Source organism: Eptesicus fuscus, chromosome 4 (genome assembly GCF_027574615.1).
Source record: "Eptesicus fuscus isolate TK198812 chromosome 4, DD_ASM_mEF_20220401, whole genome shotgun sequence".
In the NCBI taxonomy this organism is placed as follows: Eukaryota; Metazoa; Chordata; class Mammalia; order Chiroptera; family Vespertilionidae; genus Eptesicus; species Eptesicus fuscus.
In genome coordinates this window covers 110,269,334-110,341,422 of record NC_072476.1, presented here as the reverse complement: position 1 = coordinate 110,341,422, position 72,089 = coordinate 110,269,334, and the positions used below count along the sequence as shown (strand labels likewise).

At 44.0% G+C, this 72,089-nt stretch overlaps 1 non-coding gene across 1 annotated transcript; it reads left to right on the top strand.

Moving 5' to 3' along the window:
* Window positions 1-20,248: 20,248 nt before the first annotated feature.
* On the top strand, window positions 20,249-20,380 carry LOC114227551 (small nucleolar RNA SNORA51). Its single transcript, XR_003613606.2, has one exon. It is a non-coding gene; the product is annotated as a small nucleolar RNA SNORA51 (small nucleolar RNA).
* The last annotated feature ends 51,709 nt before the right edge of the window (window positions 20,381-72,089 follow it).

Here is a 72,089-nt window from a genome sequence, read left to right as displayed (position 1 = left end):
AGAAGACAGTTTAAAGTGGAGAAGATAGAGCCCAAATGTAAACACACACACACACACGCACACACACACACATGCACACACACACAGCAGCTTCTTGATCAGCACATACCCAAACAAAACCATATAAATTATATCATCAGATTAAAATACTTGGCTAGATTTGTCAGAAGTGTAGAGTGGACAAAGACCGAAATAGTCATAAGGCGAGTTGAGTGAGTCTGGCGAGCATTCGGTGCTCACGTCAGAAGCCCAGTGAGGAGGGTAGAAACAGGAAGAGGAGGGTGGGGAGAAGGCGACCTTTGGTTAGCGGACACCTCTCACTCCCCATTGTGGGACGCCTCCCCCTCAGGCAGCCTGGTCAGCCCTGCGCACACAGCCTGCCCGCCAGCGGTCGGACTGTCACTACGGGAGGCACGGCGTGTGCAGAGGGGGCGGCAGTCCCCCCACTAGCAAGTACATCTGCGATTCTCATGTTCTCCTCAGTTCCCCGGTGGAGACTGAGGCCCAGCTCAGGGGACACGCTGTGCCGCCACCATAGCGAGCTGGGGGACCGGGCTGCATTCGGACCAGGTCTGCTCGCCCTCCGGTCTGGGAGGTGCTGAGGATGAAGGCGGGAACTGGCCCGGCCACGTGAAGCACTTTGCAAACCTGCCGGGTTCTTCTCTCTGTGGGCCTCTGCGCGGGGCCCAGCAGGCAGGTGGGAAATGAGGGCCCCGCTGCACTCTCCCTGCTGCGCGCACCGTCTGTGGGGGGGCAGCAATGTTCCTGCAGGCCGCCAGGCACGCCTGAGTCCCTGAAGGAGGGAACACCTTGGCTAGGAGAGCAAGCTCCTCTCCCTCTCTCTCTCTCTCTCTGTCTCTCTCTCTCTCTCTCTCCTCTCTGTCATATTAAAGACCAGCGGAAACACTAGAAAATTTTAACTTAAAGCTTTTTTAAATATTAATCCAATTCCATTCTCATTCGCACTGTCTCATACCGGGGGTCAAATGAAATGGACCCCAGTCTACAAAGCAGGTCTCTCTACGTCCTGGCCTGAGAACCCCAGCATCTTTGTTTTCTTCGTTGACAGAGACAGTTAGAAAGGAATCGCTTGTGGTTCCAGAGTGATCTGCAGGAATAGAAGTACCATTCGGCTCTCCTGTCTTCAGGGAGTCCTTCTCCCCTCCAGCTTCGTTAGCATCCATTCGTAAACCGAGTGTCTGCACCCACGCCAGCGCTCAGGGGAGCCCCGGGAGCGGGCCCGGCAGCAGCGGTCCCCTCTTGGGGTGACAGGACGCTCACGGGAGGGGGACGGGGTTTTATTTTGTGAGGCCAGCCGCGTCTGTCCGATGCCAGCCGCCTGAGTTATGCTGCTTTCAGTGTCAAAGACTGATATGAATTATACGCTGTTGTGTCTGACCACAAAGAGCAAGTTGGCTCCGGCTTTCTGCGCCACACTGCGTGGACACAGACATCCTGGATTTTCCTCCCAGATCAAAAAAAATAAATAAAATACAGCGCTACAGCTGAATGTGCCTCGTGATGGCGTGGACGCTGTAAGAGGGCTCTGAGACGCTGGGCGGCCTGCAGGAGCCAGAAGTGGCCACCACAGAAAGCCGGTGGCCAGTCACCATTTCAGCCATCTCGGAGTTACGTGTGAGCGCGGGTATTGAACAGAATGGCCCTGTCTAGACTCAGCCCTTTCATAATGGTTTATCGCTGTCTTTTCTGTACTAGCTGGTCAAGCGAGTTGTTCGTGATCTCCTTAACGGGCACCCCTATGACATCACCGGAACCAGACAAATCTGGGCATTCTTAAACTATGAGATTTGAGAAATCTTTCTTTTTAACCCTTTGAAGTAATTGGAATAGTTTGATTTATATTTGCCAAGAGTAGCTTCTTGGGTGAAAGTCATGCGATAAATACGTCTTCCTCATTTCCTGTCAATGCCAGGGGAAATGAAATAGAGAGTCAACAGTGATAGCCTCCCCCCCCCCCCCCCCCACACACACACTGTATTATGAGGCGCTCTTACAGAAGAACAGTACCAGGAGGTGAAGTAGAAAAGTGGATGAACGTAGTGCCAGGTTAGACCTGGGTTTGAATCCTGGTTCAGCTATTTGCTAAACGGTGCAACCTCAGAGCCACAGTCTCACTGGAAAGTAGAGGCAACGCCTTCATCGTAATATTGGTGGGGGAGTCAGGGACACAGAGATGCGAAGATGCTAGGCCAATGACAGGCAGAGGTAAGGCATCAATAACCGGCGGATGGCACTGTTAGGAAAAGGATGAATCACACATTCACTTTTCTCCTTTTAAGTTCGACATGACAGTATTTTTGGAAAAGCACATTAGAACGTTCTTCTTGAATCTATGGTTTCTCAGGAGTTTCTGTCCTGGTCTGGTTGCTCCTGTCATGCCCCGGGCTTGGTGTCTTGGAAGGAAATGACGGTGTTTTCAGTAAACGCTGGTGCACTCTTGTTCTTTAGGTCGTAGTGTCTTGGGTCGGGTTCCCCAGAATCCCACGCTAGGAAGAGGATCCATGTACAAGGGAGTTTCCAGTGCTCCCAGAAAACATAGATAAGGAGCCGTAGGATGCAGGACACGGAAGGAGAGGGAGGCTAAGAGGGGTGCCACGTCAGGTTCAGTCCTGCAGAAGGTCATGTCAGGCCGATGCACAGGGGGGCCCTGAAATGTAAGCTGGGCCTCAGGCTGGTCCCCCCGCCCCGAGGCAGGAAACTGGGCTTTTCCACCCCTCACCCATCAGCCGTTGACTAAGGCATCCAAGGGGCTCTGGAAGCATGCCTGCCGTGTTGGGTGCAAATACATCCTGCAGAATCGAGCAGAAAATGCTTTCTGCATGTTTATATTACGTATGCATTGCAGGAATGTCTAGTGTACATTTATAAACACACACACAGATGGGGACTCCAATTCTTCAATTTCTATGACTTCTTCAACATCTACAATTTCTTCCACTTTTATTCCAACATCAGAAAGTAGAAAAATGAAGCATGAGGTCATATATTTCCTGGTGTCAGATCTGCGAAAAGAAGCCAGAGGTCCTACTCAAACAAATCTTCTAACTGCTCTTAAATGGCTCTTTTATCTTCAACAGGAACTATAATATCATCGACCACTAGAGTCATGGATAAGATGACAGACAATACCTAAAACGGCAAAGCAAACGAAGGCAATTTATTAAAAGCATGTAAGGACAACACTAAACTTCTGTCATCATAACGTCATTTCCCCCTTAATTAAGTTTAAACAGAAATGACTTGCTGAATTGTCCATTATTTCTAAGTCATATAATTTATAGGAAACATAAACTTAAGGCAACAATTAAAGTCAAGAAAAATGTTACATTTAATAAATCCTTATGACCCATTTATTTTTGGCAAAAAAATAAATTTACGAGGGCCTTTGCTCACATCCCCGGGTAGACTTGATCTTTCTGAAATGCAGCCTCTTAGTTTAGGAACACAGCTGACTCTTACTTGTCTTGTGTTTTGCTCCCAAAAGTAGAACTTAATAATTAAGATGACAGGATTGTCAACATTGATGTTTATAAATGCTGCAACATGCCAGCTCCCCCCAAAACAAGGACAATAGAACGAAGGATAATAGAAACCACACACATGGAGATACTGGAACTTTAGGCTCGATGCAAAGGACTTTGTTCTCTCTAGAACTGCGGATCCTGAATTTCCCCTCTTCTGCTTATCATTGTCTCCTTAGTTCAAAATTCCTGCATGAATTCCCCCTTAGTGCTCCCAACTCCCAGCATGCCCTTCTCCAGCTTCCTCCTGAGTGAGCACCAGGTGGAGCTTTCCCAAGCACGGCCTCAGGCATATCCTCTCTTTGCAGGAAACCCTTCAGCAGCTCCCACTGCTCCCCGAGCTCACAGGCAAGGCCTTCTTCGAACATGTCCTCTAATCTACACTGTCAGATGCCCTGCCCCTTCCTGTTGCGCAGCTATTGAAACGGTGCGTGACTATGTCCTGTGTCTCCCAGGTCTCTGGACCTCTCCCCAGTCGTCTCCACTCTGACCACCACCTGCTGAAATGGGGCCCCGCCAGCAACACGTCCAGGTGGGATGATTTCTGCGTGTGCTGATTTTTATTGTCATTTGAAAGAAAGATTTTTGGAACTTTGTAAGATGTCTACAATGAATATGTGTGTTTTTTATATTCAGAATGAAGTAATAGGCCCTGGCCAGGAGCTCAGTTGAGCGTCCTCCCCATAGTCAAGGTTGCAGGTTTGATCCCCAGTCAGGGCACATATAAGAAACAACCAATGAATGCATAGATAAGTGGAACAACAAGTCAATGTCTCTCTCTGTCTCTCTCTCTCTCTCTCTCTCTCTCTCTCTCTCTCTCCCTCTCTCCCTCTATTTCTATCTCTATCTCTTACCCCCTTCCTCTTTGTCTCTAAAATAAATAAAACACAAAAAGTAATAGAATAATAAAAGAGAAATATCAGCTTTCAAGAGCTGTGTGCTGTGTGGCTGCCTCCCTGAAGCCTTCATCCATCCTCTCAAGCAGATCCTCTCCATTATGTTCTCTGGTCACCGCCCCTCCCCTGCCCCACCCCCACCCGCCCCTGAGGCTCTCTCCTTCCCGGCCTGCAGTGGGGTGGGCAGCATTTCACAACCATCTCCATAGGGGAAGGTTAGCTGCTTCCTGCTTCTCTCCTGCCCAGGGCTTGCTTGGTGGTGTCCTAAATGAGCAGCATTTAGCTACATGCTGGGTTTAGATAAATGTGAATGAGAGAGAAGACTCAGAAGCCTCTTGATTTGTATGATTTCCAGAAAAAAAGATTTACAAATGTAACATTTCCCCTCTAGTGAGAGCATACACCAAGCAAGGGGCATCAACTCTGACAGAAAGAAAAGTGCTGGCGTGGGGTTTGGGTAGCCATCGACCACTGCTTACTAGATTCTGCTACTCACTAGCTCTGCGATCTTGGGCCGATTTCTTAAATTTCCACACCTCAGATTCGTCATCTGTAAGAAAAAGGTACTCAGAGTCATCGTGTGGATTCAATGAGTTGACCCCCTGAAAGCACTTAGACCAGTACCTGTCATGCAGCAAGTTGCCATGAGCTTCATCTGTTATTACAAGGAAGTAACCCCGCCCCCAGCCTTGTAGCAGGTGTTACAGATCATCCAATGACGGAGAAACGTGGGCCTTGACCTGGAGACTTCCACTCTGCCTGCATCCTGCTAAAAACAGCTTGCAAAATTGAGCACTCACATTATCATACAGAATAGAGAGAGAGAGGAGAGAGAGAAAACGTGTGTTCTATGGCACTTGGCTCTATGACTCTCACCACACCCAATTTAAAAAATGGATGGTGATGTGCATAGTGTTTAATCCTCAAAAATTAGAATGCCTTCATATATTTGCTGATTATGAATATAATAAAAGTTCATTTAGAATAATTTAACAATACAAAATGTATCGAGCAGTACATAAAATATTTCACGCCAAACTACATGTATCTACTAGTACATGCTACAAATCTATATCTATAGATTTAGATCAAATCTATATCTACACATACACACAAACATATTTTTGTAGCCCATTCCCTATTTTTCTTCCCTTTTAATTAATTATATATCATTGACATCTTTCTCTATCAGTGCAAATGGGTCTATTTCATTTTTTTAAAATGGCTGTCTATTCATTAAATAAATGACCAATATTGTATTGATAGACATTTAGGACATCATCCAGATGTTTGTTGTTATAAGCAATACAATAAACATCCTTTCACTTAGTTTTTTTAGTGCAATTTTTAATTAATTTGTTGGGATAGATTCTAGTATGGGATTTGGTGGTTCAAAGGGCATGCACATTTAAAATGTTAATAGACAAGCCAAATTGCCTTCCAGAAAAGTGAGCCAATTTGCACCGCTAGCAACCATCTATGGACATCTCCATTTTCCCGCTTTTGAACCCATTGGATATTAGTATTATTTTACCCATTTGGCGAATCTGATTATTAGGGAATCTTCTATTTTAATGGATCATCTGCATTTTTTTCTTTTGTGAAATGCCTACTAAAACCTCTGTTCCTTTATCAGAATATTACTTCCCGAAGAGCCCAGGCTGAATGTATTGATTGATCTGGGTATGTTGATCTTAGTAATTAATTCTAATCCCTACCTCCCACAAACACAGGTGCTTTCTAGAGAGTAGTTGGATTTAGTTCCCACCTAATATTCTTGACAATTTCCTGGAGCACGATGTTGTCTTTCGCTCCTGCATCCCCATCCCAGGTCCCTGCCCCTGTCAGGATAATGATCCTCTGGGTGGTGGCAAAGAGACATGAAGAACACGGCATTGGGGTCTCAGCTATGACATTGCTAATTCCAAAGAACTGTTATCTCCTCTGAACCATCCTGGACATGGGAGGCTGCTAAGGAAATGCTCATTGAGCGGATTATTTAGAGAAATACTCCAGTTTCTTTGGTAATGAGGTACACAATCACAAATTATGTTGGGGTACAAGCTAGAAGGGTAGCAATGTTTTGAAGACAGTTGTCAGACTCATGTGAGGCAGCTGGTGAAACGTGGATTTTTTCTGCCTAACATTAGTACTACACACAGAGTAGGAAGTATTATTTTTGTCTAAAAATTCCTGCTTGATAGAAGCAAAATAATCACAGATGATCCATGTCTTTAAGTTCAAGAATATATTTCTAGTTAATTCCTTTTGATTTGTTTCTTGAATTTGGGAGGAAGGTACTCATTAAGGATGGACTAGCGAGAACGTTGCATTGCATTAGTGGCTCTATTGGCTGTAGACTTGGGGACTTAGCATCTCCACAGTAAGAGAATCAAACTACAGATTACTAAAGGCCCAGCGGTTTCATCACGTTAGCATGTCCCGGTGCTGTATGCACATGATGGTTTTATAGGATGTACGGGTCCAGGACCATAGTTTAATGTAATCTAGATTGAAAGTAAAAAGCTTGAACCGTAACAGAGCAGCTATGTATTTATAGCCGGAGTCAGCTTTTCTAACACTTGAAATCTTTAACATCATAAACAGAAATCTTTCCTTTCCAGGGACCACAGTGGAGAGGAAAGTTTCTGTGTTCTTACTTTGTGCTTCCTCGAACAGCTTTATTTTTTCTAACTATGCCCATATATTACTTATTAAAAAACGTCAGCTGAGATTATCTAGATGGTAAAAGTATAGGTTCTTTTGTCTTGTTCTTTATATATTTCTATATCCCAAGAAGCTAATGAAACTTTTAAATCTCCTTATGGAGAGATTTACATGCATATAAAGAGTGGGTACATTCCTGGGGGGCCGGTGCCCACCCTGCAGGAATGGAACCCGGGGGCCTGGGAGTCGCGTCTCCTCCACTCACCTCTGACCTTGGGAAGGCCTCGCGGCCTCCCTCCTTGAACTCAGGACTTGAGTAAAGCACGGACGGGCCGGCGATGGAGTGAAGGCTCATGTTCTTGTGGGGAGTTGCAGGGAACAGATTAGAATAAGATGATAAACCGCTGCTTTAGGTTTTAGCAACTGCTTTTTACTAAATCCTCCACACAGATGGCATTACTGATCCTTTTATTGACCTTTTGGTGCAGTCTGACAGATGGAAAATATTTTCTTATTTTATTAGATGTTTGTTTGATTCTTAACAATGCTGAGGTTGAACATCTCTCTCCCAAGTGTCTTGTTCATTTACTGTGTGTGTGTGTGTGTGTGTGTGTGTGTGTGTGTGTGTGTGAGCTCGCGAGAGATTCCCGTGATGAGGAGGTTCCCGTGATGAGGAGGAGATGCCCATGATGAGGAGGAGGTTCCCGTGATGAGGAGGAGGTTCCCGTGATGAGGAGGAGGTTCCCGTGATGAGGAGGTTCCCGTGATGAGGAGGAGGTTCCCGTGATGAGGAGGAGGTTCCCGTGATGAGGAGGAGGTTCCCGTGATGAGGAGGTTCCCGTGATGAGGAGGAGGTTCCCGTGATGAGGAGGAGATTCCCGTGATGATGAGGAGATTCCCGTGATGATGAGGAGGAGGTGCCCGTGATGAGGAGGAGGTTCCCATGATGATGAGGAGGTTCCCGTGATGAGGAGGAGGTTCCCGTGATGAGGAGGAGATTCCCGTGATGATGAGGAGGAGGTTCCCGTGATGAGGAGGAGGTTCCCGTGATGAGGAGGAGGTTCCCGTGATGAGGAGGAGGTTCCCGTGATGAGGAGGAGATTCCCGTGATGATGAGGAGGAGGTGCCCGTGATGAGGAGGAGGTTCCCGTGATGAGGAGGAGGTTCCCATGATGATGAGGAGGTTCCTGTGATGAGGAGGAGATTCCCGTGATGAGGAGGAGGTTCCCGTGATGAGGAGGAGATTCCCGTGATGATGAGGAGGAGGTTCCCGTGATGATGAGGAGGAGGTTCCCGTGATGAGGAGGAGATTCCCGTGATGAGGAGGAGGTTCCCATGATGATGAGGAGGTTCCTGTGATGAGGAGGAGGTTCCTGTGATGAGGAGGAGATTCCCGTGATGATGAGGAGATTCCCGTGATGATGAGGAGGAGGTTCCCATGATGATGAGGAGGAGGTTCCCGTGATGATGAGGAGGTTCCCGTGATGAGGAGGAGGTTCCCATGATGATGAGGAGGTTCCTGTGATGAGGAGGAGGTTCCTGTGATGAGGAGGAGGTTCCTGTGATGAGGAGGAGGTTCCCGTGATGAGGAGGAGGTTCCCATGATGATGAGGAGGTTCCTGTGATGATGAGGAGGTTCCTGTGATGAGGAGGAGGTTCCTGTGATGAGGAAGAGGTTCCTGTGATGAGGAGGAGGTTCCCGTGATGAGGAGGAGGTTCCCGTGATGAGGAGGAGGTTCCCATGATGATGAGGAGGTTCCTGTGATGAGGAGGAGGTTCCCGTGATGAGGAGGAGGTTCCCGTGATGAGGAGGAGGTTCCTGTGATGAGGAGGAGGTTCCTGTGATGAGGAGGAGGTTCCTGTGATGAGGAGGAGATTCCCGTGATGATGAGGAGGAGGTTCCCGTGATGATGAGGAGGTTCCCGTGATGATGAGGAGGAGGTTCCCGTGATGATGAGGAGGTTCCCGTGATGAGGAGGAGATGCCCGTGATGATGAGGAGGAGGTTCCCGTGATGATGAGGAGATTCCCGTGATGAGGAGGAGACTCCCGTGATGATGATGAGGTTCCCGTGATGAGGAGACTCCCGTGATGAGTAGACTCCTGTGATGATGAGGTTCCGGTGATGAGGAGGTTCCCGTGATGACGCCCTCTGCCCCTCATCAAAACGCGCAGTGGGAGGAGGGGAGTGGCTGAGCCTCGGGGTGAGGAGCTGCCTGCCATGGAGAAGGTGAGAGAAGGTGGGAGTCACCAAGGCGTCCAGATGGGGGAGTCCAGGCTTTGTGAGAGATGGTGTCTCAGCTCAGAGCCCACTTCCTAGCCCCTCCGCTCGGTGAGGCGGGACGAGGACTCTGAGAGAAGCTTGCTTTAGGCCAGCTGCCTCCCTGAGGGGTTTGGGGGTCCCTGGGAGGCAGGAGGGGTGAGCCTTCCCCAGCACTCGCTGTCATTAGTGTCTCCCAGGAACCCGCACCCAGGCAGTGGTGGTTTGTTTGTTTGCTGACATTCTAAGAACCAGCTTCCTCCTGACTCCTTCGAGCCCTTCCTCCCCAGCCCACTCCTGGGGACCAGCTCCATGGAGTCACTTCCCTCCTCTCACACCTGAGCCCTGGGGCGTCCCCCTCCAACTGCTGGGTTCTCTGAGCCCCACTAGGCTCCAGCCTGTTCCCTTGGTTCTTCCCAAGAAGCTGCTCCCTCTAGCTGCCCTCTGTCACCTCAAAACCTATGCACCCACATCTAGTGAATTCTCTCCCTGAAGCACCCGGGTGGAGTTTCCTGACGGAATCCTGAGTAACCTCGGTTGGGGAGGAGGGGGCATGATGTGGTTCGGCTCTCACCTGCTGAGCTGGAGGAGAGGAAGGGTTGGAAGTGTCAGGCTGGAACTCAAAAGGGGGATTAAGCCTGACGGTATCAGAATGGCCTGCTCCCTCACCTCGTAGACCTAAGCAATCACTTCTAGCCTTACATTTTCTGACCTAGAAACGCATACATATTTTTGTTATGAAGATGGGTTTTGCCACGAGAGTAGCTGTTGAGGCAATAGGAAAGGATAAAAGACTCAGAGACAAATCTTAGAGCTTTATGCTGTCAATTAAACCGAAATTTTGTGCGGCAGTGCGGCCTCGAACGTTTTTAGAGTGGTGGTGGGTGCAAATGCCCGATTATTTTGAGCGGCGTGAGTCACTCGGAGTGAAGATGTAGATAGAATCCCACAAGAAGAGCTGAGTGGAGGAGCAGTTACCCATCATCCCTCTCTGAGAGTCTCATCTTCTTCCTCCCACTGTTTTCACCAAAGGAAATCTAAATACCGCTGGAGAGCTTTAGACAGGAGGCCAAATAAAGCCTTTTTAGAGTCTGAGAATGAAAGACCAAGAGAAAGGTTGGAAAAACAAAACACTACACAAACCATATCATCAAATTATTAAGTCATCAAAACTTTCCAGAGCATTTGAGACCTCCATTCCCCGCGCGTTGCCCGCCAATTGAAGTGGCCATCGTCGCTGATAAGCTGGTGTGAGATGGTACTTCTGGAAAAGATACTGCCTTTGGGAGAGACCTCTGTGCGCCTCTGCAAGGTAAGAAGTTCAAGGGGAACCTCAATGCGACACTCCACTGATTTCAAGGCAGTTTAAATGTAATAAAATAGGCGTGAAATGCTCTAATAAGTGCTCTTAAGCCAGGCTTCCTCAGCCTGATATTTAGAGGTTTAAAGTAGAAAACCCTTTTTCAGATACAACAGAACACGAGGCAGGATCAAGAGTAGTGGATATAAAAGTAGCCTGAGCACTGTTTTTAACTTTTTAATGCGCTACAACGACCAAGGAGCACACTTCTAGAGTTACAGCGGGTTTTCCATTTCTCGTTCGTTCCTTTGACCCTAACCCTCCTCCTCCTCCCCGCCTCCCCCATTGTTTCCTAGTCATTGGGTGGGCAGCATTCCTTCAAGTATTTTATTTTGTTGTGAGAAGAAGTCTCCCAGTTTTTCTTTGAGGTTCTGAATCCGTACTTTATTTCCCATCGGTTCTGTTTCTTAACGTGTGGTTAATTCTATCACCTATCAGAGTAAAAGTGGTTAGCGGTAGACTCGTCTGTAACTCAAATCTTGTAGTGATCTGAATTCAAGTTCTGAGATGTTCTACAGTGTTTTCATTTTGCATATTTTTGAATTTCTGAGTGTGAATTTTTAATTTAATATTATGAGGTTCTATTTTCCTATCTTTTTTAAAATTTGTAGACAAACTAAAAGAATCGAAGCATTCGTATAAGGAGAGTTGGTTTGTGGTGAAATGAGAGTTTATAGGTTTCTAAACTGTTTGTCAGTAGCCAATCACTGTTTTCTTTTTTTTTTTTTTTTACATAATTCTGCGCTCAGAAGGAGTGTTTTTCAAAGGACTCCCTTACTCATTTGAAAATATACAAATGCATTGACTTCCTTTGGTGTGCAGGTTTTGTTTTGGACTGCATGAAATGATGATGGGTTAAGGGCCTGCGCAATGAATATCTTGGCAGAAACAGGTTATCCCAAAGCCACACTTGGAGAAAATGCCCTTGTATTTCTAGGTCAGATCAGTGTGTCGGTGTGGGGGCCTGGACAGGAGGACACTGAGGAATGGGGAGGCTTGCTAATGAGAAAGATGGTGAGGAGGAGCAGGGTTGGGAAATGCTGATCACACTAGGACACACGTTCGTTCTATGCGTTTACTGAGGAACTTACCTAGTCAACTGGAAGGAACAGACTAGCTCTGATAGATCTTGTGGTGCACCGATGGCATAAGGAATACGCTTACCAGGAACCTAAAGTGAAGAAACTTATCCAGAGGCAAATCAAAGGGATGCTTAATGAAAGTAAGACTGGGCTGGTCCTTTGGAGAACGGATCTAAATGGTTCGTAGCTACCAGCCAGCTTCCAGCAGTAGGACCCAAGGAAAGTCATTCTCACTTTTTTTTTAAATAGGTTGCCAGTTTTAAAAAATATATATATTTTTATTTATTTCAGAGAGGAAGGGAGAGAGAGAGAGACATAGAAACAGCCTGCACGCCCCACACTGGGGATCGAGCCCGCAACCCAGGCATGTGCCCTGACCAGGGATAGAACCATGACCTCCTGGTTCATAGGTTGATACTCAACCACTGAGCCACATCAGCTGGGCTCATTCTCACTCTTTGTGACTTGATTTCCCCCCTCCATCAGATAGGAATTTAACTTTCTAAGAATTGTTTGTAGTTAAGCTTTTTGTGGAAAAGCATTTGTAAAAGTTTGGAAAAGCTAAAAGTTCTATATTGACTCAAAGCTTTTTTAATCAAGCAATCAACCTTATTATTTGGATTAGCGTGTGCACATTGGTAACTAGTAAGAGGAGTAAGTTATCACACCTGTCTTCATCATACAAACACAAGAACTTTAAAAGACAACATAGTTAGTAAAAACATGGGGTCAAATGTTCATGATAACAAAAAATAACAACCATTTCCAAGAATTAAAAAAGAGAACCCTGTACGTGTAAGGTAATTCTGATTACAAACCGGTGAAGTGGTTCAGCTTCATTTACCCTATTTTAGAGGATGACTAAGAATTGACTACTGGAATTGGCCAGGAGGAGATCACCTACCACTTCTTCCTAAAGGAAAATCACATTTTAAAAACTCCGTGGGCTACATCTTGAAGACTAAAGGGAGGAGAAAGGAATATATAAAATACTCTTCTTCCCTTTCATAGTGTATGGCTTACAAGTCTAATGTCTCCTTAAAGTCCTGTTTTGAGTATCAGATACTGAAAAGTCACTGTTCCTTTTTCTCTGCATTTCTTCAGGCATCCTAGTCTCCCCACCTCTATCATACACTGATGTCTTGGGCGATTATGTACATGGGAAGACAAGAAAGAAAAAGACATTACTTTTCAAACTATTAGCTGGATTTCTATTAGTCATCGCCTCTCTATATGTTAATTTATGGTATCTGTTCATTTATTTATCATCTTATTGATCACCAGCCAATCTAAGTGGCCATAATCCATAAAATGCCTTCTGTTTGTAAACATGCAAAAAAATGTTTGGAATATTTTCCAGCAAATATGAATATCTTTTTTTTTTCCTGTGTGGAAGATTTTGGAGATATTTTGTTGTTGTTTTTTCTTTGCATTTTTATGAATAGCTTGATTTTCTTCTGACATAGAAAAAAGTATAATATTTTTCAAAAAATATTTTTCTTAAAAATGAAGGAAAAAATAAAAATAATTTTATTAGTAACATAGGATAACAACCACAGAACTCACCTCATGATGTTGTTTTGAGGATTTCATGAGATTATAGATGTCAGGTGCTTCCCCAGGGCCTATCTGGGACATTGCTGACCCTCAGACATATGATCACTTCAGTCCTTTTTTCTTAATCACATTTGGTAATTATGGACATTGTGTTTTCTTGGTGTGTACCTAAAAAAACTCAATGTATTTTCTGAAATTCCTGGAAAATGATATCTTTCATAAAACAGAGTTTGACTCTAGTTTGAAAAGTTGTATCTAAAATAAATTACCGGTAACTTTAGCAACTCCAAAGGGGACAAAAAGGACAATTTAGTGGAGGATAAGCTAATGTTTACAGAGAATAAGAATAATTCACAGATGAAGAGACAGTTCAAAGACATGTTTAAATCTAATCATAAAAGAAAAAAATCTAACTTAAGTCCGACTATTTTCTTTCTGCTCCGTCTACGGCTGTACTAAACAGTACCTGATGGGAACTTTGAACTCAGTTTGGCACACATAGTTTCTGGTAAAATCTAAAGGCCACTTAACCATTCAATGTAAATTTGCTAATAGGCCAGACAAAGCAAAACGCCGAGTGCCCCAGACTGAAGTCCGTGGGGTGGCGGGGCTCTGCAGAAACGGCTGCACCGAAGGCTTTCTGTTGTTGCAGTCATGATTCCGGGACGAGCAGCGCCAATGTGTGGGAACTGACTCTTTAGCCATGAGATTCTTGGCTCACAGGGCTCCAGACACAATTTAAAAATTCTCATTATTTTATGTGCTTCACCTGTTTCATGTTTTCTAAGAACTCGCGTTCTAATTTATTTTCATGATGGTTGGATAACTTCTATTTTAAAATTTTTCTATAGGTATTTATTAATTCAGCTCTTTTAAAAAATCTTTAATGATGAAAACATTACAGATGTCCTTCTTTTCCCCCCTCTCCCCCTCCCCTTGGCTCCCCCCCCACCCCCAGGGCTTCTCCGCCCTATTGTCTGTGTGCATGGGTGAGGCCCAAATGCACACAAGGTCTTTGGTTAACCTGTTCTTCACGGGCAGGCGGCCTCTGCAGCCAGGATCTCCCTCTCCACTGAACACGCCACACACGTGGGGGTCCCACCAGCCCACTCCATGCCTCCGCCCCTCCTGCCAGTCCCCATGTGCTTTCCTCTGCTTCCCTCGTTGTGGGCCTTCCATGCAGCCAGACTCCAGGTGGTCCTGAATGATGGTGGTTCTGTATTTTAGTTGTAATTTTGATGTGGCTGCGGGAGGCGGCGAGTGCCTGTGTTGACCTGCGCCGCCAGCTTGGTTCTCCATTGACTCGGTTCTTAGAGACTGAGCTGCTCTAGCATGCAGTGTCTATGACCACAGGGGTTTGCAAGCTCATGTCAAGTATTCAAGAGACATTCCAGCTCAGCCGAATTCAGTGCCAAATTCTCAGACCCATTGGCAAGGGTCTGGGCTTAGAAGCGGGGCATCTGGTGGGCCCCATCCCGTGTGGACTTCCTTTTTGGTATCTGGGATCACTCATCAAGTGTGACATTTCCTGTGAGGAACACAGTAATGACCGGTCACAGTAAACTGTGTTTCTTAAACTAAAAATTTTTAACAGTGATTTTTTTTTCTCATTATTTAAAGTTGTTTTATAATTTTCTATCTTTTTATTTTTATTGATTTCAGAGAGGAAGGGAGAGGGAGAGAGGTAGAAACATCCATGATGAGAGAGAAATCATTGATCAGCTGCCTCCTGCACATCCCCTACTGGGGATCAAACCCAAAACCTTGGCATGTGCCCTTGACTGGAATCAAACCCTGGACCCTTCAGTCTGCAGGCCGACGCTCTATCCACTGAGCCAAACCAGCCAGGGCTAATTTTTTATCTTTTTACTGTTTTAAATTGTACCTGGGACACTGTAGACACTCAAAAGTTGTGAGTTTTCTTACATTTTTCTTAGCCTGAGGAAATTAATATACACTGCTCACTTTGTTAATGTAAATGCAATGAGTTTTATGGGTCATGATCTTGAAAGGAGCTAAATATATGTACTCAGTTATTCTGAGGAAAAAGGAAGCTGTGTAATTCCTGAGCCATGAATTTGCCATTAAAGTTTTAATTCTTTAATCCATAGAGGAAGCCATGGCTGGCTAATAATATAATAGAAAGTTTACCTATAAATCTTCTTAAAAATACATTGCATATATAATTAAGGTATAGTCATATTTTAAAAGTAAAATGAGAACTTGTTTTATGTATAACATCCTGTAGTGACATGAGACTTTGAAAATGAACGGTTATTTTTATTACTCTCTTATTAAGGTGGCCCTCTGGGTTAAAATAGTCAGATATGGTCCATAGATTCCTCTTATGAAAGACACAAGGATAGAGCTTATATTTTCATTTCTGCTATTTCAGTAACCACCAGACTGTCAAAGTTTTATTATTTAAATCTCCTTGATTTTGTTTCCACAAAGTAACAAAGTTATGTCTGAAAAGCAATGAAAATCACTATTTCTATGTTGCCATTGTGTTCTGAATATAAATGATTGAAAGAATATTCTTTCTCTTATTCCTTAAACATTGGCTTGTGCTTTTAGAATTAAGAAGGTACTAACATGACAATGAAGGGAATATTATTGAAAATCTCCTTAGAGATTGAAGTTTATTGAAATAACAAAATATAATAGAGAAGAAAGATTCTGGTGTAGTTGACTTTAGGTAACATAGCCATTAAAGGGAAATCTTATTCATATTTCTCAGCCCACAGCAGGTATAAAATTAACAGTAAGGAAAAGAACACAGAATGAAAAATATGTTAAAAATATATCTTAAAATGTTCTTTTTCCCTAGCAAAACTTGTCAATTAGCCGTGGGCACCTCCCACTTGTACCACTCTCATTCTGAAAGCATCCCATTAGTCTTCACTAGAGCTTCCCACAGGTCTTTATATCTCATTTAAATCCCCTTTACCCACATCTTTTCTCCATATCGTTCCTTCTTCTCTCATATGCTCACCTGACAGTGAATAGTCTCATAAAAAATAAAGTGAATGAACAAATACAACAGAGAGAGAATGCAATGTCTATTGTAATTCTAGAATCTCTACATTTGCATCGTCCCCTGGACCTTATCTTTGATCCTCTTGTGCTCAGAGTGTGGTCCTTGGACCAGCCACCTTGCACCACCTGGGAGCTGGGTAGACCTGCAACACCTCAGGCTCCACCTAGACCTACCAGGTTGAAACCTGCATGTTAACCCAATCTCCTAGTGTTTCATATGCTCATTAAAATTTGGAAAAACAAAACAAGAAAAAATACAGTCATGCTCAGCCTACCTAGAAAATGCTATTAAAACGTTTCATCTTTATGTTACTTGAGCCTAAGACGGAAACTAAAATGATGCTGGATAATGTCACCAGGTGGACTGACTCATTCCATTTTAAGTTAATTTTCTACTTTAAGATGCTATCCAGTTGCCTGTTTCCCACAAGCTATCAGCCACTGAAGCCTGAGGAGATGCCCACATAGACTGTCGTTTATGTTACTCACACCACTATAGCAGGGCTGGAAAATTCTGGTTCTTTGCATCTCCCCCGCTCTCTCCAATCGTGACATGCAATGACTTTTTTAGCTGATCTCCAATTCTCATTTTCCTTGACATTTCTCCAGCCGCCAGTCGAGTCTCGTCCCTAACAAAGCTCTTGGCCTCCATCCAGTCTCTACCCCTTTCCCAGAGCTTCCTAAAGCAACATTTCCTCAAGTATGTTTATAGGAAAACCATTTCCCTGTGTTAATGAGAAGGGCTTCCCGCAGTGTTCAGTGGGGAACGTGTTTAGGAAGGGCTTGATCAGGCACCAGCGGATTCTTGGCCGGCAGGTGGGCCACACTGTGAACAGCACGACACTCCAGGTAGTGTAGTTGTCAACGTGGAAAAGACTGGAAGTTTAAAAATCCAAAGCTAATCCTTGACCCCTGCTTCCATAGGCTCATAGTCCTTTGAGAATTATTAATTTGCTAGAACTTGATTTGGCCAGAGAATCTTTTTTAAAAAATATATATTTTTATTGATTTCAGAGAGGGAGAGAGAAAGAGAAGAGAGAGAGAGAGAGAGAGAGAGAGAGAGAGAGAGAGAACATCAATGATAAGAGAATCGTTGATTGGCTGCCTCCTGCATGCCCCCTACTGGTGATCGAATCCGCAAGCTGGGCATGTGCCCTGACCAGGAATCGAACCTTGACCTCCTGGTTCATAGATCAACCCTCAATCACTGAGCCACGCCAGAAAAATCTTTTTTTTTCCTCATAGCAGCTACCGAGACTCGGCTTCTGTGACTATGTTTTAAAAATATGCAAATAGAAAAACCTACTTTTCTCATGCTTTTCTGCTTAGGAACTCAAACCAGTGTCTATCCTCTACAACATCAAGTTTAAGTTTCTCTTTTTCCTTCACAATTTACCTGATCTGATGCTGCCCTGTTGTCCCACCTTCCCGGAATTGTGCTCCCCTGGGCTTTACACCCTCAGTTACACGTCAGGAAGTCTTTTTTCTCCTCTGACGTCTACATGAAGAATGCAAACCCCACCTTCCCATGCCTTTGCCTATGACACTCTCCTTCCCCGGAATGAACCTTTCAACACAGCTCCTCTAAACATGCTTAATACCTAGTTAAATGTCACCTCTCTGTTTTAGATTAAGTTCCCCTGAGGTAGACGCAGAGAAGATTTGTCTGAAAGTGATTTATGAGGAAGGTCCAAGAAAATGTAGGTAGGGGAGGAGCTACCGGGATCAGCATGAGAAGGGGCCAAGCAAGGGAGCCATGTGGAATGTAGTCCCATAGAGGCTCACGTGGGCTCACCCCACAGGGGAGCTCTAGAGACAGTGTCAGGGTACCTCCTGAATGGCTCATCCTGGTGCAGGACCCAGGGGTCCCGAAGGCATTGATTACGGGTTGGGGGTGGGGCGAAAATTCATAGGCAAACCCCAGCTTTCCTCAGGCAAAGACACCTTGACGCAGGCTGCTGGGAAGGGAAGCCCAGGGGAATATGTGAGTGCAAAGCAGGTCATATGATGGGGTGGGCGGAGCACTGTGCCTTCACTACAGCTTTCCAGCATCCTTCTCTAACCAGGTAGCTCTCTATTGATCCAAGTCTCACTAAACTTGTCACTAGCATTGCTTAGTTTTCCACCTACTTGCTCTCTATTTTTTAAAAATATATTTTATTGATTTTTACAGAGAGGAAGGGAGAGAGATAAGAGAGTTAGAAACATCGATGAGAAAGAAACATCAATCAGCTGCCTCCTGCACACTCCCTACTGGGGATATGCCAGCAACCAAGGTACATGCCCTTGACCGGAATTGAACCTGGAACCCTTCAGTCTGCAGGCCGATGCTCTATCCACTGAGCCAAACCAGTTAGAGCTCCATTTTCATGTACGACATTTTTTTCTAAATTCAGCAAGATTTTAAGCCCTTACCAAAAAATATTCATGCATGATAATTCTCTTGTGCATGTCCAAGCAAACTCATTTATTTATTTAGGGAACATATTACTGAACAAAAGTTAAACTTTGCCTAACACTGTCATTCATATGAGGGCTTTTGATATCATCCTATGGTTATATCATGAAAATTATCCCAGTAATTTTATATTTATAATGTAAGAGATGAACAATGTTGACGTTTCAAAAAAAATAAATTTATAATCCAGCAGAAGAGATTACACTTCATGCATGAAAAGTAACCAGACACAAAGAAGTCATTGCTGGCTCTCTAATGGGAGGTACAAACCCTGAGAACCAAAGGGCCCCAGAACGAAACAGTGACATAGCACTTTGGGGCTATGAAAGAATGCACGAGGAGGTCTGATTCGGGCTCGAAGACCGATTGCTGTTTGATGCTGAGGTTGTGAAGTTGGATCTGTGTGGCATTATAATTGTCTATAAAATTAATTCATTCACACAAACAGCTTTTCTCTTCTTGCCCCAGATTCCATTCTGAATTGACTGGACTTCCATCTGGCATCTGCTTATTAGGCCCGATCTCTTGCTCAGAATGGCCTTCAATTGTTCTTTTCTTCATCTCTCCCTAGCCTCCTAGTTTTTTGCCTTCTGTTGTGGTGGGTGGGTCTGGAATTCCTCTGTGTCCCAAATCACCTGCTTGTCCTACAATGGCTTCTCCCTCTCCTTCTATTACTGGCCACAGAGGCAATCGATGTGTAGAAAAGGCATCACACAAAGGAAAACAAAATCACAGTGATTTTCTCTGGCTCAGAAAAGAAGTCTGTTGGCAGCAATCTTCTTTCAGAGTCCGTTCTCTGAAGTTACCTTGACAAGTTTCCTTCAATGTCATTTTATTTTGGTTTAAGATAAAGTAGGAGCAAAACAAAGGGATGAACAAATTTTACTGCATTGACAATTAGGAAGCACCGCGTTAAGAGTTAGGAAGGTGAATTTGGAAGTCAATCCCAGGAAAAAAGGAAAAGACAGGACATGTTAGGGATTCCATTAGAAGGAAAAGAATCAATGAGATTGTAAGCAGAGTAGAATATGCAGAATTCTGAACAGTGGAATTGAAAAATATAGTACCTAGTATAGTAGCGTCCAGGATTTTTCTAAAAGAACTCTGAACATCTTTTAGGGTTAGATTGTTTCAGGAACTCACTTTTAACACAGATTGACTGTCATTCATTTATTCAACATACCGGGTATACTGGTTAATAATGCAGCTTTTGTAATCAAAGAAAATATGATAAATTCAAGAGAAACATCAAAAGTGCTTTATTCAAAGTAATGTCCATCGCTAGCTATACATTTCCCCATCTTTCAGGTAATTTGTGGATACCGTCCCAATAGAACTTTTTTTGTTTTGAGGCAAACCATTCAGAGACCCAATTTTCCACTTCTTCGTACGTTTTGAAGTGCTGCTCAGAAAGTGTGTGTGCCCTGACTGTACAGAAATAGGAGGCAGAGTAAACCTACCCCATATACACCTCAGCTCAGGCTCTTTGTCTGGTCTGAATTGTGAATGGGGAGACATTGAGAGAAAAAAAAAAAAGAAAAAAGAAAGTGTGTGTGCCATTGATCGGAACAAGGGGTAATCTGAAGGAGTAAGGTCTGGTGAGTACGGCGGGTGAGTTAATACTTCCCAGGCAAGATCTTTTAACGTGTCTTTAACTGATTTTGAAGTGTGTGATGGTGCATCATCATGAAGCAAAATTACTTTGCCGTGTCTTCTGGCACATTCTGGTCATTTCACGATCAAAGCGTGGTTCAAATTGATTATTTGTTGTCGGTAGCGATCAGTATTAACGGTTTCACCTGGTTTTAGAAGCTCATAATACACCACACCTTCCTGATCCCACCAAACGCAGAGCATTGTCTTCTTTCCGAAGCGATTTGGCCTTGCAGTCGATGTTGATGGTTGACCTGGATCAACCCATGATTTTGTGCATTTGGGATTCTCAAAATAAATCCACTTTTCATCACCAGTCACAATTCAATGCAAAAAAGACCTTCTTTCATGACATTGAAGCAACATTTTACTGATGACTTTTCGGTTTTCCATTTGTCTTTCGTTCAGTTGATGTGGCACCCATTTTCCTTCCTTTAAAATCTTTCCCATTGCTTGTAAATGGTCGGAAATTGTTTGCTGAGCAATGTTTAATCTTTCTGCAAGTTGTTTTGGAGTTTGACACACATCTTCATCCAATAATGCTTGTAATTGTTGGTCTTCAAACTTTCTCGGTTGATCTTGGATGTTCTTTGTCTTTCACATCGAAATCATCACTTTTAAAGCGTTTAAACCAGTGTTCACAAGTATCTTGAGATGGAGCATGTTCACCATAAGCTTCCCGAAGTATACGATAACTTTCAGTAGCACTTTTCTTCAAAATATAGTAATGAATTAAAACTTCCCGCAAATGCTCTTTTTTTTGGCATGAAATTCGACACTTTTAAGCGTAAAAAATATCTATGATGTTAACACCTTCAGCAAATTTGACATATGAAATTTTAAAGCTTGCTGTCAATACAACAAAATAACATACCTATCAAATCACATATGTATATCAACATATGTGTAACTCCATCTATTGAAAAAAATCCGCATTATTAACCGGTACACCTGGTATTCATGAAATCTGGGCAATACAGCGATAGTTGCAAAACTGAGATGAAGAGATGAATTTCTGCCTTTGAGCAGCCAGTGGTCTAGAATGGATACAGACATTGGGATCAACGATGACCATGGAATATGATCATCACCCAGCAGCTCTGAGGTGGGGAGGTGAGGGGGGCATGTGGGCCATCACATCCTCTGTCCAGGATGACTTTAGCAATCTTTGGCATCTTTTCATTCTAACATTATAAGTTAAATTTCAAAGCTAGACTCATTGACCCTCGAACCCTTCAGTTTTCGTTTCCTACCATTTCACTTCTCCTTTGGGATGCCACCATTTCACTTCTCCTTCTCTTCACTCTCCTGATTTCTCTGCTCCTTTCTTACCCCGCCTGCGCTCCCTTCTGATTTCTCTCCTCGCGCGCTCAGACCTTGCGTGCCTTCCTCTGGCTCCGTGTCCTGGGCGTGGACACAGTGTGGACCACGTGTTCTGCGTCACTGCCCTTCTCTCCCCGGCCACCTGCCCGGGGCCAGGTCCTGCCCAGACAAGGCTGGAACGAATGCCGACCTTTCTGCAGCCACCCCGGGATGGGGTGTTATTGCGACGCTTCCTTCCTATGGATTTCAGAAGGAAATCAAGAGACCTGATTAAACAGCGTCTGGATTGTCACTGCGAAATCACCTCCCTGAGAACCAGTGGGAAGTAAATTGCAGGCAGGAAGCCTGCTGGGGAAGTGGTTGCTGATTAGACATCACTCTCACTGACCACTCGAAGGGAAGCCCAGGGCTCGAGCATTTGACACAGAGCACGGGACCCCATGGACACCGTGAAGGAAAATGATGTTGGAGGAAGTGGGCTGGGATCCCGTTTCAGCAAGGACAGGGGGCCTATTGACTCGCTCACAGGTCCATATTTTGGGAGAGAAATACAAATTCATCACGCGGGAAAAGACTGCTTTCTAGACAGGCTTCCCTGTGAGTGTATTAATTTAAAGACATATGTAAGTGATCATTTACTTATAATGGGGCTCAGTACACAACTTTTATATACATGAGTATTGCTGTAAGATATAAACAATGCAGAAATGTATGAAATGCAATGTTACATTTCCCCTCATCCTTCCTTCGAAAGTAACTTCTATCAACTGATACCCATCATTTCTGTTTCTCATTTCTCCATAAATGCCATGTACAAGGGTTTTTTTTAAATATAGATAAATGAGGTCAGACACACTTGTATTGCTAGATTTGTATTACTCTGTGATTTTATTTTTTTCCAATTAAATTTTTTTTTGTTTAGATCACCAGGCTAGAACTAGAAATTTAACTATAGTAGTACAACGTTTGAGGCTTTAGACTGAATAAATTCAAATTTAAAGCAGAGTTACCAAGGCTAAACTCTCTATCCTGTTGAGCAATTGAGTCTCAAATGGGGAATTCATTTGGTGTTTGGTGTTTGAAATAACTTAAAATGTGAACAAGGAATGATCATTCACGGAGCGTGATGCAGAGTAAGAACTTAATAAATACGATTTCAGTAGTGTTCCATGTCTTTCTCTTAGTTTTCTGTCAGCATGAATAGTAGAGTCGTCTCAGTTAATTTACCTGTATAGTGTAAGAAGTCTTCCAGAGCACGGAGCCTGTCTTATTTTATCAATCCGTCTGCAAACAGGTGCTGGCTGCTTACTGCCCGTCAGCAGAGCTCACCGCTGTGGTGGGCCTTCCCTCTGCCCGGAGTTTGGGAGATGGGAAGTCATCCTCACACCCACAGCGAGATCAGCACTAATGAACGGTGACATCCGTAGGGTGCTCTGCCATTTGCAAGGCCCTTTCCCGTTCCTCCTCCACGTGATGCTCACAGCAGCTTGGGAGGTGGGCATCACCCCGCAGAGAGAAGGAAAATGAGCTTCTCGTGGTGACTGAGCAGCCCAAGGCGCTGAGCGTAGGGGAGTGAGAAGGCTGAGATCCAGGCATCCTCTGCTATGTTTTTTCTTGTACAAAAAGTCACTGCCCTATGGGACAAGCCCACTTTTGACAAATTAATTCACATCTGAAGAGCCATTTATCTAGAGTAAGAAGGAGGGTCTCTGTTGGCACAGAAAGTAATGGAGTGCATTGTGAGGACACGTGTGCATTCGATCCGTTGTATATTCTACACCACTGGTCACTGGTCCTCAATGGGTGGTCCCCTACCCGGAGCATCAGCACTCCTGGGAACCAGCTAGAAAGGCACCCCCCCTCCTCCGCCAGACTGACTGAGTCAGGCAAATCCGGGTCTGCTGGGGCCCAGGGGTCTGGTTTTAATAAACCCTCCAGGCTATTCTGATGCACAAGAGAACTTGAGAGCCATAGGTCTGCCCAGTGAAATGGCAGAGGATCAATAACCTGCTATTCAAGTCTAAGCAACTTCCTCTTGGAACCTTCTTGCTGAAACATATTCCTATCGAGGTCCAACCATGTGCCTTTTATAGAGACCCAACGCAGCTGGCTCGCTTGAAATAAAAAGCGTCTGCTCTCTGTTTGGTCCGGGGCAGGGCTTCCTGCTTCCAGGTGCAGGAGTAACATTTTAGTCACTTCCCTTCATGTATTCTATTTCTCGCTCTTGTGACAATTATTTTTAAAAGCCTCTCTCTATATATTTCTCTTATACATATATGAATGGAATTGACATTTCCCACTTAGGACTATGAAATAATTTTATGCTTTGTACTGATTCATTAAACGATGGAAGCTAAAAAAATAAACAAATAGCAAACAAAACGGAATAGAAATGAACTTTCCTCAATCTTAAAACCACAACTGGATAGGAACGATGACAAGCAAGATGGTTACTTTTTGGCAACGTGTGTGGGCTGTTTGTGTCCCCTCCACGTTCATATGTGACAATCCCTCCGCCACAGTGTGATGGTACCAGGAGGTGAGACCTTAGGCAGGTCCCCGCCATGAATGCAATCAGGGCTCTTGTAAGAGTCACCTGAGAACTGGCTTCCTCTCAGCTCTCTGCCACGTGAGGAAGTGGGTCCTCAATGATTGGTGATTTGTTACTGCAGCTTTGATCTTCTTGATGAGATGGTAGAGAACTGGTATGTTTTGGAAAATTCCTGAAATGTTTTGGGAAATTCATCAGTGAAACCATCTGTAACTGGTGCTCTAAGTTTTGGAAGTTTATTAATTATTGATTCAATTTCTTTAATGAACCCCAAACTGATTTCCTGTTTCCTCTTGCATGAGTTTTGCAGATTGTGTCTTTCAAAGATTTGGTCCATTTCATTTGGGTTATCAAATTTGTTAGCATAGAGTTGATCACAGTGTTTATTATTCTCTTAATGTCTGTGGGATTTACAATGATGTCCTCTTTTTTATTTCTGATATTTGTAATTTGTGTCTTTTCTCTCTTTTTCTTAGTCTGGTTAGAGGCTTATTGATTTTATTGAGCTTTTTTAAAAGTCAGCTTTTGGTTTTCTTGATTTTCTCTATTGATTTCCCATTTTAAATTTCATTGATTTCTATTCTAATGTTTACCATTGCTTTTCTCCTGTTTACTTTGGCTTTAATTTGCTTTTCTTTTTCTAGTCTCCTAAGATATAAACTTGATTTTAGATCTCTCTTTATTTCTTTTCTTTCTTTCTTTCTTTCTTTCTTTCTTTTTTTAAATTCTCACCTGAGGATATTTTTCCATTGATTTTTAGAGAGAATGGAATAGAGAGAGAAAGACAGAGAGAAATATCAATCAATGTGAAAGAAACACATCAATTGTTTGCCTCCTGCATGTGCCCCAACAAGGGCCCAGGACAGGGAGGAGCCTGCAACTGAGGTACATGCTCTTGACTGGAATCGAACCCGGGACCTTTGGTCCGCAGGCCAACACTCTATCCACTGAGCCAAACCGGCCAGGGCAGATCTCTCTTCATTTCTAATACATGCATTCACTGCCATTAATTTATAAATTGTAGACTGTTGTCAATAGATTTCTAGGATTTTTTCCCCCAGTATTTTTTTCTCTTTGGCTTTTCTGTTTGGGAAGTTAACTTATTGTTATATTTTCAAGCTCAGTGATTCTTCCCTCAGCCATATGTATGCTAATAAGTCCATCGAAGGTATTCTTCATTTATGTTACCTTTTCTTTTTGTTTCTAGCATTTCTTATTGTTAGAATTTCCATCTCTTTGCTTACATTATCTATCTGTTCTTCCATGTTGTCTACTTTTTCCATTAAATCCTTTATTCCATTAATCATAGTTTTACAATCTCTTGATACAATAATTCTAACATCCCTGCCGTGTCTGACTCTGACTCTGATGCTTGTTCAGTCTCTAAAAACTGTTTCCTTGCATTTTCGTGTTGAAAGGTAGACATACTGTCCTGGATAAAATGCACTGCAGGACATAATTAGTAATGGAATGGTAAGGTGTCAGGGGAGAGGACATAGTCTATAATCACATGATTAGGTCTCAGTCTTTTGAGGAGCCTATGCCCTTGAACTGTGAACTTCACCTGACCTGCTCAGTCCCTTCCTATCTCCCCCATCCCTCCAAATGGAAGAGGATGGCTAGAGGGGGTTGGAGTTGGATAAATCTTTGCCCCATGTAAGCCACTTGAAAGAGCTGGAATTGAGTTACTTCAGTTAGGTTAAGCTTTTAAAACATAACAAAGCAAAACGTAACAAAAAAACAACCCTCTGTAGTTCAATGCTTTGGTACAGTAGTAAAGATCAAAATGCTCTGATTTATTTCAAAGAGGTTTCTTCTCTCCCCCACTGGAAGCAGATTTTTCTAATATCCAGCGATTCCTCAGTTACAGTTTGGGGTAGCAGTTTGCCCTGTGACCTCACTTCTCTGATGGATCTGAGTTGGTTTTTCAGTTTGTTCAGCTCTTCACTTCTTAGAATGGATCGGTGACTTCAAACTCATCGCTTGCCTGACCAGAGACTCTGTTCTTTCTTTTCAGGTGAATAAAATACAAGCTAATATCAGATTGTTTGCTTTTCCTTCATAGTGAACAGTATTTCACTAAGAGGGGCAGGTGACATAAAGCTATATGTCTGAGTAAAATTATAATGATGGGAAATCTGTACCATATAACATAGCATAATATAACCATGTTGTTATTTGGAAAAAGATTAATCACTAAGCACAATTTTTAATTAAAAAGAAGGTGGGAACTAGATGAAAAAAAAATTAAGGATGTGCAGTAAGCTAGTGATCAAAGCCAAACATTAAATTAAAATGTTTTCTATGAAAATGTGAATCTGCTTATGCAGATTATCCCACTGAATTATTCCACCATCTGCAGAATTCATGCCTTTTTGTTTAACTCATTTGATACAAGTAGCTTATCAACAATAGCACCCACTATTAACATAAATAAGCGACTCTTAGATGATGATGGGAAGAGACAATTGTAAAGTCATACACGGTTAGAAAAATTAAAGAAACCAGCACTATGTTTCCATGCAATGTATTACAATATCAATGGGACTGTGCCCTTAAGAAACTCAGCTGTATTCCAAAAAGAAAAACAATGTCAGTTGTTTCACAGAGAAGGCTGAAATAGTTGAAGATGCTCTTCTTTGTTGTTCTAGTTATAATTTTCATGTGCAAATATACACAAAAATGGCAGCCTGCTCAATGAGTAAGCTGAACTCCTGGCTGAGGTCAGATATGCTGATATTGAGAAAACTTAAAAATCACATTTTTTATTTAAAACATATTACAAAACATGTTTTTATAGATTTACTATTCACAATGTATTGCACATCAGCAGACACACGGGTTTTCAGCGTTTATTTATGTGGTAATGAATCATTCAGGCTTCCATAACTAGGGCACCCAATGTTGAGCCTGTGATCTGTCTCTTCAGTGTGAGGAAATAACATGAGGACACAAGAGGCATCAAAAAGATCTTTATCTGTGTATTGCTTTATCCACCTATTTAGCTGTCCACCTAATTACCTAACACCTATCTTTGCATTTATATTTGAGATATCAGAAATGAAAAATCTTTGTTAAGATTCCACATTTCCCGCTACCAGGAGTGAATCCAAGAGTCGACACTTGCATGTAAATTACCTCTGGTGCAATCAGAGTGGGTCTGTCCTGGGGACATGGGACAGCCAGAATTCCATGGGAAGCCATGCAACGCTAGAGGGCGGGAGAAAGAGGACCACATCGAGAGCGAGAATGTGGAGGGTATTAGTAATGAAGTTATTCTGAAGGCGCATGCTTTGCAGGCACCTGAAAGAGACCAGTTCTTCCTCGGGAGCACTAACGTTTCCTGCTGTTAGTGTGATTGCTGTTGACAGATGCTGTGGCTCTTCTACACCAACAGGAAGGCTGGTGGACTGTAGTTTCTGAGAGGAAAAAATTGCATTTAAAAATGGCTAACAGTGCCTTCGCCAGTCTCAGTGGATAGAGCGTCAGCCTGGGGACTGAAGGGTCCCAGGTTCAATTCTGGTCAAGGGCACGTGCCCGGGTTGCGGGCTTGATCCCCAGTCGGGGGAGTGTAAGAGGCAGCCGATCAATGGTTCTCCCATCACTGATGTTTCTATCTCTCTCTCCCTCTCCCTTTCTCTCTGAAATCAATAAAAATACATTTAAAAAAAATGGCTAACAGTTGTGGATATTGCTAGAGGGAAAGCTAGAGGTTATATGGTTATTAGAGAATGGAGACTCTTGCCAGCATTCAATGAAGAGCCAAGTTAGATGTCATCCTAGAGAGATTATGTACTAGAAGGTTCTTTTGGAAGCTTACTATGACCCTCGACTATAGTTAGTGAGTTCAAGATTTTTTTGAGGAAACCCTAAATTTGCAAAGCTCTGCTACGCTCCCATAATCAGAGGCGGGGAGAGATGGAAAGTTTGTTTGTGACTTACATCTGCTGTTACTGACATATTTTATCTGTAAGTGTGTTTCATTAGTAGCAACAGATTTCACATAATGAAGACCCAGAGAACAGTAGTTAAGCATGGACATAACATTGTATTCTGTACAGCCGAGTTCGGCAGAGTTCATCACATTAGAAAAAAAATGCCAAACAACAAAACCGAAAAAGGATGGGGAACATAAAGCTGGAAAAATGAAACTAAGAATAGTGAGCATTTGTTAACCCCTCCAGAGATCAAATCAAATCAAACTATTTTTAAAAGTTGAATTTAAAATGATACAATTAATTAGCGTTAGCGTTGTTGTTTTTTAATTCCAAGTAGTTGGTTGTTAAGTCTAATTTAGTGTCGCTTTGGTTCCTGGAGTCTCCAGGAGAACGGTGGAGAGGAGCACATGCAGACTAGCCAGAGGCTGGAAGAGTGGGACAGGCAGGGTGATCCGGCCGCAGCTCCCATGTGGTCACAGTAGACACAGCACCACGCACAGGAAGGCTGGTCAGCACCCCTGTTCTCGGTGCAAAGGAAGATTGGCCCAGTGCAAAGGACACAGTCTTGCTTACATTACAGAAGGCTGGACAAAGGCTGCAGACAATATGAGCCAAGAGCTAAAGTAACTCCTCACCTCAAGGCAAGAGAGTTCTGTATGTTGAGGGATAAGGGGGATTTTGGAATTCTACACTTTGAAATCTTCCAGAAATTGAGACCCACACTCAGTTTGCACATGCACTGCTAATGTATACACCTGTGAGTGCTAACATAAACACCTTTAGGTGACCTATGCACAGGAAATAAAACGCACCTTTGATTTTAAAGTGGACCCTTCAAATGTGTAGACATCCAATTTTCATGAACAGAGCACAGAAAAGCAAACTTCTTTTCCTTCTCTGATTTAGATTGTGGAACATTGATATTTAAACAGTGACTATTTTCCACTGTGTTAATAAATGGGATTGCTATTCTTCTCTAATTTTCCAGACATGCCAAATGGCAATTTTATTGCTTAATTGTGAATATCCCAAATATCTTAAGAACAAATTTAAGATCATTACTTGAGTCTGGGTGAGAAAGTCATCAATTTTCAGAATTCATTGACCCAAACCACTAGTTAGTACCAGAACCAGAATAGAGATATCAACTTTCTATCGTCTTTCTATCGACTTTCTATCTTTTCAAAGGGAAGGTTTGTCATTATAATGACAAAGAAGCAGAACTCACATGTTCAAAATTTCCAGAGATCATGACGTCAACATTGCCTCAAATGTTGTCAATTGTTATCTTTTGGAGGGAGGGGGTAGGAGATTATAGTGGATAAGCAATTATAGCACTGAACAACAAAGGTAAATGAGAGACAATTCCCATGATTGAGAAACACAGAGTCTATTGGGGGATGTGGGCAAACAACCAGATCATGCAGTTCTTGTCCTAAGTGCTACAAACCAGACAAGCATCACCTGCTTGTGTAAGACATAGGAATTCCCTCTCATTTTCATTACTAGAGAGATGGAACAAACTCTGACGAGGAGATAGTTTCAAAACTTGATTCTTTAATGATGAAGTTGACGAGGTAAAAGGAATAGAGAGCAATAAAACAACAATAGCAGTCCAACGAGAGAGCTGTGATGCAAAGGCAGGGAGGAGGAGGGAGAGAGACTTGGTGGTTTGGAGATGGAGTTTTACATAACGAGTATAATGTGCAAAGGGAAGATGGAAGGCGAGATTGAGAAGGGTCATATGTGGCATGCTAAGGAACTCAGTTAGGCTTGTTCTCCAGAGCTGTAACAACCCGCTGAATGATTTAAAGATGTATGCCTTATTTATGCTGAAAGGAAACATTCGCTAATTAAGTCTTTCATCATTAATCATGCTGAGGGAAGTTGTTGAATTTGATAAAGGTCACTTAATGCCCCGGAAAGAGTACTGCTTTTGAAAAAATAAAAAATAAATGCCAAGACCATAGACCACTTGAATTCCTATAGAACATTGTCATTTTACGATTGGCATATGTAACTGCAATTAATTCAAACAGGTCATCAGTGTAAGGTAAAAAAAAAAATATTGTGTTCTCTCTTACTTACTATTCATTCAAAATGCAAACAAATCTCATAGTTGTTAAATTTAGAGTTTAGGTCATTTGATACTTCTCTATTTGAAACTTGCAATGTCATATAAGTTTTATTATTCCCTAGCTAAAAAACATCCTTGGAATTAACAAAATAAACTAAAAATCAGATGAAATCTTTGATTCCATTGGAAGAGAACTCAATATTTAGTTGAACTGTGACTTCAAAAATGAATAAATGCCTTAATCAATGTATGACAAAAATACTGGATTAAAATAGTGGTTGGTAATATGCATAATTAATTCCATATGTCTAAATGCTCCTAATAGTTTATTCATATCACAATTTAACTTAGTATTCCTTTTAGTGTAAGAGCATACCCTTCAGAATTCACATTAGTGTGTCTAATACTCGTTTCCCCTCCATTTTAATGTGACTAAAATGTGTAAGTGATATGTCTATAGGGTGAAAATTGGACAATTAAGAATAAGTTATATATTATGATTTTTAAATCTGATGCTAAAACCAGAAGTAAAACAAAACAAAAATAAGTGGGACATCATACTAAAAACTTCTGCACAGCAAAGGAAATCATCAACAAAATGAAAAGGTAACCCACTGAAAATTATTATACACTAGAGGCCCAGTGCATGATTGAATCATGCACGTGTAGGGTCCCCTACACGCTTTCGCTTTCAATCGCGGGGGAGCTGGGTGCCTGTCCACTGGTGCACCAGGCCTTTCAGAAGCCTCCGGCATGGCGGAGGCTTCTGAAAGGCCTGGTGCCTGAGCGAACAGGCACCCAGCTCCCCTGCTTTTGATGGGCCGTGGCGGGACGTGAGCTCGCTGCCCCAGAGGCCCCTTCTGTGCTGCAGCACAGCCATGGCGCAGACACTGAGCTCACGCCGCCAGTGGTGACGCGAGCTCAGCGTCCCGCCGGCCCAATCGGCCACCCAGGCCACCCCGAGTCACGCCCCCCCGCGCCTCCTGGCCAATCGTGGGCATAGCGAAGGTACGGTCAATTTGCATATTTGTCTATTATTAGGTAGGATTGATTTTATGGGCAAGTTCTTATACATCTTTTAAAGAAAAAGTTAATTCCAATGATACTAAACCATCTTTAGAGATGGTAATATAATTTAACATTTTCAGTTTATTTTAATAGGATGTCCTTTATCTTAATGCCAAAGTCTGATATAAACTATGCCCCATATTTATCATTCCTTACCCTGGGTAAATTATACTCCCTTACAGCCAGTTGGTTAAGCCCTAAATATGGAGTCATCCTTGACTCCTCTTCCTCACTCACTACTCACTTGAAATTGATCACTAAGGTCCAGGAGTTCTGCTTTCACAATACCACTAGGATTAGTTGGCTTCTCTCCATCCCGATTGTACCCATGTAACCTAGGCCATGGCCATCTTTCATTCTGTTTCATTCAATAATGTGCAACTTACATCATTATGTGTATTCTTGCCACTTCCCATCCATTTTCTATGCTGTAGTCTGGCAGTTCTTTTTAAAACATAGATATGACCATGTCATTTCCACTCTCAGTGCTTATCAATAGCCACCCATTGTTATTTGGACACAGTCCAGTATCAAGAGCCTCCATGATCTGGCTCCTGTCTACATGTTGTAGTGGAGATTATCCGTTTATCCTGATCCAGTGGGAGCTCTGGGAGCTGGAATTCCTGGCATCTGGACTACTTCCTGGACATAGTTAATGTTAGAAGTCAAGACTGGAAAGCTGTAGTGGGATCTCGTCCAAGAGAAGGAAGTTTAAACATATAAAAACTTCACACTGTTTAAGGATGTGTCAAAACCCCATTCCTCTTTGCTCCGATACTGTCATTCACCTCAGCAGTGAGCAAAATGCTTGCATGTTGTGGACCATGAGTAAACATGTGACGAATGAGCAAATGCATATGGTGAGTGTTCAAACTTCAGGGAAAGCCTGTATCCCCATGTAGAGCTCATTGCAGTGAGTTCAAAGATAGCTACTCTCCACAAATATCAAAGTCCAGTAGATTAATCAAAGCTACAAGTATATTAAATAATTATACCCATTTCCATGACTGTACACAATAGAATATAGCATTAGGTTAACATATCCGGGAAATTGAATAGTCATATGAATTAAAGAGCAGTTGACTGAAGAGAACACTGAGGTAGGTTTTTGTGACCGTATCTAGCAAAACACTATGCATCTGAACTTTGGGGAATCCGAGTTTTGAGTGAAAGACTTTACACAAAGAATTAGAGTAAAGAGGTATGGAGGGTATGAGTGTCCCTGTCTCAGGAAAGATTTTAGCCCACCCTGCGTGGCTCAACAGTTGAGTGTCAACCTATGAACCAGAGGTCACCGTTCAATTCCCAGTCAGGGCACATGCCTGGGTTACAGGCTTGATCCCCAGTGTGGAAAGTGTAGGAGGCAGCCAATCAAGGATTCTCTCTCATCACTGATGTTTCTATCTCTCTCTCTCCCTCTTCCTTCTTCTCTGAAATCAATCAAAAACATAGTTAATAAAAAAAGAGAAAATATTTAAAATAGTTTCAATAGATCTCCCCTATGGCCTTTTCTCAATGTAAAGTGATTGTTAATCAAAGGTGATCTAACCACTGGGGTAACTTTGTCCCCACGTGGCATGGCCTGTTGGGGTATGTGGATATTTTCTACTTGCCCCTTCAGATCTGTTCTGTGCCCAGAGGGTGAACTCTATACCCTTCATTAGTTTGGGTCCTTCTGGCCCACGCTGGAGGGTGGGAAGAGAGAAAGGTCAGGAAAGTTATCCTCCCTGCTCTCTCCTTGCATAGCCCCACTTTGCCAGTGACCTCTACAGGCCACAGCTCTTGTTAGGTGCCCCCTCCTACATTCCAGCCTCTGCCAAAGCTCTTGCCAGGGCCTGGTGACTGCTCCCACCACTTGCCCCTTCAGGCCCAGAGATGGGGGAGGAGCTCTGATATTGCTACGTCTGGGGTGCTGCTCCACTCCTTGTTGGCTTTCCTGTAAACCTCAGGTCTTTGCAAACAGACTATTTTTATTTTTTTAAAGAATTTTATTGAGTTTTGGAGAGAGAGAACGGGGGGGGGGGGGGGGGGCGGGGGGAGAGAGAGAAACATTGATCAGCTGCCTCCTGCATGCCCCCTACAGGGGATCGAGTCTGCAACCTGGGCATATGGCTTGACCAGGAATTGAACTGGCAACCTTTAGGTACATAGGACAGTGCCCAACCAGGGGAGCAACACAGGCCAGGGCCAAATAGACTTTTTAGTCCATCTCCTTGATAACCTCCCTTGAGTTTGCTATTCAATTGAGAGCAATATCTCAAGCCATCATGAAGTATTGTATCTCTCCACTTTGTCTCAGTGAGTCCATGCTGTGAGCATCCATAACCCCAAACCATTTTTGGTGCAAAGGACAAAGCTTGCCATTTTCCGCTGCGACTTTCTGGAATAAGATGTTGCTGTTTGTGTAAGTTGCTTATGAGAGGATTTAGCTCTGAGCCCTTTTGAATCTGCGTGGATTCCTTCGAGTTCTGGGGAAGGAATTTGGTGGCTTTCCATTTGTTTGTATCAAAATAGGAACCAGGGAAACAGCCCTAATCGCTCCGCTGTGGGCAGGCAGGGCCCACGGCAACACGCCTGTGAGCAGCTGCAGAACCGGGGAGGGAAGCTCTGCCGTGCTCTCTCTGCCTCCATGCCTTAGGCACTGCTTTTGCCATTAAATTAATTTTGAACCGAGTAAGCTAACATCGGATAAAACCACTTGAGACTTACTTATTTTAAATTTTAATCAAGGATACTTCTCCAAAGTCAGCGAGGAGGCAGTTGAAACTAGACTGAAACATAAAACCTCAATTTCAGATTAATTATAATATTCCAACCACACCATTGAAACTAAACAGAAAAATGAAAACAAATCAACCTTTACCTTAGGCTTCCCTGGGCCAGATCTGTACCCGGGAATGCCCACCTTCCTAAGAACCTTCCATTTTATACTTGACAGCGGGACTATGCACCCCCAGAGAAAAACAGTTCATTGGCCTTGGGCTAAGCTCATAGCTCAATCTGCAAATTTAAAAATTCCCACCGTCTGCCATTCCTCAAAGCTGCGTGGAGAGTCTGGCAATGCTGCTGAAGCAACGCGACCAGCCACCAGGGCGGCCTTGAGTGCTTCCTGTGCCCCGGCGAGCACTTCCTCTTTCCAAAGCGGACTTGGAAGGCTTCCGGCCTGCGCTTCTGCACCGGGCGCCTGAGGCTGCACCCGGGAGCTGGATGGGGTGACATGTGCCTTCATAGCAGCTGCACACGTGTCCTCCCCGCCCGCCCCCCTCTCCCCTCCATGCTGGCCAGTCAGAACACGTGTCCTCCCCGCCCGCCCCCCTCTCCCCTCCATGCTGGCCAGTCCTTCTGTAAGTTACTACTGAGTTTCTCGTGTTAAGGGTAAATATAGCCCTGGCCAGTGTGCCCAGGGGGTTGGGTGTCGGCGGGTACACGGAAAGGTTGCTGTTTTGATTCCCAGTCAGGGCACATGCAGGCTCTGTCCCCAACAGGGGGCATGCAGGAGGCAGCTGGTCGATGTTACTCTTTCATGCACATTGATGTTTCTTTCTCTCCCTCTCCCCTCCTCTCTTTCTAAAAAATCAATAAACATATTTTTAAAAAAAAGATAAATCTAGAAGTTTACACAGTTGTTGATTCTCTATTGGAAGGCTCAGTAGAGGACCAGTGGGAAGCCATACAGGTTGGGGCAAAAGTAGGTTTACAGTTGGTCATGTGGAAAATAATACAATAATTAATAAACAATAATATAGGAATAAACTCTGCTTCACATACTCACAACTATAAATCTACTTTTGCCCACCCCTGTAGGCAAAACTAGAGGCCCGATGCACGAAGATTCGTGCAAGAATAGGCCTTCTTCCCCTGGCTGCCAGCACCGCCTTCACTCCGGCCCAGAGCTGCCTTCTACCTCTTGCCTTGTCGCGTCAATTTGCATATTCCCTCCTTAATGGCTGAGGGCGCCGCCATCTTTGTTGTGGAGTCATGGTCAATTTGCATAGTCCGTCTTTATTAGATAGGATAACTAGCTTTCTTTGTCATTTTTCTGGGAAACATTTGTAGACAGTGTCCCTAGAAATGAAGTTTCTCGATGGCAATGTGTCTACTAAATGGAAGAGCTCGTTAATGGCATTGTGTGTCAGGATGACTAAGACATTTTTCAAATAATATATTACTCAATTATTTAAAGCAACCGCTTTTTTAAAAATTTACCTTTTAAAATACCTATTTCTAAGTTGTCTAATTCTAAGTTGTTTTGTACCCCCTACTTTTGCAACAGGAACAATAATTCACCCTTTACTTGCATAATCAAAAGAACATCATTATGGAAGAACCATAAAGGATTATAAATGCATTGTTAGGCCTATATGTTCATTGTGCAATGAGTGAAGAGTGACTGCATCAGTTGTTGTATGTTCTAGAAGGGTTAAATTTTTGGGTGAGGTGTGGTAGTGAAGGACATAACCAAATACTATAATTTGGGGAAAAGTTAGTATTGACGCAGTAGAAGACATGCCCTTATTACTATGTCCCCTTGGAAAAAGACAGATAATGGAACCCAGAATGGGGAGTCTGGCAGGACTTGGTGGTGTTCAAGAATTTCCAGAGTCAGTAAAGGGCAATGTTTTGGTCCTGAATAGAATGGAGGAATTCTGGGACATTAAGTAGTGAACCAATGCAGATCATGAACTGGGTCACTGAAGACCAAATACCGTTCAAAGCCATGGTTTAGAGGCCATCTGTGCTTGCTCAACCCCAGATCTGGTCAGCAGTACAGTGGATTCAGAGAACTGCATTCTGGGGTTGGAGTAACACGGCTAAAAGGCAAGCACTAACATAGTTGGTGTCGGTTTGCTGATACACTTTGTGTAGATTTGACCCTGCTTAGCCGCTGAGGCCTCTTATAAGAAGTAGTTATAAACAGCGAAGAAAAACAAAGACAGAGAAGTAAGCTTCCAGGAATAAAAGAGATGAAACAACACAAGTGAATACCCACTGTATGATTTAATAGCCACTATATTCAGGTGGGGGTCAAAATAATAAATAGAAGACACAATTTCCTTCCTTTAGAAATATTATTTGAGAATCCAACAGCTAAACAAACCAATTCATCTAAAAGAGGTAAGGCATTTCAAATGGTACTAACCAATTTTGCATATTACAGATGTGTATTTAAAGAATGAACTTTAAAAATTGTGTTTAGAATTTTATGGGATTATTGTTCTTGTCATTGCCACTTTGAACCTTGGCTTTGTAAAGATCCTATGGACTTGAGAACATTTCCTACCTGTTACCTTCTACAAGTGTCTAGTTTGGTCAGAGTTTTGACAGTTTTCTGGGGGAGGGTTGTTAGATGGATCTGAAGGTGCATGAGGTACAGTAGCTACACAGAATGGATGGCCCAGTCAAAGGAAATATTATTTGTAAAGTCCAAAATACTTTTGAGAGCCTTTGATGAGGAAGAATAAAATTGATGAGAAGGGTCTTTAATTAACCTTACCAGACTATAAATATTGTCAGTGAGTTTTAAAATAAATGATTAGCAATACTGTCAAAAATACAAATTTTACATACGATGTATAGTTTGGTTATATTCTGTAGTCCCCAAGCTTAAATGTCACACCCTGTTCTTAGAAAAATATGTTGATAGAGCATTTTACAAGAGCATCTTGATAGAATCATCAATTCATGTTTTAAATTTTGAAATGTATCCACGCACAAAAATTAACTCATTAGATTCAAGTAACAATGTCCAATTCTTAGTCTGACAGTGATTAATAAGATAATTAGAATTTTATCAAAATTTGATTTAAAAAAACTGGCCTCAACAATAATCTATCACTGAATCACAATGTTTGAATGAACTACCCATTTAATTTTACAGCTAGAGGGAGACCTAAAAGTATTCATCTACCCCTTTTATTTTAAAGGTAAGAGAAGGAAGACCTAGAGAAGTAAGCTTCCAGAATTACTGTGTATAGAAAGCAGCAGAATCAAGAGTAGAATGTGAATCTGATTTGTAGGTTAGAGCCCTTTCTTTTTCATCAACCGTATCATTTCTCTTCGTTCTAGAAAAGTTGACATGAGCCAAAGGTCTTTGCTTGCTTGTCTTCTACCTCATCTCCCACCAATGCTCACATGTGTTTTTTCTGGTTTGTTTTGTTTTTGTTAAAACCCACTGGAGGGTATTTTTTTCCATTGATTTTTAGAGAGAGTAGAGGGGAAGGGAGAGATAAAGAGAGAGAGAAAGAAAGAGAGAAAGATAGAGAAATACCAATGTGAGAGAGACACATCAATTGGTTGCCTTCCTCACATGCCCTGACGGAGGCCGGGATCAAACCTGCAACCCAGGTACATGCCGTTGGCCAGGAATGGAACCCACAACCCTTCAGTACCTGGACAGATACTCTAACCACTGAGTCACACAGGCAAGGGCAACAATCTTGATTATTATTTCTTCTTATCTTTCCAAAACATAGCCTACTAATCAAAACAAGTTCCTCTTAGTGCCACCATGTGTGGAGTAGGTGGCTTTCATAAATTTTTATAATCCCTACATTATCAGGGTGAGAAAATTAAATTGTAATGGTACTTATATGAAAGGGGAGGAAAGAAAATGTTATCAGTTATTTTTGGAACATCTTTATTGTAAAATATGTATAATATAAAATTTGCCATTTTAAGCTTTTTTAAGTGTACAATTCAGTGGCATTAATTGCATTCATAATTTGTGAAAGCATCACCACTACTTCTAAAACTCTTTCATCATCCCCAAATGAAATTCTGTACATATCCTATATAATAATCCTATGTAATAAAGAGGTAATATGCAAATTGACCCTCACACCCTCACAAGATGACTGCCTATGACCAGGCCAGCAGGGGTGTTAGTGAGGGAAGACCAAACGACTGAACAGCAGGCTGCGTGGGACGACCAGGCCAGCAGAGGGGCAGTTGGGGGTGACCAGGCCAGCAGGGGGGGCAATGAGGGGTGACTAGGCTGACAGGGGGGCAGTTGGGGGCAACCAGGCCGGCAAGGGAGTGGCAGTTAGGGGCGACTAGGCCAGCAGGGAGGGAGCTGTTGGGAGCAACCTGGCTAGCAGTGGGGGGCAGTTAGGAGTGATCAGGCTGGCATGTATAGGAAGTGAGCGGCAATCAGGCCAGCAGGGGGGCAGTTAGGGGCAACCAGGCAGGCAGGCAGGTGAGCAATTAGGAGCTACCAGTACAGGATTGTGAGAGGGATGTCTGACTGCCAGGATCAGGTCTAAACCGGCAGTCGGACATCCCCCAGAGGGTTCCGGATTGGAGAGGGTGCAGGCTGGGCTGAGGGGGACCCCCCTCAATGCACGAATTTCATGCACTGGGCCTCTAATTAAGTAATAACTCCCTATTACTCCCTCTCCCCACAGAAAGACAATAGCTACTCTCTTTAAACATGCTATTGTCACAAATACCTGTGAATCTGTCATAAAATTCACTAACACAAAGGCACACACAAAAAATTTTGCAGATGATATTGTGGTTCATAGGATCCCACCAAGCCCTTTTAAGACTTGAATTCCAAGGTGTAGTTTTAATTTTGATGGACAGATATTTGACCAAAAGTTCTGGGTGGGAGGTAGAGATGAGTTGCAAATGATTCCTCAACTCATTCTTCTTTTTTTAAAAAAAATCCATAATCCCATTCTTATAGCTCCAACAGAATTCTCATATGCCTAAAATCATGACTCATTTTGTTCTGACCTTCTATCCTATCACAGTAGGCTTTGCTTTCCTTCCTAAATTGCAATCATTTATGGGAAACAGCCCTAGCTTATATTTCTGCTAAAATTTTCATGCTTTCTAGCACACATTATGTTTTCAATAAAAATTATTATTTATATCTTATTACATTTACTAGAAAGTTTCAAATGGAGATGCAATACCTCTTTTGAGTTTTCACAAATGCCATTGCTCTTTTAACAAGGATACTCGAGCACCATATTTTTTGCATAAACAATATTCCATAATTACTTATTAGTTTGGTTTGATTTTGTCCTCCTTAAAATCATTTTTGTTGATGTGAAGGGATGGCTTCTTGATAACTGTAAAGGGAGTGAGGAGGTCACGTGCTAGTTGTTGTATCTTTCGGAAGAAGAATTACGCTTGAACCATTAAGAATAACTTAGCTGATAGTTTTCAGTGTGGGTCCAGTAAATATTCCTAATATTGTTAACCATTTCCAAGGAGAGCATGAAAGTGGTTTCCATACTTTCAGAGAAAAGTTAATTCACTAAGGAAGCTTGTGTTTTATGAGGCTTTCCTGAATTACAGAAATTAAAGATGGAAGGACCTATTAGGTCATTCAGCTCATTCCCTTAAGAGTGCAGAATGGCTCCCTACAGAGTATGCACCAGGGCTGTTCTGGAAAGGAAACATTAAAACTCAGGCGCATTCGAGACAGTAAGTTTGCAATTTATGCACAATAAAGATTTTTCTCCTCAGATATTAATACCACTGCCCACTTGAAAATCTGGCTAAAGCATTAATAAAACAAAAGTCAAGGAGGCCATTCGTTAGTGTACTTCCTGATGAAAGAAAACGCTCCCGGGCAATTTGTGTGGAAGGAAATGAAAATGAACCCCTAATTCCTCCTCCATGGGCCACCCTCTAAGGCTTCCCCTCTTTGTTTCCCCAAAGTACAATTTTAATGTCCCGTAATTGAGGGGTAACGGTTCCTGCTTGAGAAATATCAGGGGTAGAAACTTTCTTATTAACTTCATTTGTTCAAGTATGGAATCCATGCAAGCCTTCTAGGAAAGGCAGCATTCAAGATATTCATTTGAAAATCCACAAGGTCACCTTGGGAAGGATTGAAGTTGTTAAGTCTCTGCGGATCTCAAAAACAGTTCTCAGCCTCGAAACTACTTTCCCACCAAACTACTATGGCACCTTAAAATGTAACCACAGAATTAATTTCTTAGGTTACCATTTTCCAGCATATTTTTCATAGAACATGCAAGACAATGGGTCTATGGGCAAATTTAGGAACTGGTGAATACTCCATTTCCTCTCTTAGGGAAAATAATGAATATTTCACTTCACACGTGGTCATCAGTTTCTTAAAGACTGAAAATCCCACAATAGAGAAAGCTGCTTAACTTTGAGAAGCCGAATATTTTACTCAGAAAGCTTTATATTTCATGACCATCTATTAATAATCGCAAAGTATGCTTTTGAAAATGCTGCCTTAGAATTCTCAAGATTATTCCTTTAAATTATAAATACCTTGGGTAGGGAAAGACCAGTGTTTTTCCATCAGAGATTTAATCTCTTCTATGAATCAGTATCTCCGAGTTTTTATAGTTGGTTTTCTAGAAGAAAGAACTGAAGGAATAGCAAAGACTAGCAATGACAAGACTAGCTATGGAGCATGAACATGGCTTATAAATTTCTTACTCACTTGTTCGACTTCCATCTATCCTTAACCTTCTTTGTGTGGTTAGCATGGGTCTTTCCTTGGGGAACTATTGATTATCTTAGGCGATGCCACTGATAATGGACCTGTTTTTTGCAAGTCCATATTCACTCTGCCACTTCCTGATTCTCTTAGGCTAAACGGTCTCCTGGGACTTCTCTTTACACGGCAGGTTCCTCATGTTTTTTCGGTTTGAACTTTGACTAAACCAGGACCAGCGCCGTGGGCCCATTTCCAAGGCTGCCCTCTAGGGTTCAGCTTTCTGTCTCGGGCAGATGAGGAACCAGAAGGAGGGAAGAACGGGCAGTTGGATTAGTCTTCCTCTTTGCCCAGCTTCACACTCGTCTGTGCTGTCCACACACTAGGATACCCTCTCTGGTTCTCAGTTTCCTTACATGGAAATTAAGAAGTGGAAGTGGGAAAAGATGACTTTTATGATTTCCTTTAAATTTATCCATCACTAAAACAGATAAATTCTAGGACACAGGTATAGGAAGACTTAAAAATCTGATACTATAAGATAATGATAGTAATAGCAACATAACTTGTTGTATGACAAAAAAAACATACTTTATTTCTTGTGCATTAACATCTTCAACTGTAAGATTAGGACATTCCTAGTTACTACAATCAATAAACTTCTCTCTATGGTTTAGAAATTGAGTTTCACCGGTTTCTGGCTAAAAGGGAGAAATAGTAACTGGATACACCTTCCAAAATGAAACAATGGTAACGAAATACACTAGATGAATAACACCAGATGGAATCTCTTCTGTATCTACACAAAGGAATGAAGAACATTGGAAATAACTAGATAAATATAACTTATGACTGTTTCCTTTTTACTGAAATCACTTTTAACCAGTTAACTCCACAATATTTTGAATTTAATTTAAAAAGGTCCACTGCTTGTGTCTATAGATGCTTATGGCATCCAAGTGGTTAAAATATAATCAACTGTTTAACCAAAGATAATATATTTTGGAGTTTATAATATAGGTAAAGATACAATGTATGACAGCAAATGTAAATAAACTCTACATGAAGTGGGATAATATCACTTCAAAGTAAACTGTGACGCCTTAAATAGAGCATATACTATACAGCCTAACAAAATAACCAAAATAGAGTTTAATAAACCAACAAAGAAGATAAAATGCCATCATCAAAATACCCAATATAAAAGAAGCTAGAAAAGGGGGAGGGGGGAGAAAATAAAGAAGACATGGGACATGTAAAAAGTGAAAAGACCGTGATGTATATAAGCCTAATTGTATTAACCATAAATGGCCTAAACAATTGAGCAGAAGGTATCAGATTGGGAAAATAAAAACGTTAAGACATAACTATATGCTGCCTATATGAAATGTACTTAAACTATAAAGAAATAGGTTAAAAGATGGAAAAAATTATACACATGCCCAGATTAATAAAATGAAAGCCAGAGTGGCTATATTAATACAAGACAGAGTAGATTTCAGATCAAAGAATCTTTCCATAATTAAGATGGTCATTTAATAATGAAAAGGGAATAAATTCATAACAATCTTAAACAAGTATGCACCTAATAAAAGTTTCAAAATATATGCAGCAAAAACTGATAAAACCGCAAGATACTATAAGTAAATTCACAATTTTAATAATAGATCTCAACACCCATCTCTCAATAATTGATACAGAAAGGAGACAGAAAGTCAATAAGTATATGTAAATTTAAGCAACACTACCAACCAAATTAGCCTAATTAATATTTATAAAGTACCCTGCCCAATTGCAGTAGAATACACATATTTTGAAGTGCACAAGGAATATTTACCAAGAAACTGAATTTTAAACAATTCATATTTAGATCCCACTTATTACTAAAATGTTTTGATCTTCACTTTAAAATCTTTGTAACATTTATTTAAAAATTAATTTACAAGCATTTACTCTGCTTTGCTTACTATGGAAATGAATTCTTCTACCCAACATTTTCTTTGGAAATTTTAAATGTAGCATCTATAAAATATAGAAATATACCTAATTATAAAGATGCATTTGGTATTTCAAATAAGTGTCTGGCCCAAAGAAAAAAATAAAGTTTCATGCCATTTTAAAACCAAAATTAAAGCAGCAATTAATATTAGATATTATCACCCAGTAAAATCACTTATTCTCATTGCAAGAATTCTTATCTTTATCAAATATTATAGATATTAATAACCTGGGGGTTAGGAGCACCACCAAAAAGATGATATTTTTGCAAATGTCCAAAATCTGTTTTAATCAATGCTTTTTGTTTTTAAAAATCCTGCTTGGAATATTGCTCTCCATGCTTTTGTCTAATGCTGACTGCTGTTTTCCAGACAGGTCCTCAGTAGTCCAAGATGTAATAGCATCTGCTCATCTGCCACTAAGTTTAAACAGGGATAAAACGGGCAATAGCTTGAAAGAAACAAGCCGTGGAGGGGAGTGAACAGATTTAGGAGAGGGTTGGCTTTAATGTCACCAAGCAACAGAAAAGCCAACGTTCGCTCTTATTCAGGAGCGGCCTCCTTCAGTGACTCCCGCCTGAGCCGCACAGGTCAGCCAGGAGCGGATGGCCTGATTTTTATCTCTCCCCTCCCACCCGCGCTCCACATAGAAAGCCAGGTCTGCATGCAGAATGCTGTATAGAGCAGGACACGGTTCAGGACTCATGGACAGACTTTCACGGCATGTTTCAGAGCTTAGGGAATAGTAACATTCCCCACCACACATCCTCCACACACTGCCGTCAGCAGCGATATCTCAGTCCTCGGGATGATGTGACTCAGCTAACCCTGTGGAAGGTGAGAACCTTGAGGCACATAGAAATCCAGCCATTTGTGGCAGGTCAGAAGCAAGGTGGTAGCAAAGCCACTTTTCAACTCAGGCCCCAGTTAACAGAGCTAAGGTCTTCCCACCCTCACTCTCCCGTCTCCCCTGGGGGTGTGCTCTGCGGTCTTCCACATTGAGTTCCACTCTAACTGGACTTTGAGGCCTGGGTTAGATTCTGCCTCTGTTTCTCACTGGTTACTTTAATTGGAGCCTCATTATTTCTTATCTGAATAGTAGGAATCATAAATATGCATCAACTAGTGGCCCGGTGCACAGATTTGTGCACATTGAAAGGAAATTAGAAGAAAGATTCGTGCGGTAATTACGTTACTGCAAAAAATTACATGTCAAAATAGTATTTATAATATAGTATTATAAAATTAAAACATGCATGCGATTGGCGCCAGTGAGAGCTTTATATGTATCGGGCATGCACAAGTCAATGTTTTTTTTTTTTTTCTCTCTCTTTATTGATTAAGGTATTACATATGTGTCCTTATCCACCCATCGCCCCTCCCACTCCCCACCCATGCCCTTACCCCCCTGGTGTCTGTGTCCATGGGTTAGGCTTAAATGCATGCATACAAGTCCTTTGGTTGATCTCTCCCCTTTACCCCCACCCTCCCCTACCTTCCCTCTGAGGTTTGACAGTCTGATCGATACTTCTCTGTCTCTGGATCTGTTTTTGTTCATCAGTTTATGTTGTTCATTATTTCCCCTAAATGAGTGAGATCATGTGGTATTTATCTTTCTCCGACTGGCTTATTTTGCTTAGCATAATGCTCTCCAGTTCCATCCATGCTGTTGCAAATGGTAAGAATTACTTCTTTTTTACCGCAGCACAGTATTCCATTGTGTAGATGTAATGTTTCTTTTTAAATTGCCAGTGTATGTCATATGTACCAGCTGGTCCAACGGTCAGATGGACGTACAGTCAGTCACTTAGCCTTTTATATATATAGACTAGCGTTACCGTTGCAGGAAAAATCCTGCAGTAGGGTTTCCTGCTGCATTCTACCCCGCCCCGCCTGCTCTCCTTCCTTCTCCCCCGGCCCCGCCTCCGCTCCTCCCTTCTCCTCCCCCTGGCTTGCTTGCTTCTCCGCAGCTTTGCTCCCTTCTGCAGCTCTTGGCTTCTTTCTACGCTGTCTTGATATGCAAATTAGCCGCCATCTTTGTTGGGGTAATTTGCATACTCATCCTGATTGGTTGGTGGGCGTGTCTTGGCTGGTGGGCATGGCTTGGGCATAGCGAAGGTGCGGTCAATTTGCATATTTGTCTATTATTAGGTAGGATAAGTGAACATTCCCAAAGTACCTGTTAGACTACACGGACCACAGAAGACCTTCAACAAATATTAATTCTTCTAGCAGCAAACACAGACTCTTCAATCCTTGATTTTGGTAGCTCTGGGTTGAATAAAACTCTCGAAGTAGATGTTGCAGATGCATTCAAGGCATCTCAATATGGTGATGAACATAACCTGTGGAGAGAGGTAAAAAACACAGGCATGTAATTTATAGGTTGTGTTTGAGATTAAATGTTGTTTATTAGTGAATCAGTCTTAAGGATATTTTGTAATGTAAAGTTTGGGGTTATGGTTGGAGTTTTATCACAATTATATCAATAATGAAAGAATTTATTGTCTTGATTTTCTTCTCTTTGTGTGAGTATGGGATAGCTGAAGACTGATCATTTTTCATCTTTCGAGCTTGATGTGGGGCATTCTTAGGACCAGGTATGAAGCACAGAATCAGTGCTTTCGCCTCCTTCACCCACTTTCCCAAGAGGCTGAGGAGCTGATGAGGGAGGAAAGCACGTGCGGGCATCATGACCTCGGCCCCTCCGGTGCCTGGGCTTCTCTCCTAGCTGCTTTGGCAGTTCTGCGGTCCTTCCTTTAATAAATGCATCGCCCGTTTACTATGATGATAACAAAGATGCGGGGGGGGGGGGGGTTCCTTTAAGTAGATGCTTTTTCAATACCAATAAGTAACTTTGGCCTTTACAGTTTTCCTAACAAACACAGCACATGCAGAAGTGCGCCCTCACATAGAGATGCCCATCACGCGTGATGCGCAGACTGTCCGGTGCCAGACGCATTCGGCGGGGGCAGGTCCCGCAGCCCTGGGGTGAGATCGGGGGTCTCTTGCACCATTAGCCCGCGGCCCGTCCCCCGTCCCCCTAAAGAGCACCCCGGACAGGGGGCCCTAGAGGTGGTCCGGGAAGCTGGCTGCCAACGGGTTAACGGGATCAGGCTTCAGCCCCCGGCCCAGACTTCACAGCCCGCCGCCTGGGAAGGGCTCCCGTTACACGCGGATTAGATGTGGGGGAGCCTGTAACCCGAGAGGCACCTGCCTGCTCCCCTGGCGTCAGCCGGCCGCTCTGCTCCCACATACCTGGCATTCCAGCCACCGCACTCACTGGGGGGGGCGAGGGGAGGGAAGGCTGCCCAGGAACTCGGGGTCCCCACCCCCAGGCAGCCAAGTGCCAGGCTGGGCGGCGAAGCCTGTCCCCTTCCCTGGGGTGCCAGCTACTCTGCTCACTCCCCCCCGGCCCATACCCCCTCGGCCTACCCCCCACCCCCTGCAGCGCAGGCTCCAGCATTTGCAAGGACCACGCAGGGCAGGGCGCCCCTCGAGGAAGAGGGCCTTGCGCTGCTGCCCCTGCCGCCCTGACCACCAGGCTCCCCGCCCTGGCCCTCTGCTGACTCCCCTTTCTCCCCGGAGCTCACGGAGGGCCTGTGGCTGTGCTGGCTGCCAGGCAGGGCACCCCGAAAGCCTGTGATGCAGCCCCCTCTCTCCAGAAGGCTGTCCTCTATCTTGGAGCGAAAAAAGGTAACCAGGGTGGAGAGAGAGTGAGGGGGCCGCTCCATGCAGTCCCAGCGCAGTGAGCTCACGTGGACAGGCTGAGCCCCCCACGGGCTGGGCCGGGCACTGACAGGCATCCACGCAGATGGGAACGCACACACCCTTCTCTCTGTAGGACTGAGGGAGGTGGCATCCATCGCCCGTCCTCCCGCTGCGCCCACTCACGGAGGGAAGTGCTGGGACCACATGGCACCACAGGTGCGCGCCACGAGGGGCGGTGGGTGTCGGCGGCTCCTCGGGTTTGTGTGTCTGTATGTGAAACAGGCTGCGTTTGTGGAATGGAGGGAGGCTGTGGTGCCCTGGCTTAGTCCGATGCCCACTGATGGCTTCGTGAGGCCGCCCTGGCTTCAGCGCAGAAGTTCCTTCTCAGCAGCTCCGTGGCTCCTGTGCGCGGCAGTGCCACTCCAGGGAAGTGGAGTTGTTAGCAGAACGAGGACTTTTGTTCCATGGAGTCTCAGTATCTAATGATAAATGTCATCCTGCCCCAGTCAGAGCACTGCATCTCTCTCTCTCTCTCTCTCTCTCTCTCTCTCTCTCTCTCTCTCTCTCTCTCTCTCTCACACGTGTGTGAAACAAAAACAAAAAAATCTCCATGTTATCATTCCAAATCTTCCTTTCAAAAGCATGTATTTTTGTCATCAGCCAAGGACTTTGCATACGCATGACAGATGTACATGTGAACGTGAAGTCCAGCACATTGACTAAGTCAATACCTTCTAAAAAGGGGCTTTACAATCGTGATAAGAACAAATGCAAAGAGAGGTGCACGGGGTGGGAATCTCGTGTTCAGGTTGGGGGTTAGCTGTGAGGTCAGAGGCTACATGGGCCCGTCCCGTCAAACCAAGGTGACTTGCTAACCCTGCCTGTGGGCTGCACAGCCCTGCAGCTCGCGTTGGGCTTCACAGCCGAGGGCTGCCTGCTTCCCATCCCTTTCGCGGCCTCGCCTGCTTCCTTTGCCTCTTGTTTCCGCTCCACCTGACCTTGGCGCATTCCCGTCTTTGTTCTCCTTTGAGGCAGCCTATGTGAGCGGCCAGCGGACCTGACCACATTTCAGCTGAGTTCCCCCACTGGAGCATCCTATGTGATCTCGGCCTCCTGAATAAAGCCTGGATGATGGCTCCTGCTGGCTCTATCTGACGGTGGAGGATGGAAGCTCCGGCCTCACCCACATTTTTTAAAAAGCAAGCACATTTATTGAGAAGGGCGGGGTCCTACAATCATTTCCTTTTGCATTATTTTTTCTTCGTAGACTAAATGACTTTCAGTGGCTTCCATACATGTCTTCATCAGGTTTAGTTTTCCCAGCGCAGGAAGATTCTTCCTTACATCACTCAGAGGGTTGCGTATTCATCCAACTCACACGCTTGGGTTGTTTCAGATGTTCTTTGTGGAACCTGTGATTTTAGAAGGCAGGAGGCAGGAAGAGTCTTCCTTTAAAGTAATTTCTTAGGCCACTTTTTAAAATATGTATTTCTTTGTGCCTATTATGTGCTAGAGACACCCAACGGGGAAGAGGCCCCCTGCAAAGATTGGAGGGAACCATTGAGCCTTGGCCATTCCCAGCCCATTGAATAGAGCCCGAGGCATAGTAACCACCAAAGTGCAAGACCAAGGACGGAGGACAACTGCTTCTTAAAAGCAGTGTGATGTTTTAGCAATTTTCATGGTATTTTCAGCTTTTATACTTGGTACATTGTCATTTCTCTCACGCTCAAAATACTTATCTAATTTTAAACTAGTAAATTATTTTGTTGTTGTTTCTTAAACAGTGCCTTCGGCTGTATTCACTCCAGGCACACAACACTTAGATCCGCCTGTGCTAATTAAGAAAATAATCAACAAGTTCTACCTAGTTCTAAGCTCAATAAAAAAAATGTTTTTTATTGGGATGTCCTTGGTTTCTACAACAGAAACTGCTAGCTACCCAAACAACCCGATTTCTAGGAAATTAAATATAGAGTTAGACCAGCAATTACGAGGACTCATCTTACTTCCATGGCATATGAAATAGATACGTGTGTGGATTGAAAAGAAAATCCTTGTTAGCTTCTCAAGTATTTCTGACTATCGGTATGGCTATTGCTTGGGAGCAAGCTTTCTTGTGGTTGTGAACACATTTTATAGCTCCACCCCCCCTTCTAACAGTGGTTTAAAGAGATTGGTGCGCCCAAATGGAAAGGAAGATGAAAGAGAGAGGTCTTAGCTTGTTCCCAATGCTACAGGTTTACTACGTTCTTAGCCATGTGCTCTATGCATACTTCCTGTAATCTCTTACTTAACGTTTTGTGACAGGTTTAATATAGCAAAATTAGACACGCCGCGCAGGCGCTCTGACAGCTACCTGGTTTCCCTGCGCTAATACCGCTGGCTTCTTGCCCACCACAAATGCTTGAAAGGAAGGCCGAGGAGCACCTCAGGTGAAGTCAGGGAGCATGAAACGGAGAGTAGGTTTCAACATGCAACACTGCGTGTTTCTGAGCAATCTTTGACGTTACTCAGCACTGACCGGCTTGGGAGGAGGGGAAATGACTGTGTACCTGTTACAGGTCTGTAAAGACAGCCCAGGAAAGGTAAATCATCTAAAATAGACTTAAATGCAAAATAACATTGCATGCCCCCCCCCCTTTTTTTTTTTCACTTCATACCCAGTTAGAGCCCTTGGAATAAATTCAAATGAAAGAGTTTCATAACCAACCTGTTTTTTCTATAGAAGTAAACTTAGACAAAGGTGCATGTAGAAGAAATATATGAGCTAATTTCTTTCACTTGCATCAAAATAGTTTGATCATTTTGTAGGCTAGGCTAGATACTCCATGGAGCATAGTTACTCAAAAAGATAAACGGTTGATTTAAAACCATTGCTCTCTCTTTGGTTCACAATCGTAGTGATAATTGCATCTATAAAGTAAAGTACCAACATAGTTGGGAAAAGTGAATATAGAATAAAAAGTATTAGGGAAAAGTAAAATGCTTGGCATTTTATCCACTTGTACCAGTGTTCAAAAATCCTGATGCCATGTTCCCACAGACAAGGCCAGGGAGGAGAGGAGAAAACTAAACAACCCTATAAAGTCCAACATTCAGAAGCTTATGATTCCTGTTTGTAGTTTTTCCTCCCTTTTGTCCATTCATGTAAATCATTACATTTTGGATTTATTTACTCCATCATATACTGAGTCTATAGTCCTACTATCCATCTGGTCTCTATTTGTATTTTCAACGTTAGCTTTAAATAGTATTTTTGTTATGATTTTTGGTGTCACTTTACCCTCTAATAAGACATTTTTGAGCCATTGATTTATTTTCATGACTTGAGAAACTAATAGTCAATAATAAAAAATGAGCAAATTTAATAATGTTTACAACTACGAACAAATGACATAAAAATATATTGGTTTAAATTATTCTTGCCCATTTCATTACATTAGCCAAGATGAGCTATCTGAAACAGAAACACAATATTTAGGAACATAATAATTATTAAAAAATATAACATCATTTGAGGGAAAATAATTGTAAATATATGACACATCAGAAAATGTAAAAGTCTGGCAGTAGCATATGTTGCTGAGATTATGGGAAAATGGCATATGCTTGCTGGGAATGTCAGTTTCTAGAAAAGCTATAATGTGTGTGATCAATTTATCCTGCAATTCTAAATCACTACACATGAGCACAAGAAGACACATATTGAGAGAGGAAGAAGGTACCCAAACCCAGTGAATAGAAAGTATAAGAATTTATAACCCAGATATTTGAGGTTATCAGATTTGGATTTAAAATTACTATGATTAATATGCTTAAGAAAATAGGTGTGCCTAAATGGAAAATCTTACCAGAGCCCTGGAATCTATAAAATAAGTAAATAAAAATAAATTTTAGAGTCTTGAAAAAACACACATCAGTATCTAAAATTGAGAACTCAATGGATGGGTATCACAGTAAATTAGATAGAACAGAAGAGAGGCTTAGTGAACAGAAAGATAGGTCAGCTGCATGTATACAGGATCAAGCTAGAGAGAAAAAAATGATGAAAAATGTAAAAAGAAGCATAAAAGATATGTGAAGCCAGGCAAAAAATTATAATGTACAGATAACTGAGTGTTAGAAAAGAGAGGGAGAATGGAGCAGAGCTTTCCAGGCCTGATGGAATTATGAGGTCAATGTTTCAGAGGCTCTGCAGTCACTTCTCACCACGTCTTCCACACTCCTGGACCTTGGCCTACACCTTTAACGGTTAAGCTGGTTCAGTGGGTTGGGTTGAGAGGCAGAGGGAAATGCAGGACTTGCATCACTTCAGTTTCATTCTCCTTGGAATCATAATACATTGGGAGAATGTTCTATTTTTTAGTAATCTAGTTAAATGTTTTTAATTGAGCCAGGTTTAGAAAATGTGCTTTATAAAGAAGAAATATCAGCACAAACATCTTAGAGATTAATACTTAGAGATTAATCCAATTAATACTGTAAATAAGCAATGACCATAGTATGTGTTTAGCTACCATGAAATTGTGGTGAGTCTGAAGAAAATGGATAATGTTCATAGTATATATCCTCCTTTTCCAATAACCCTTTAAGCATTTAAAAATAAACTTGTAAAGTGTGTATGTATATTCAAACATTGAGAAAACATAATTAAACTTATCAAACCACTTGGTTATTCTGCTGGGAGTTTTATCCCTTGGTTGTGTAGACCAGGCTCAACCATTTCTTCCACTACCTACTGTTTGACCAGAAGTTCATATTGCGTTTTCTCTGTAGTTGCCAAGGCACCAGGCCATTCTGCTTTCTGATGAGAGCAGTTAGGATCAATGTTTTTAGGTTGGCTCAGTTTCCTGAGTGTGGCCTCAAACTAATAAATGTTCACTACCTTTTGGGTTATGTGCACTTTCTAATTTATTTTTAATCACAAAAGTTTATAGAGTCATTATAAATATACAGAAGTAGGTAAAATAAGAAGTGAGATTTCCCTTCACTTTATCCCCTTAAATCCCTCAGAGGGAGGGATTAAATATTCCTGCCAGTCTGAAATATTTTTTTATTAGTAACATTTCTGATAAAAGTTAACCCTCAATATGAAAACAAATGCAAAATGTTAAGGTCCCACTTACAACAATCTTAGATCATCAGTTTTAATAGGACGTTAGGACAAGGAGAATGCTGCTTCTGAAATTCAGATCTTTTTTATGTGGATGGGCATTCAAAAATTGGAATTGGGAATAAGGATGATTGGAGAAAAAATAAAAAATTGCAAACAGAAGTAACGTTAACATTCATAGGTCTTCGTGGAAGTGTTTCTGTGGCCAGAGTCTTCACTTTTTCCTCAAACAATGCTCCTCTATCTGTGTCTTCTAAACTTCAGCACAACGTTTACCTTGATTGATGACCTCCTCAGACAACTCCCCTATAAATCTTTAACTTTGCATTTTCTTTTCCACTTGGCTATAAGCTCCTTTAGGCAAGGACTTTGTCGTATTATTCATTTCCATCCTTGGTGCTTAGAATTATGTCTGGCACCGGGTAGGGGTTGAATTCATAAACTTAGTCCTTATTTTTTAAAAAATAGATCTTTGGATGCAATTACAAATAATCTTGCGCCGTATCTAAGAGTAGGATATTTAAACCACTACGGTCCAGAATGTTCATGCACTTACTTGTTCCTTCAACAAACACATTCTGAACTTATATGTAAAAGACTTGCCAAAAAGCAATCAGGCTATATAAGAGACAGTGGGGTTGACTTAACCTAAATAACCACTATTAAATGCAATCAAACGCTTGCACATGCAGTATTCTTTGGACAGACCAGAATGCCTGTCCGTGAATTCTGCGAGCAGTACTTTTAGATTAATTCCCAGCTTAAAGTCAGTTTTCAATTTGTGGTCTCCAAGGACAAACCATGTCACAGCACATCGGTGCACTACTCAGATGTGTCCTTCACAGCACACTGCTTCCTTTCTCACTCGCATTTTGAATATTAAGAATGTGTATACTGTTTCCTTGCTTATTCACTTTAGACATTTTAGCATCCAAATTTAGAAAGAAGACATTTGAAAGTGGCTTTAATAAATTTATGCATTTGCTCAGATCTGTGCGTGTGTGTTGTTTGCCTCCAGTCCCAAGTCTGAATGAAAATGTGCTACACACTTTCCATATTTTACACTTATTAATGGCAGTAAATGGCCTCCAAGGCAAGTCTACAAGTGTGTGAGAGAAGTAAAACATCAGTCAAGTCTTTCTGACCTAGGTTCAACTGGCTGAAAAGTAAAATGTTCAATCGCCCCCAAAATAAACTCTGAACTATTTTTTTCCACACTAAACTTATTTTTTACTCAGAGTCAGTTGAGCGTAAACTTTTAGGAGCACATGATCTTGTAGACTTGGAGAACAAGTTATGGTTAATTCATTAATTTTTATTCAATTCATCAAATAGTTGTTGAGAGATTGACTCAGTGGAATTTCCTCACGTCCAAATGGCAGAAAGGAAGGAACATAAGCAAAGACAGCAAACACTGAGAATATCTGAGGGCAGCCCAGGGTCCCATTTGGCTCTGAGTATTGGAAGCTGTGGTGAGGAGCTGGCCACTGGGGCTGGATTGTATTGTAGGGGGACATGAATTGGTAAGAATTTGTCCTAATTTATTAAGCAATGTACAACCATGGAAAGTTTTTATATAGAGGAGTGACACCCTTAGGGACATTGTTTAAGAAAACTAATGTGCAAATAGTAAGAAGGTCATTGGTGTTGGGGGATTAGGGAAAAGGAGCTCTATAGCAGGTCATTATCAGATGACTCAATACATTTTATTCAGATTCTATTGATTACAGTAACATGTGAGTTCACATACAGTGGCTGGGCTGGTTAGAGTACCGAGCTAGACTTTTCAGTTCTCCTTGTAGGATAGAACTATCACAACAAATTCCATGCATTTCCACCCTTCCATTTTCTGGCTTTGTTCCTGTTGCTGTATGTTTATTTGCTTGTTGTGTGTCCTTTGTGGTGAGGGCGAAGGGAGCCCCTAGGCTGTTGACTTAGACGAGCATGTTGCTAATTTCAGGTAGTCTTTTCTGTTGTTGTTGTTTCACAGGATTTATTGAATATTCTTTTTTTTTTAATTATTGTTGAAAGTATTATACAGAGAATAACATAGTGACATCCCCTCCTCCCTTTTATAATATGCAGAAATTCACAGTGCGCTGTTTGTCTCCAGCATATACAAGCTTCCTCTTAGAGTCATGCTTTTAAAATGGTTTCCATAAATAAGTAAAAAAGTCATCCAGGTGACATATTCGGAAGTCGGGTCTCCCAGCCACGCTGAGAAGGTTTGTGTCACACCCCTGGAAGTCAGTATTTGTCCATTAAAGTTTGAAAACCAGAAGAATGGGTGCTGAGTTAATTACCCTTCGGCATCAAGCAGGTGACGCCTAAACACTGCGCCATTGACTGTGTAGGTGAACTCTTTTCACCAACGCCTATTACGAGTTTTGATAAACGAAACCTCCACATTTTCCTTGCCGTGGGTTAAATCACACTTCCACATGGCTTTCAACAAGCATGCTTATTTATAAATCAGAACTAATCCAGGGAAAATGATGACATAAATAAATGTTGGTGGGAGGGAGCTAATTGGGCATGCCATCAGTGTAGGGAATAGTACTCGGAAAGTTATAGCCCTTTGCAATATGAAAGATGGAGTCAGGGGATATTTATACTCAGTCCCCTTTGCTCCTAAATCACATTTCTTGTGCAAAAGTTCCTATTGGCCGAAGGAAAGTTTAGTGAATCGGGCCTTAAATTATGGCACTCCGTAATTGTTGACACATGTGTACTTTACAGCGCTAATTTATTTCACCATGAACCCAGTGTTTACGAACACACAAATGCAGATTTATAGTTTGTGAGATGTGGAACATTTTTTATTCTTTATTTTAGATATTTAGGTTAGATGGATTTAAAAATATAAAATACATTTGAAAAGGATGTGAACCTGCCCACTATGAAGCACAACGAATATTACTTCCCGAGGAAAGGAGAACGAAGATTATTTCATTTAAAAGACATTACGACATGTTTGAAATGCTGCGATGATTTGAAGATCTAGGCTCTAAGGTCATGTTAACAGATAAGATCTGAGGGATCACAGGATTAAGTTGTGCTCTTCGTAATGAGGCTGCCTGAACATTGCCTGGGCCTCTTCCGTGCCGGCACCGTCCTTCACATTACCTCGTCTAGTCACCCTAACAGCCATCGGACTGGCACTGCTAATACTCCCACCTGATAGGTGGAGCATCCTGACTCAGAAAAGGCAACTGACTCCCCACTTCCGCACCGTTAATAAGTGGGGAGCCAGGACTCAAACCCAGGTAGTGCGTCTCCGGAGACTGACTGCAGCCACCCCTCCATTGCCGGACGGCGCTGCCCTGTCCCCGAGTCTGCAGGAAATGGGAGCGGCTTCCTTGCTCGGCGTTTCTTAGAAAACAGGAACTTAGTTCTGTGTCCTTAAGTACAGGCTGAGAGGCTCAAATGGAACGCAATTAGATTAATTGTAAGACAGCTGCAGCCCACATGAGCAAAGATCACTGACAAAGGGTCCTTTAAATGTGTTGCAAGGCCTATTTTCTCTGGATTTTATTCTTTCCTTCCTTACTGTTCTTGCACAGGATTTCCCTGGAGCGCGGTGTGTACACACTAGCCATGCACACAGTCTCCTTGGAGTGTGGTGTGCATACACTAGCCATGCACACAGTCTCCTTGGAGTGTGGTGTGTACACACTAGCCATGCACACAGTCTCCTTGGAGTGTGGTGTGCATACACTAGCCATGCACACAGTCTCCTTGGAGTGTGGTGTGTACACACTAGCCATGCACACAGTCTCCTTGGAGTGTGGTGTGTACACACTAGCCATGCACACAGTCTCCTTGGAGTGTGGTGTGTACACACTAGCCATGCACACAGTCTCCTTGGAGTGTGGTGTGTGCACACTAGCCATGCACACAGTCTCCTTGGAGTGTGGTGTGTGCACACTAGCCATGCACACAGTCTCCTTGGAGTGTGGTGTGTGCACACTAGCCATGCACACAGTCTCCTTGGAGTGTGGTGTGTGCACACTAGCCATGCACACAGTCTTCTTGGAGTGTGGTGTGTACACACTAGTCATACAGGCAACCTCGCTGGAGCAGGGTGTGCCTCAGGAGGAAGGGAGGGAAGTGTGCTGGGTACTCAGAGAAACATATGGACCTGACACCTGACCCAGAAGTAGTTTTTTGAGTAATCATGCATTCTTACTTGGATAAGAATGCCTTTTGTAATAACGGGTCAGCAAGTCTTCACCTCTATTCATAGATAAGCTTCTCAGCATTAACCATTTTACTTGAAAACTTCAAATCAATGTGTTAGCTGTGCTCTGCCTGGGCGGGCTGTTCCCCTGCACTGCCCACTGGGCTTCCTGGCGCACTGAGCGTGCCCACCGCAGGCGGCGGGAGGCTTCCCTGCGTCGGACCCTCAGCGATGCCTCTGGACACTGGGCCGGGCCCCGGAGAACCACTGTGCAGCCTCCCCCTGCAGAAACATGGGAAGCTCCCACGTGGCAGATTCAGGAGGGCGGCTCTGATGGGACATCCTGGTCTCAGGAGGCACGGACCCCTGCGGGCAAGGAGCCTGAGGGTGAGCGTCCATTGCTGGGTGGCTGGAGCAGTAATGCCTGAGCTCAGATTGGGTCCGTGTTGCATTGCCTTTCTTTTGTGCCATCATGAGAATGAAGAAAATCCACAGCAAACCAGCGAATCCCTCAAAGTCTGAGCCTTGAGTCACCAGAGCGGGAAGGAGTATTCTTTAAATTATCCCGAGGTCTGCAACCTTCCTTATATTATGCTTATTACACGTTAATGGCAACTCAGCTGTCACAGACACTTTAATTGATTCACTTTGCATTCATTTGGTTTCAGTGTAAGCTAGAGCAGCTTGGTTAGTAGTTGACTATTTTGTTCTGTCTTTCACTCATAATAAAAAGACACATTTTTACCCAGAGACCTTTAAACCAAGTCTACTTAAAAGTCATATCTACATCTGTTTAATACAACACATTTAGAATGTGGCCGGGATGGATCCAATACCACAAAAATAATTACAGTTGAACTTATTGCTATGTCTCATAATGAGTCTAGATACTTTTGGGAAGGTTCAATGTCAATGTTGCATAGTTTTAAATACTGTGCCAAAATAGCTCCATGAAGCTCTTTCATTTTGAGACTCAGATATATAGGATACTTCATTTATATAGACCACAGGCAATTCATGTGCTAATGCGCTCACTTCTGATTGGGCACACTTAAGGATATGTCTAATTTAATTGCCCATATATCAATGATGTCCTTTTCTCCCCCAAGCAGCACTTCTCTTTATTCCAAAATCACTGCCACCGGCCAAGCCACACATTGATAATTTCTGAATGCAAAGGGAACATTTTTTAAAATAATTTTTGCATTGTCTTCACTCTAAGAAATTTCGATGCCTCTAAGCATACAGTGAAGAGGAAAGATATGCTCTCACAGTTTCCTCTCCATAACGGATACACAGTTTAATCTAATTCTGTTCTTCTTACATGTTTATGTACAATTTCTTTCTCATGCAAGGAATTTCAATATATCCAAATATCCAACACTATGTACATCTATATTTATATAGCCAATATAAACCAAGCTATCAAAAGATAATTAAGTGAGACATACATGTTTTGTCATAATTAATATTCTGTCAATAGGCTAGATAAGAAAACTCCAAGGGTTAATGTTTTGCTGGGCCGCCAGATCCTGTTGCCAGTGAATTTTTCTAGCTCACTCCATTAATCCAGTCAGCACAATGGATCAGGCTAGAGATGTGTCTCCATAAATCACTCTGAAGTGCTGGGGGTAGGAGTGTCTAATTAATCAGCACTGTCATTATGTTTGACTTGTAGCTGCCTTACTGTGTTTGGGATGGAGATTCAGTGTGTTTAACCCACATGCTCTTAAACAGATCTCCAGTGGTGTGTAAATTTTAACCCATTTACAGAAAAAGTCAACCAGTGCGATTCAACCATATTTTTCAACAGCAATATGTCTTTTAAAGATAGGATCCCTCATTACTTTTAGTTAATTTTTCCATCTGCCACAGATCTCTTTTGCAGTGTGGAAAACAAGACATAGTTGACTATTACATTGTATGTTAATATCATGGTCAGGACAAAAATATATCTTAAAATATTTTCTTAACCAATAGGATAGCACACTTTTAAAATGAAAAGGGTTGGATTTTTGTGTATTATCACTAATTAGTGATAATGTATTCCTGTCTCTTTGATTTTTCCCTCTTGAATTTTACTGTTTCTTAATCATATATTTTAATATGGTGCTTTTTCTTCATGAAAATGTTCACTAATAAAACAATTACTCTATACTTAAAAATCATATAAGTAAATATTACCCATTTTTATTTTTATTTTTTATCTATTATTGATTTTAGAGGAAGATGGAGAGAGAGAGAGAGAGAGAGAGAGAGAGAGAGAGAGAGAGAGAGAGAGATTTGCTGTTCCACTTGTTTATCCACTTATTGGTTGATTCTTGTATGAACCCTGACTGGGAATGGGACCCCTAACCTTGGCATATTGGGATGATACTCTCACCAACTGAGCCACCTGGCCAGAGCAAATGTTACCCATTTTGCAAATGAATAAACTACTTCAAAGACTTCTCAAGTGCATACAGCTAATATAAAGCTGAGCCCAGTCTAGATCATGTTTCATATCACTCAGATTACTAAGAATGTATGAGGAGAGATAGATATTAAAGTAAATAGATTCTTATATGTAGCTTAATGAATCCACCATTATTTCATAACAATTCCCAGGATCTTTTATGACTGCTAATAATGAGATAATGATGTAAAATTGGAACTTTTCCTTACAAAAACACAAAATGTAGGTAGTACTATTAATCTTTAAAAAATTGTCTTGGATTTTTTATTTGAATATATATCCATATATCCATCTATACATCTATACACATCACACACACACACACACACACACACACACACACACAGCAGATGATTCCCAGTAAACATGTTCATCTTGACAAAGATATAGGAGCAGTTGATCTTGGGAGGACACACACTTATTCCAATAATGATGCAATCTGTTGTCACATATTTCTGGATTTCTTCGTTTGATGACTCAGTCATAGTGAAACTTGATTCTTCAAGAATGATTTTAGTGTCAATAAGGACTAGATATCCTTCAGAGCAAATACGGTGACAAGGCGTGGGAATTTACGAGGGAATGCCAAATAGAATACAATTGACAAGGAACTGCAGAACAATAAGCCAATTGATCTTGTAAAATTTTAGGCACATTATATGGTCAATATGCCAGAAAAGTAAAGTTAAATCTATTAACAAAGATATGTGGGTCTGTATTCTCAGTAAAAAAACTCATACTTAGATTGCTTGTGTTGTCATTTCAACCAGATAATGAAGAATTATCATAGATTTAGATATAATATATATCATATTTTCACATACACAAAAGTATGCCTACCTGAGTTATGTTTTGCATCATATTCTTCACAGAACATAGAACATATAATTATATATAGTGTTGTACGTAGTACTATTAGATATTTTGATTTAAAGCACATTTAACCAAGTCCAATATATATATATATATATATGTACTGTATGTCCTGATGACAAAGTTGGGGCCGGCACTCCTCGTCGTTAAAGGATTGATTTTCCACTGGACGGACCTCCTAGTAACCCTTCACCCCGCTGTGATTGGCAGCACACATTCGCAAGTTCAATGGCATGGCAAGTTTATTTGTGATTCTGCAACAGAGGAAGTCTACCTGCCGAGTTGGGGGACCAGGCTTCGCATGTTGACCCCACGCTGACTAACTGTTCTGCTGAGCCTTGCATGTAGGGAGACTTTAGAAACTGAGCAATAACTAAGAAAATGTTTACCCGGTCAGGATGCGCCCGAGCCCTGTTCTCTGGCGTTCCCGCTTCTGCAAGCGGCACCTCCGGTGACTTCCTCCTGAAGGATGACACAAGCCTGCGGAACAAGCGGGCGTACTGGGGACTCACAAGGATCATCACAGATGTCCCGGAAAACACCCCAAAATATATACACGCTGCTGTGGCTGCTAAGTTCGGGGTAGGAGGCGCCCTTGGAGATGAGGATTCTTGCAGAGTGGCACACACAGGAGCAAATGCGACATTTAAATGGTTAAATCTATGACGGTATTATGCAGCTACGGCTGTTAAAATGCTGTGGTGTGGGAGGGAGCTGGGATCACTCTTCCAGCCAGAACCTGGACGAGCTCTGAGCGTGGGTGAGACCTTGGGCATCGATATCCGCTCTGTTTCCAGATGCGTATTGTGTTAGGTCAACATGATGTGCAGGGGACGCTGCTGGTGTCTGAGTAACATATATGAATACGATTCACCGGGGTTGCTTTTCTTAATAATTTTCATGTATGTATCTGTAAATACATTTTTAAAATTTATCCTCTGATTTATGAGAAAGATACATGTTGATTGAGGGTAAACTTCAGGTTTCCTAAGTTCTACTGAAATGTCATATCCTCAGCAGAGGAGGTGTACTTTATACAGAACGTCAGGTAACTACTCCCTATAGTTCGAACAGCTGCTCTGTGGTGCAGTGTCTCCTTCTATCAGCGAGTGGTTTGGGGAGTCGCCTGTATGCTGCCCGCTGTGAGGGAAGAGGCCGTAGAGACCTTGCTCTCTGCCATGAGGCTGAAGCGCGTGTGATCAGAAATGTGAGAACAACGCAGCGAAGTGCAGCGCCAGGCTCAGTGCGCGCTGGAGAGCAGGGCCCCAGGCCGAGGGCCACGGGAGCTGGGGACGAGGAAGGCCGGCTGAGGGGGGCTCTAGGTGGTTAGAAGTGAGGGCGCTTCAAGTAGGAGAGATACGAACGGAGCAGGGATATTCAGAGGTTACACGGAGCAGTCCAGCCTGAGTGATGAGTGGAGAGGATGACGGAAAGGGAGGTGGGGGGGGGGGGGGCGTGGAGCTCGGTTATAAGGGCCCTGAATTCTAGCAAAGCAGTTGGAATCTCTCTGGTAGCCAGGGGCAGCCATCAAATACTTCCGATGAGATTAGTAACGAGATGAGCAATTTTTAAAAAGAGTCGCCTGGGGTCTGAGCATCAAGATGTGAGTGTGGGAGGTAGGAGCACGTCGGAGGCCACTCAGGAGGGCTCCGGGTGGAAGCGACAGGACCTGGAACAGAGTGGTGACCGTGGAACAGCAGGGAAGTCGGAAGAGGGAAATTTTTAAATGATTTTTAATTTTTCAATTACAGTTGACACTCAACAATGTTTTGTATTCATTTCAGGTGTACAGTCCCGTAGAGTGGTGAGACAATCATATACTGTACAAAGTGTTCCCCCGATATTGCCAGTGCCCACCTGGCCCCAAACATAGTGATTACAATGTTATTGGCTACGTTCCCTGTTGACTACTTTGTGAAGAGAAAACACAAGTTTTATTTTAGGCACAGCGATATAAAAATCATGTTGGGGAATACAGGTTTCTTTATCATAGTCGTATCCGTACATGTGTACAAAGTGAAGTGAATTGGGGATAATTACCTCATTATTTTGACCAATGTAATAATCTCATATGGATTTCAGTTTCGGAATTAAGTTATTTAATTTGCTGTCCCTAGCAGAAACCATAATTCTGTTATGTATCCACTACGCTTTCCCATACAGAATCAAGCTGTGTGTGTGCATATGATTTCTGCATTGAGAGTTCATATATTTGCTACTTATTTTTAGCGTGTATTATGACTGAAAATAAACATAGTGCATAGCAAATATCATGAAACCTCACTTCTGCTGATATATTCCGTTGTTTCTAACTTTACAGAACATTTATTGGCTCAAGGTTAAACCACTTTAAATTCATTCTTACAAGAAAGGATTAGCATATAAGATGTAGTATTACAATAACACATTTAGATTTGTGACCCTAGGAAAGTCCCTGCTTACACATGGAATAAGACAAATTGTCATTAACTGGTGTGCGGCTTTAACCAGGGAGATGACCGTGATGAACCCTGAGCTAAAGACTTGCAAACACACACAGACACACAGACCCAGACACATACAGACACACACACACACACTGACACACACACACTGACACGCACACATTGACACACCGGCACAGAGATCTCACCAGGATCACACCGGTGAGATCTAACTTGTAGAAAAGGCTTTGGGGTGATTTCCGATGATTTATCTCATCGCCGGGTGAGCTGCAGGACTGCGGCCCTCATATTTCACAGGCGCCCTGTGCTCAGGCAAACAACCCCCTCACATCACAGATCACAGGCCGTTCCCCTGTGCAGCGGGGACAGCTCGTGGGTGGTCCTCAGGGGAGACCTCAGGCCACAAGCATCGCCGAAATCCTATCCTGGCAGCAAGTCACCACCGCGGGCAGAGAGACACGCGGCATGGCACCTGCCCCGGCCACGCGGTGGGCAGAGCTGGCAGCACGCAAGCCCACGGCTCCTGCCTAACCCCGCTCCCCGAGCTCATCTCCGGGAGGAGGCCGGCTTCTTCCTGGGCGAGGGGGGGAGGGAGTTGTCCGCATCCGTCTTGGAGAGGACGCTCTCCTGGGAAGGTTCCTGTTTTGTTCGAGGCTTCAAACAGCTCACCCGCGGTGGTGTCCCCTGAAACTGCGGGGCCCCCACGCCGGGGTCGGCTTGAGTTTTCAGAGGACACAGGAGGCGATGGGGTATCCCAGCGCCGTGAGCCACCCACTCCAGAGAGGGTGAGCAATGGCATGGAGCCTCCTGCTTCATGCTTCTCTCTCCAGCACCAACAGCTTCCCAGCGATTCCAGTACTTCCACGTGCTCACCCATCCATTCCTATATTAATCACCCAGCCCAAACTCACCGGACTCTTCCCGTGAACGGGCATCTTCTTAGGCACACAGGTGAGTGAAAAGGGGACAGGGGACCTCTCACAGGGTTCACAGGAGAAAATGAGTACCATGATCTCAGTAAGAATGTAGAATGGAGAGCTGAGGTCATGGAAGTTCTGCTACAGAGCACGCCGTGCATGACCTGGTTCACTCGCAGTTATTTTAGTTGCTGGCCTATTGTGTGAAGTTATATTTATAACACACGAGAAGTGAATATTCTTCTATATATACAGGGTGTCCCCCAAAATGTATACACACTTTGAAGGATTATAAGGTCAGTGTTTATTAACATACAGTTCATTTTCAAAATCAAGTGAGTTATCAGCTGTTAAAATGTGTATACATTTTTGGGGACACCCTATATATATCCAACTTATATTGGTTTATTGAGAGAGATATATAACCATTACATAGACAATACACTTTTTCTTAAGTTGTGTTTGTATATATAAATTTATGGATGAGCTTTAATACAAGTTTGACCCTTATGAAAAACTACTCAATATAAATTTACGGGAAGAGAAATTATTTTCCTCATCGAGAGGACATTACTATGAATAAAACTTGTTATTATAAAAAACAGCCACTCGAGCGTAGTTTCTTTCCGAATCCTCACTGACAACTTGCCGATCTGAATAATTTTTCACTAACTTTTATAAATTGCGAGGACAAGGCAGGAAGAACAAGGAAGTGAGTGGGAAGAGAGAGGCGGTTCTATCCATTTCCTCAGTGACAGAGACACACCCGTGCTTGGTGAGGCTCCTGGGCGGGCCCCATGCAGAGTGTGTACAGCCCTCTAGAAGAAGAATGGCCATTTCCTTCCCACGCCGGCCCTGAGTTCCTCTCCACCAGCCTGAAGCTCTTCCGTGGAAATGGCAGCAGGAGTATCATCTGTCCCCTGACATCTGGGCCCACGCGTCCGGGAGGCGCACCAGCCAGAAGGACATAAAACCAGGCCGGAGGTCTGGCCGCCTCATCTGGTACCAGCTATACGTCAGCACGGAGCCTGTGCTCAGTGGTCCCACAGATTGCCCCAGGCCGGGAGCAAGCCCCAGGAGACAGAGCCCGGGCTGGGGCTCCGAGGGCTGGGGGCGTGAGGCTGCTCCCTGGGCGACACTGAGGATACTGGTGACAGGAGGAGAAAGGGTTTAGAATGTGAATGGGGAGCAATTCAGCTGCCAGGCTCCAGCAGCAGCCGGCGGTAGCCTGAGGCGAAGGGGCCCTGCTGTCCTTTGTGCTCCTGTTCCTACTGGGAGGCTGAGGAGAGATGGGGCAAAAAGGAGAATTTATAAAATCCGTAACAAAAATGGTCAGCACGAAATTGTTGAGGAATTTAAAGTGATCGTTTCTTTAAAAAAGGAGTTGGCTGATTTTCTAGCTTGAATGCACCTGAGATACCCCAGGTCTCTGTGCTCATTCTCAATGGAAAAGGTATTGGAAGGGAACGGGTTTGTCTCTGTCCAGAGGCGTCATCGGATGAACACCACTAAGTGTTCTACCACTTCCCTCGCCCCCCTGCCTGGGGTTACCCCAGCCACGTGGTGGGGTCTAGCCAACCTTCCTCACGGTTTGGGTTGTCACTTGAACCTCAGGGAGCAAATTTTGTTTCCGGTTCAATATCCACCCTCCCACTTGGATTTACTGCACTTTAAGGTCAGTTAACAAGCATTTTGCAGCGCACCAATTGTTTTGAAATCAAATGTTTACTTTATTAATGGTAAGGAACCTGATCGCTTTTCTTCTCTTGGCAAACCATTATTTTGCGGAAGAAATCCTGTGATTAGATTCGTCGTATAGTTACAAACAGTGCTACCATGAGGAAGCATCCCAAATCTACACATTTTAAAACTCCCGCATATATAAAAGCCAGGTGTCAAAGGCAAGCTTTTCCTCACACGTTATCTCTGGAATGGACACTACACAGCACTCGCAGCGGGTTGTCTTTATGTCCTAGAGAGAAATACTCTTCCAGTCTGGCAGTGGTTTCCCATCATATTTCGTATACTGATTGTATTCTCCAGAAGTGCCACATAAAATGTATTTCTAATGTCCTGTGGGTAATTCTGCTTCAGGTCTCAGAACAAAGGCAGGAATTCAAAATACAGATGCTCCCCCCGCCCCCCGCAAATGTATACACACTTTGATTAATTATTAATTCCAGTGGGTTCAATCTGAAAAGAAAGAAACATCAGTTGAGCTATTATCAGCTGCTAAATGTGTATACGTTTGTTTTTTTGCAGGGGTCGGGGCGACACCCTGTATAGGGAGATTAGTCATCAGGTGTTTAAAAGTTCAAGTTAGAATGGTTTCCCTTGAGTTTCAACAGCCACATGACTTTCAAAAACAGGAGGTATTGGATGTGTTCTGCTGAATGTATCAGACAATACGTTTTATTAGACTATTTGTAAAAGAAGGCTTAAGCAACTTATTTTAATGTGTTATCCTAGCTTCCATGAGCGTCGGCAGAATCTAAGTGAGGGAAGGACACGCGTTTCAGTTTTGCAGAAAGTGCATCTTATTTCAGACCAATGACATTTTTGTATTTTATGCCTCATTCTGTGAGCAGGTCACTTCATGAGCAAAGGGCTTCGCCGCACTGCCAGAGCGGGGAACCGACTCAGCGAAGACCCTTAGACCTGGACGAAGCTATCACTGCTCTCTGTGTGTATGGCTCATGGTGTTTGCAAGGGAAATGCTACGTACAGCCTGGCCCCCAGGACCCTCAGACCCTGGCCACTGGCACCCGAGGGGGGTTTGGTGGGGAGACAGAGCAGGCCGGCCTCCGTCCCGGCTGATGCAATTACAGCCGGCCCAGACGGCCGGGGCGTCGAGCTGCTAATGAGCCATGGAGATGGCTCATTCAGACTCCGGGCTTTGATCTCTGGGCTCCCCCAATATTTATTAAGTTTATTGGAAAAGAGAGAATGGAGAGGAGCGTGTCCTGGAAGCCGGCGGAGACGGTCTGAGCAGCAGTTTGCTTATAATTTACGGACTGTGGCACTCGGCGCAGAACGCAGTCATCTCCCTGCCATTCGTCACGGGGAGCGGCGGCGGGGATGGCTCAGGGCGCGGCATCTGTGCCCGGACCGGCCGGCAGGAAGAGGCCGGGCAGCTGGGCGGGGGTTTGGGGGAGCTGCAGCCCAGACGGGAGGCCGGTGGCTCCGCTGCATGCTGAGCGGCTGGTCTTCATCGGTGACAGTCCCGTGGAGGAAGCGCCGCGCGGTGACTAAACGGTGCACATTGATGTCCCACGGGGCGGCCCTGCCGTTTTGACAAATCCCCCGCAGCATTTATCCATCAGCCTTCGGGGGGAGCGCTGCACGTCTCATGCCGACGTGCCAGGCAGGGCTCAGGAGCGCGAAAGCGTGTTATTCAATTTGTCCTTGTTAGCGACGTCCCACTGTCACTGGGCCATTTGCCTCCGCACGTCACAAATGAAAAGAGAAATTTGCTGGGCTTCACACACGGACATGAGTTACAAGCAAAATTTTAATTAGCATGTCATTACGGCCGTGATGTGTGGCCTCTCGCCGTCCTCCCAGCCTGCACCCTGCTTTCCTGCGGCAGGAGGGGTGTCCCCAGGCCGGGAAGCAGGTAGCAGTGAGGCCAGCAGCCAGCATCATGGAAAGGTGCCGGTGGCCGCATTCTGTATGTGGCGTTTTACATACTTACTTGGAAACAAAATAAAACCGATCTCTGCGATCCTTCTCTTCTGTGACTCTCTCAATGTGGCCAAGTCTATTTGTTTGAGTAGATGCGACCCCGCTCCGGTTTATTCCTAAATTTCACACACGTGGGCAAAGGGAAGAACGCCCCCCCCCCCGGCCCTGTTAAAGCCCTGGATGCCAGCCAGGGGCACCTCGTAGCCCCCAGTGCCTGCACTGGAGGAAGGACAAGGCCTCTTGCCGATGGGGAACAGAGCGGCAGCCGCTGCCTGGACCCTCTGCCCGTGCAGAGCTGCGGGGAGCACAATTCTAATAGCCACAGAGAAGCTCAGGGGGCCGGGCCAGGAGGGCGATGGCACAGTGGCTGCGCGGGGCCTCCGGCGGGCATCCTCGGAGCACAAAGGGAAAGAATGGCCCTACGTCATCGAAGACAGAAAGAGACGAGCGGAGCGCACGGACAGACACGGTGGCCCGGCGCGCGGGGGAAGGTAAGTGGGGTGAATGTAGGGAGCAGTAATAGGGTTAACCTTTTGCACTCGGATGTCGAGTGTGACTCGACACGGTTAGCATCGGTAGCAGGAATCGAGAAAAAAGCAAGTGAGTGCAAAGGGTTAAGCCTCCGACTGACCTGCTGGCAAAGCCGCAAACAAGTCCCAGCTTGCAGGGCACAGCCCTCTAAGCATAATGAAGCTTGATCTTGTGAATGCTCCCTAGATCCTTCCTGGGTAGCTAGTGGGCTGTGGGAGGGGCAGCAGGTGCTGCCAAAACAAGTGAAACTTACAAGAACATTGTAAATTACCTTGTTTACCCCTGACTATAAAATAAAGCATCAGCTTTGCAGTCTGGATCTGTTCTGTGGCCTCAGCCAGGCACAGAAGATCCACCTAGACCCAGCTTATTCTCTTGTCTGTCTTTTTCTTCATCCTTCACCCGCCCTCCCTCAGGCTCGCCGAACCCTTGGCTGAGCTGGCGCGGCACAGGTGAAGACTCCATCACCGTGTGGGCATATTCTGAAGAGCTCCATGATCAACGCCTCCTCGCGTGGGAGGCGTGGTCAGACCAGGTAGGAAGGCCGTTGATAGTTCCTCACGGTGCGTAGGCGAATCAAGGGCAATAAACGCACTCAGTGCCACTCTGCATCCATTACCCAATCTAAGATCCCATAGATTTCCAAATGGCTAGAAGCAGGCTCTGAGGACTGAACTCGAGCTGCCTGGTTTTACAGACCATGGCGGTGTGACCACCTCAGAGCAGCGCCTGTGTGGGAGTAGGGTCCTGGGCAGTGATGCTGGAGACATGCACAGTGCGGGGGTGGGGGAGCAGAGCCTGTGTGGGAGAAGGGTCCTGGGCAGTGATGCTGGAGACATGCACAGTGCGGGGGTGGGGGAGCAGAGCCTGTGTGGGAGTAGGGTCCTGGGCAGTGATGCTGGAGACATGCACAGTGCGGGGGTGGGGGAGCAGAGCCTGTGTGGGAGAAGGGTCCTGGGTGCGATGCTGAAGGCATGCACAGGGGGAGGAGAGCAGAGCCTGTGTGGGAGTAGGGTCCTGGGCGCATTGCTGGAGACATGCACAGGGGGAGGAGAGCAGAGCCTTTGTGGGAGAAGGGTCCTGGGCAGTGATGCTGGAGATGTGCACAGTGCAGGGGTCGGGGAGCAGAGCCTGTGTGGGAGAAGGGTCCTGGGCAGTGTTGCTGGAGACATGCACAGCGGGAGGGGAGCTCTGATGCATCCTCCTGTGCCATTTACTAACCAGCCTGGAGCAGGGCATCCAGCAACAGCGCGATGCGCAGCCACTGGAAGAACAAACGGGTCTGACCCCACACTGAGCCAAAGGAATGACTACCTACTGGTCACGCACTCCTGGTCCCAGGGCTCGTCTCTGTTCACAAGGGACATGGACAGTCTATCCACATCGTCAGGAAATCAGGACCCTCTGTGTAAACCGAATATTTTGGAAGTTGCAAAAAGTATGTGTGACAAAGAGAAGTTGGTTGGCATTGTGAGCAATGTCTACACGTCCGTTTACACTCCTCCCTCTTAGTTGTCCATATTTCAGAAATCATCTGCTTTTAAAAACAGAAACCATACACACTGCAGAAGACTGTCATAGTAATTACACTAATCACATGATTACTTTAAATCTCTAAAAATATATTGTGCGTGTGGGTTTTTTCTGGATTAGCGTTAGCATTGCCTTCTGATTTCAGACTGCTGAGTGTGTGTGTGTGTGTGCATGTGTGTGCGCACACATACATGTGTGTGTTCCACTACTAGAAATGCCATGCCCTGCTTAAAGAGGATAGTCTTGAATAATAACAGCAACATCTTCTTCTTTCTTAATACAGTTCTCCACGGTGAGCATCTCCAAGCATTTGAATGAAAGTGTGACACCAAACACAGATGATTAAATATCAATAGGTAAGTAACTCTAGCATATACTCAAGGTTTACAGAGGGAGGCTCAATAAGAACACTCTTTTTTATCTATTAAGCCATTTCCATGCAAGAGAATATGGTATGAATAATATTTTTAGTTTGATATGTATGTATGCATATATATACACAAACATACATACATGCTCCCGAAGAGGTAGGGGGCACTGTTCCCACTTCCCACCCCACATTACTCAGCTTCAAAGTCACAAAATTAACAGTTTTTTTATTTGTTTGTTTTTAGGTTATTTGTCCCTCCTTACAGCCAAACTAGTGGCCCGCTGCACGAAATTCGTGCACGGGGGAAGGCGTGTTCTTCAGCCCGGCCTGCACCCTCTCCAATCTGGGACGCCTCAAAAGATGTCCTACTGCCAGTTTACAGGGATTGGGCCTAAACCAGCAGTCGAACATCCCTCTCACAATCCGGGACTGTTGACTCCCAACCGCTCACCTGCCTGCCTGCCTGCCTGATTGCCCCTAACCACTCTGCCTGCCGGCCTGCTGCCCCCAACTGCCCCCTGCCATCGGCCTGCTTGCCCCCAAATGCCCCCCTGCCAGCCTAATCACCCCCAACTGCTCCCCGTGCCAGTGTACTCACCCCCAACTCTGCCTCCCCTGCCAGCCTGCTCACCCCCAACTGCTCCCCTGCTGGCCTGCCCACTTCAAACTGCACCCCTCCCCCCCCCCCCCCCCGCTGTCCTGATCACCTCCAACTGACCCCACTGATGGCCTGCTTGCCCCCAACTGGCCCCCTGCTGGTCTGCTTACCCCCAACAGCCCTGCCCCCCACCAGCCTGATCACCCACAACTGCCGTCCCCTCTTGGCCTCTAACTGCCTCTACCTAAGCCATCATGGCTTTGTCTAGAAGAACATCCGGAAGGTCTCCTGGAAGGTCTCCCAATCTAATTAGCATATTACCCTTTTTTTAGTATAGATTGTTCCCTAGCCATGTCTACCTCTCAAATCGAAGAGGTTAAACCCCTCTTCTGGGTCATCATGGAAGATAAACTGTCAGACTTTAAATCTGTGTTCTACACTGCAGCCAGAGTGTTTACAAAATGCATACCTGGTCATGTCAGAACTCGATTTAGAATTCTTCAATGTCCGTTTGCTCTTAATGCACTGACACACTTCTTAACATGGTCCCACTGTATGTTCTGCCACAGGCCATCGCTGCTCTCTGGGCTCCCTGGCTCCTTTTCCATTGTTCCATTCACTTTGCTCACCCCAGGACCTTTGCACATGCGATGTTATCCATTTGGAATGCTCCCCGCTCTCCCATGGTTTAGTCCACTCCTGCTTCTCCTTCTACAATGTTTCTGTCTCTTTCTTGAGCTCCCAGAATGGTCCAGCCCTCCTCTCCACACACTCGGAGCATCACATGTGTGGTCTCATTTCATTTGTGTGGCTATTTGAGAAATCAACCTCTGCCTTCCTCATCAAGTTGTCATTTCCGCAAGGATACAGCCCGTGTCTGTTCTTGTGTACTTCTGTATCCTTGGCATATCTACGTGGCCCGTTGAGAGTAAACACACTACGTCCCAGCCCCGAGCATCCTGAGAACTGACTGTAAGCATTCCCCCAGGCCTTGGCCTCTCGCCCGTGTGCCTCCCTCGTGTCGGCCACTCCCCCTCACCCTGCACACTTGGTCCCCACGAGACACCTGCGGTTCTCAGAAGGCCCACCCTTTCCTACTTGGAGACATTTGCACCTACGTCCCCTTTTCTTGAACATTCCTTGGAGATCCGAGTCCCTATCCTGTGACTCGAGCCTCAGTTGCTCACCTGGGGTCCCCGGGGTGGCAGGCGGTGAGTGGCAGCCCGGGGCCTGGAGCCCAGCTGCCCCCGGGAAGGCCCGGGTTTGGTGGTGGCCACGGTGGGAGCTGTGCTGGCCCCCCAAGCACTTAGCCCTGCTCTTGGTGCTAAGGGAAGTGGCGAGAAGCCCTGAAGAAAGGGGTCAGGGTATTATGCACGTGTTTGCTCTCCCAGCCACTAACGTGAGTATTTTTACATACAGAGCACTCCTCGCTGTTGGAGAAGAGGCAGTGATGAATAATAGATGGTGGCGACCCTCGTGGGGCCCATAAACACGCGGGGAGAAAGGCGGCCGCCTGAGCAGGAGCCGCCTGAGTTTCCTGGCAGCCACACACACGGACTGAGGCTGATTTCAGCTGAAAAGCATCTTTTTTGGAAGGAGTTGGAGTAACCTAGAAACCAAGAGGCAAAACAGTACAGCCAGGCCTCACAGAGGACAGAGCAGGGCGATGTCAGCATCTCACCGCTGTGCCTCGTCACTAGCGTAGTGCTCTCTGGGCGCCTAGCCCCATCCTAGCGGCCCACACATTAGCATCTTTTTTTCCTCTTTTTTAAAAAATATATTTTTATTGATTTCGGAGGAAGGGAGAGGGAGGGAGAGGAAGAGAGAGGGAGAGAGAGAGCGAGAGCAAGAGAGAGAGAGAGAGAGAGAGAGAGAGAGAGGCATCGATGATGAGAATTATGGATTGGCTGCCTCCTGCACACCCCCCACTGGGGATCAAGCCCACCACCTGGGCATGTGCCCTGACCGGGAATTGAACTGTGACCTCTTGGTTCCCAGGTTGATGCTCAACCACTGAGCCACGCCGGCCAGGCCACATGTTGGCATCTTTCATCCACACCGCAGGGCAGTAGCCAGGGGCTGCCCTGTTATTCCGATGTCAGTGGATGGGGACAGGGAGGCACAGCGAGCTCAGTCACCCGCCCAGTCTCGCCACCTTGCTCAGGGTGCCCCTGGGACGATGACCGTGTCCCAAAGGGTTTCGTTTCTGTGACACTTTCCTCAAGATCCGGATCCAGGGTCCTGATGGGGTCCCGGTCCTGCCTGTAGACAAGGGAGCACCGTCAGGAGGAGACGCGCGAGGCAGAGCGCGCAGGGTTTCAGGTTCTTGGACGCCACGAAGCCAGGCGGCGGCCCGCGAGGACGGCTCTGCCTACCCAGCTGAGCCCCAGGCCGCGAGGCCCAAAGACACTGCGGGCCCGGGAGAATGGGAAGCAGTCATTTGACCACCGAGCCAGGGGGACGCGGCTTCCCAGGACCAGACAGATCCCATGAGGCCCTGTCCCCGCAAAAGGAGAGGCCAGCGCTGAACCCCTACGACGGGACGTTCTGTCCGGACGCCCACGGGCACTGAGATGCCTGGGGAGGGCCTTGCTTGGCGGGTCCTGGCGGCCTCCTCCAACACCAGGTCGCCACGCAGGGCACACGCTGGAAGGTGCCCACGTGGTGGAATGGTTTGAGCTGATGGTGTGACCTGACAGCACCTCCAACCCACCCTCCCACCAGCTCTTCCCCTCCCCCCACGCCGGCCTCCCTGCTGCCAGAGGGAGCAGCCAGCTGCC